Here is a 58,858-nt window from a genome sequence, read left to right as displayed (position 1 = left end):
AATTTTTTAGAAAAAGATGAACGAGTCTGGGGTTATAAAGTACAGCTTGGTGACTGCAGTTAACAGTCTTGCATTGTGTATTTGCTAATTTTTAAAAAATATATATATTTATTTTTGGCCATGTTGGGTCTTCGTTGATGAGCGCGGGCTTTCTCTAGTTGCGGCGAACGGGGGCTACTCTTCGTTGCGGTGCTCGGGCTTCTCATTGCGGAGCATGGGGCTCTAGGCATGCAGGCTTCAGTAGTCACGGCAGGCGGGCTCGGTAGTTGTGGCTCGCGGGCTCTAGAGCTCAGGCTCAGTAGTTGTGGGGTACGGGCTTAGTTGCTCTGTGGCATGTGGGATCTTCCCGGACCAGGGCTCGAACCCGTGTCCCTTGCATTGGCAGGCTGATTCTTAACCACTGCGCCACCAGGGAAATCTCTGCACTGTGTATTTGAAAGTTGCTAAGAGGGTGGGTCTTAAAACTTCTCATTTCAAGAAAAGAAATATTTGTAACTATGTGAGGTGATGGATGTTAACTAGACTTATTGTGGTCATTTCACAGTGTATATTGAATACATATATCAAATCATTATGTTGTACACCTAAGACTAATGCTATGTTGTATGTCAATTACATCTCAAAAAAAACAAACAAAAGGTTAAACATTTGGGGGAAATAGTATGAAAAAGAACATGCAATGACAAGTTCAAAATTAGGTGCCACAGAAAACCTGCCTGTTGACACTTAGTGATAGATACTTGCTGTATGTCAGGCACTGTGGTAAAATGATCTAGACTAAAAGTCTGCAAACTATAGCCTGAGGGCCAAAAGTACCCAAAGAGTTGTTTGTTCGTTGGCATGGCTAACAAGCTAAGAGGGTTTTAAAGCAAAGGTACACAACAGAGACCTCCTGTATCCCGCAAAGCTGAAAATACTTACTATCTAACCCTTTATAGGAATAGCTTGCCAACCTGTTTTGAGACCACTGTACAGGACTTCTTCCTGTTACATCTTACTGCTTAGACTTAAATATTTCTCCCAGTCCGTGGAAGATGTGAACAAGGGTGAATTACTGATATTCACAACAATGTGGCTGAAACTCACAAGCATAATGCTGAGTGAGAGGAGGCAGACACAAACGCATCTGTACGGTGATTCTCTTTTGATGAACAAAACTAAACTGTGGGACTTTCCTGGTGGTGCAGTAGTTAAGAATCTGCCTGCCAATGTGGCAGGGGACATGGGTTCAAGCCCTGGTCCGGGAAGATCCCACATGCCGCGGAGCAACTAAGCCCATGCGCCACAACTACTGAAGCCCCCTGGCCTAGAGCCCGTGCTCCGGCAACAAGAGAAGCCACCACAACGAGAACCGCTTGCACTGCGACGCAACAGAGAGTAGCCCCTGCTCGCCACAACTAGAGAAATCCTGTGCACAGCAACGAAGACCCAACGCAGCAAAAATAAATAAATAATTCAATTAATAAAAAAAAATAAAAACCTAAACTATGATGAGAAACCAGAAGGGTGGTTTCCCAGTAGGTAGGGATGGAGAAGGGGCCCTTGGGGACTTCTAGGGGATGGAAATGACCTCTATATCTCAATCAGGGAGTTGGCTACAGGGAGTGTGTACATACCCAAAAAAACCCACTGAGCTGTCTGTCCCTTTAAGCTTTATAGACTTTGGTGTCTATGAATTATACGTCAACACGAATTAAGACAGAGAAAGTAGCATGAGGTGGCGGTGGGGGAAATGAGCCCTTTTGTTCGCTTCCGGGGGGAGTGCAAGCAGGTACACTGTTCTGGACAAAATCGGGCGGTGTTTAGTAAGAGTGAGAATGTACTCCACGTCTGAAAAGTCCTAGAAGTTCCCTTTCTCTTCAGCCACCCTAGAGAAACCCTGTCAACGGAGTAACATAATCCGTTTTTTTTTTTTTTGGCCCCAAGGCATGCAGGATCTTAGTTCCCAGACTAGGCATGGAACCCGTGCCCCCTGCGGTGGAAGCATAGAGTCTTAACCACTGCACCCCCAGGGAAGTCCCATCACCTAGTCCTTTTTATCAGCCCCAATAGGCAGGTGCCGTAATGATCGCTGTGTTACAAGAGTGAAACTGAGGCAGGGTTCAGCGGGACCCGTGTGGCCCCACCTCACGGCAAGTGTCAGAATAAGGATTTGAACCCAGCACTCAGACTACCCTCCCCCTCACGCCATCCCCGCACTGTTCCCCTGCCTGGGGGGAAGAGTGGCAGGAACCAGCATGTCCAATGACAGGGGACTCAACAAACTGTGATATGGCAATGCTTAGTGAGACCATAATACACTTAAAAAGAACAACGTTGGGGGACTTCCCTGGAGGTCCAGTGGTTAGGACTCCATGCTTCCAATGCAGGGGGCACGGGTTCGATCCCCGGTCAGGGAACTAGGATCCCTCAAGCCGCGTGGCACAGCCAAAAAAAGAAAAAAAAGAGTAAGGTCGGGCTACATATATTGGCTTAGAAAAATGTTGGAGACATCTTCAACAGAATAAAGCTAAGTATTGATACCATCTATATCCAGGGTCAGCAAACCGGCAAACCACGGCCACTGTCTGGCCTGCGGTGTTGGGTCTTTGTTGCTCTGCGCCAACTTTCTCTAGAGCAGGGGCTACTCTTCGTTGTGGTGTGCAGGCTTCTCATTGCAGTGGCATCTCTTGTTTCAGAGCACGGGCTCTAGGCGCGCGGGTTTCAGTAGTTGTGTGTGGCGCACCAGCGTAGTTGTTTCACAGCATGTGGGATCCCTAGGGATCAAACCTGCATTGGCGGGTGGATTCTTAACCACTGCGCCACGAGGGAAGTCCCTGCCACCTGGTTTTGTAAGTAAAGTTTTATTGACACACAGCTGACATCCATTTACTGAGGTATCACCTGTGACTGCTTTGGGGCTACAGCGGCAGCATAGGTAGTTGTAATAAAGACACTATGGTGCCTAAGACCGACAATATTTTACTAGCTGGTCCTTTATAGAAAAAAGTTTGCTGACTTCTGGCCAATTTGAATAAAAAGCAAAGCCAGACCAAAGGATACCAAATATCACATTCATGGATGCGTGTAAACGTGTGTGCAAAAGCAGAAAACGGAACGAATGGGCCCCCAAGTGGGAGTAGGAATGTGGACCTCAACCAGGACCTTCTTTTTTCTTTAAATGAAGGGAGGTACACAGCCACACCTGTCTGCAGGTGGTCAAATTTATCCATCTGCAGCCCATGGCTTCCCATGGAAACCTCGGATGTTCCAGCCGTGTTACCGTCTCTGAGCCTCAGTTTTCTCACCTATAAAATGGGCACGGTCAAACCTACCAGGAACAGTTGTTTTAAGACATGGATAAGGATTTCCCTGGCGGTCCCGTGGTTAAGACTCCACAATTCCACTCCAGGGGGCACGAGTTCAATCCCGGGTCGGGGAACTAAAGATCCCACATGCCACAGAGCGCAACCAAAAAACTAACTAAATAAATAAAAGACATGCATCAGATGACCACCAAGATGTGTTTGGCCTGGGAACAGGCACCTAATGGACGCTCCAAAAATTGGTGATGGGTGTGGGGTGGAGAGGCATATGGGAAGATGGGTTTCATGCCTGCTCCGCCTCCAGCTCAGGAGGCCCTAAAGGCAGGGACCACTTCTTCCCCCACCCCCACCCCGATGTATCCCCAGAACCTAGACGTGCTTGGCACACAGTAGGCGTTCAAGAAAATTTCTCCCTCACAGGCGATAGGCACTGAGTGAGGCACTGAGGTGGGCGGACAGGGCGGGGGTGGGGGACTTAGCATCCTGATAACTACCATTTGCATTTCCCTCCCAAGAACCTTTCAGTGAACTTTGGCCTGGTGTCTATGCACCGTTTGGGAGAGCTGATGATAAAATTCAGGGTGTCCAATGAACCTACTGGAAAAAACCCTCATATCTTTATTTGCACTGACTCAACTGGTATTTGCCATTTCCTCAATTATGAATGAAGGACTTGTGGCTTTGTTTCTGGTAGAAAGCCACAGACATTTCCATATCAGATCACACTGCTGCAGGTGGCTCAAAATACAGCTGACCCTCGTTATTACTGAACACTCACTGTAGGGATTAGATTCTGTTAGTTAATATGGTGATACACACAGACGTAGAACCCTAAGCCTGTTTGTTTGTTTCGGTATAGCTCTATTTTAAAAGTCTTTTTGAAGTGATTGTCTTGCAAGTATTTGAAAACAATTTTTTGTGGTGGTAAAATATACTAAACATGAAACTTACCTTTTAATCTTTTTTTTTTTTTTTCGGTTTTGACTGCACGGTGTGGCATATGGGATCTTAGTTCCCCGACCAGGAATTGAACCCACATCCCCTGTGGTGGAAGTAGGAGTCTTAACCACTGGACCACCAGGGAAGTATCACCTTTTAACCATTTTTAGGTGCACAGCTCAGTGGCATTAAACACATTCACACTGCTGTGCAACCATCCCCACCATCCGTCTCCAGAACTTTCTCATCTTCCCAAACTGAAACTGTCCCCATGAAACACCGACTCCCTCTTCCGAAGTGGTGGCACCCACCACCTACTTTCTGTTTCTATGAATCTGACCTCCCTAGGGACCTCCTGTGCGTGGAATCACACTGTTTGTCCCTCCCTCTCTGGCTTATCTCACTGAGCACAATGTCTCCAAGGTTCATTCACGTTGTAGCTTGTCAGAATTTCCTTCCTTTTTAACATCGAATAATATTCCGTTGTGTGGATGGACCCCATTCATCCAAGGATGGATCACTAAGTTGTTGTTAAAGAAATTTTTAATAAGTATATTTCAACATAATGGCTTCCCTGTAACCTCCTATATTGGGCTTGATGCATCTAACAATGATATATTTTTTTAATTGAAGTATCGTTGATTTACAATGTCGTGTTAGTTTCAGGTGTACAGCAAACTATTCAGTTTTATATATATATTTTCAGATTCTTTTCCATTATAGGTTATTACAGGATATTGAATATAGTTCCCTGTGCTATACAGTAGGACCTTGTTGGTTATTTATTTTATTATTTTAAAAAATGTTTATTTATTTTGCTGCTCCAGATCTTAGTTGCGGCACACAGGATCTTCGTCACCTCATGCGGGATCTTTTGTTGCAGCATGTGGGATCTAATTCCCAGACCAGGGATCGAACTGGGGTCCCCTGCTTTGGGAGCACGGACTCTTAGCACTGGACCACCAGGGAAGACCTGGTTATCGAACCTGTATTGGCGGAGGATTCTTAACCACTTGCGCCACGAGGGAAGTCCCTACCACCTGGTTTTGTAAATAAAGTTTTATTGACACACAGCTGACATCCATTTACTGAGGTATCACCTGTGGCTGCTTTGGGGCTACAGCGGCAGCATAGGTAGTTGTAATAAAGACACTATGGTGCCTAAGACCGACAATATTTTATATATTTATATATAGTAGTGTGTATCTGTTAATCCCAGACTCCTCATTTATTCCCTCCCCCCACCTCCTTCCCCTTTGGTAACCAGGAAGTTTGTTTTCTATAGCAAACGGTATTTTGACAAGAGGTTCCGGGTGACAAAGGGGCCCAATCAAAAGTATATTATTTATGGCTTTTGTGGGCCTCTTCCTCCACTAAAAAAAAAAAATTAAAATTACATTTTACAACTGTGTTGGTATAAAGACACATATAATTCAGGCTGGATTATATTTATTTTCTTTTTTTTTTTTTTCCTTTCTGATTTTAAGAGAAATGAAAACATTTTCGTGGGTCCCAGAAGTATGACGGGCTCTGAGCACCGTGCTTTAAACTATGCCCAATAGATATGTAAGCCCTGGATTCAGGACCCCTGTGATTTTATTTTATATATATATTTATTTTTTAGTTACAGGCTTTAGTTTAGTTCTGCTCCCTGTGAATTTTAAAACGTCATGTTTGGCAGCTTCAAGATATGCCATCTCGGGAATTCCCTCGCGGTCCAGTGGTTAGGACTCTGCGCTTTCATTGCGGAGTGCCCAAGTTCAATCCCTGATGGGGGAACTAAGATCCCGCAAGCTGCACTGCGCGGCCAAAAAGGTATGCCATCTTGCTGTCCCTTTTCCAACCACATGGGCGTCCCCAAATCCCTCCAGGGTGGCCATGATTCCCACCCCCGTCCCCCCCAATTATCTCATCCCCTCTGTTCGGTGTCCTGGAAAACATTAATTACTAATTGAGATGAACTAATTTAAACGCTGTGGTTCTTTCTCACTAGACGGTGGGCTCCCGAGGGCTGTCGTCACCCTTGACCCCTGTTGTGGTTCCCAGCGCCCGGGCACCCCGGAGGTGCCCAAACGTCCCCTAAGTGGCAGCCGGCGGAGGGAGAGAGGGCGTCGCTCGGGGCGTCTCAGGGACTTTCCCGGTCCCGCTGGGAAAGCGTGATCTCATCCCCTTCCTCCCTCCCCTCCGGACGCGGAAGGGGCGGTCGGAGGCCGTGCGCCTGGAGGCACCAGCGTGCCTTCAGCGCTCTGCCATCCGCTGGCACCGCCGCCAGGCCGTCCGGCCGCCAGCCCCAGCCCCGAGGACACGAGCGGCGCAGCCAGCCGCCCCCGCGATCCCTGGTAGGTGAGGAAGGGGCGAGGGCCGGCTGGGGAGGGGCAGGGGACCCCCGCAGGCCTGCAGGGGGCCCGCTGCCCACGCCCCTCGCCAGGGTTCGAAGCCAGCTGCCCCGCACTGGGAGCTTTGGACGTCCTTGCGGCCGCGTGTTCAGTGCCCCCCGCCCCCCAATGCTCCAACACCCCTCCCTGGCCCAAGTCCTCCCCACCCCCCCAACTCTTCCCCAACACCCCGAATCCTCCCCAACATGACGTACTACCTTCCAATACTGCTTTCCTCCTCCGCGTTTCTGATTTCTTCCCCAAACTGGGCACTCTCTGTGCCCCAGCCCCGGGTCTTCCCGCCCGGTGATCGCCAACCCCCCACTGCCGCTCCCCCAGCTCCTCCAGGGCCCCGAATCCCCCACTTTATCCAGGGGCTTCCGTGACCCCCCTCCCACTGGGGGGAGTGCACTTCCCTCAGCGGGTCCCATCCATCAGCTGAGATGGGTCTCGGGGAATCTTCAACCCCCTGTTCCCCACCCCTTCCCGTGGGGCACGGGGTTGGTTGGTACCTGCCCAGGAGTCGATCCAAGTCTGCCCAGGCCGCTGGCACCACTCGGCTGGGCCCGGGACTTCTTCAGGGTACCTGTGTTCCTTTCCTCTCCTTGCGGCTGAGGCAGGGGTTTGGGGGAGGGGACACCACAGTGTGACCCAGGCAGGCTGAGGTCTGGGTTCCAGAGTTTGGGGGAGGGTTGCCCCAGGCTGCAGAACCTGCCTGGGCCTCTGTGTCCTTCTCCGAATAAGGGCCATTCATTCATTCCTCAACAAACATTTATGGAGCACCTGCTGCGTGCCAGGAGACACTGTTCAGTACACTGGGCACACAGTAGGGGCCAAATAGTGTCCTCATGGAGCCACAGGGAGCAAAAGTGTGACCTGTCACAGTAATGTGTGCCAAATGCAGAGGGCAGCTATCCGGTACCTTGGCCAGGCTTGAGGATTCCTCAGATCCAGGCATGGGAGGGGTACTGCACATAGTAGGTGCTCAGTGAATAAAGGCAGGGGCCCTGCAGCCACGCTGCCTGGTTTAAATTACTGCCCCTTTACTTTCTACCTGTGTGATCCCGGGCAAGTCACTCTACCTTTCTGTGCCTCCCTTTTCTACTGGTAAACAGGCGGTCAAAATAGTCTTAACTCGCAGCGTTGTCCTTTGCTTTGCACAGTGCCCGGCACATAGTAGGTGCTCAGGAAACACTTATTTTTTAAAAAAGTATTTATTCGGGTGCCTCGAGTCTTAGCTGCAGCACATGGAATCTTCATTGCGGCGTGCGGGATCTTTAGTTGTGGCATGAGAACTGTTAGTTGTGGCATGCATGTGGGATCTAGTTCCCTGACCAGGGATAGAACCTGGGCCCCCTGCGTTGGGAGCATGGAGTCTTAGCCACTGGACCACCAGGGAAGTCCCCTGGAACATTTCTTAATTAGCCAAAAGGAGTGAAGTGCCCCTACTATGTGCCAGTCCTGGTAGGAGCCGATTAGGCTGTCTTCTTGGGGAGGAAGGATTCAAGCAGAAAACATTTATTGGGTGCCTACTGTGTGCCAGGCACTGCTCTGTCCACTCACTGATTTATTCAGCCAATAAGTATTTATTTATAAGGTATACTTATTTATTTATGTAAGTATACTGTGTGCTGGTCTCCAGAGATCCTTCCTGGAGATCACCACCTGGTCTGGATCCCATCATTGTTTGCTTGAGCCAGTGGTCACCTCCACCCATGTCCCCTCCCCACCCTTCTCCTGCCCTCACCACCCCACCCCCAAATCTGTCCTCGCTGAAGTAGCCAGAGGGCACCTGTGAGCACCTGAATTAGGTCCCCTCCCAGCTCTGCATGCAGCTCCCCAGGGCTCCCTCCTCCGTCTCACAAGGCCCTGCCTGACCTGCCCCAGTCCCCCCCACCCCCGCCCTCCCCTCCTCCCTCTCTCCCCGTCGCTCACTCTGCTCCAGACACGTGGGCCTCCTCGTTGTTCCTCCAACACATCAGGTCCAGTCCCACCCCAGGACCTTTGCACATGCTGTCCCCACTTCCTGAAACTCTCTTTCCCCAGATCTGCACCTGAGTTGCTCCCCCACCTCCTTCAGGTCTCAGCTCCCGTATGTCACTTCCTCCCAGAGGTCTCCCTTGATCTCCAGTTCTTGGCAGCCTTTCCCCAGTCCTTGCCTTTCTCCCCCACCCTGGCTCATTTTCTTGATGGCTTTATCCGTTCTCTGCAATGAACTACTTTCTCATTCATCCCGGGTCTCCCCCAACTAGACTGTGAGCTCCAAGAGGGCCGGGGGTCTGCAACAGCACCTACAATAGCTCTTGGCACACAGTAGGTGCTCAATTAATATTCCCTCTGTGTGTGAAGAGATTGCCCAAGAGTGTAGACAGGAGAGGAGGGGGTAGGCAGATTCCAGATTTGGTGAACAAATATAAAGAAGAGAAAAAAAGAAATTCTGCCAGTATTTATTTCTGATTTGTACGGTTTCTTATATTGTTATTCTGAACTCTCGCTCAGGACGAGGGCCACTCTCCTGCTGGCTTTACACACGAGGAAACTGAGGCTGAGAAAACAGGCTCCACCAGCTGGCAGGCGCAGAGCCGGGTCCCTCACCCCGGTGGGTGCTCCCCCACCCCCACCCCGCTGTCCCCGGCAGCCACTGTCAGGTGCAGAGTGGACTTTGCCCTGGAGGCTGTGGAAGTTGGGCAGAATGAAAGCCAGGTTCCCAGAAGGCTGGGGTGGCCGCTGGGCAAGGCAGATGGAGTGGACGGGGGACATGCCAGGGCACAGGTGTCTGGGGAGGGGGCGCTGCATCGGGGCTCAGGCTGGCGGGCGGGGAGATGGAGGAGAAACACGGTGTGACTTTAGGCAGTTTGCCAGGAGGTGCAGGCACGGGAGGGCCTGCCTGCATGATTCTTTTTTTTCTTTTAATATTTATTTACGTGGCTGCGCTGGGTCTCAGTGGCGGCACGTAGGCTCTTTAGTTGCGGCACGCGGATCTAGTTTCCTGATCAGGGATCGAACCTGGGCCCCCTGCATTGGGAGTGTATTTTTATTTATTTATTTATGGCTGCGTTGAGTCTTTGTTGCTGTGCGTGGGCTCTCTAGTTGCGGTGAGCAGGGCTACTCTTTGTTGCTGTGTACAGGCTTCTTATTGCGGTGGGCTTCTCTTGTTGCGGAGCACGGGCTCTAGTACACAGGCTTAGTTGCTCTGCGGTATGTAGGTTCTTCCCAGACCAGGGCTCAAACCCGTGTCTCCTGCATCGGCAGGCGGATTCTTAACCACTGCCCCACCCAGGAAGTCCCCGGGAGCAGAGCGTCTTCTTATCCACTGGACCACCAGGGAAGCCCCTGCTTGGCTAATTCTGAGTCTGGCTGTGAGCTTTTCCACAAGCCCAGCCCTGAGCCTCTGCTGCGGGGGCCTCCAGCTCGGGTACTGCTGGGGGCAGACAGCTGTCAGGTACCCTAAGGCTCACGGAGCACCGAGGGTGTGCTAGACACGGCTCTGTACCATTTCTACACGGATTAACTCATTCGACCTATGGCAGTCCTCGCAGGAAGAGGTCATCCTTGTACCCAGTCCACAAAGGAGGAGACTAAGGCACCAATGTGCTTGTGGCCTGTTCAAGGTCACAGCCTGGAAGCCATACGGCTGAGATTTGAACCCCAAGAGCATGCCCCCACCCACTGCTCCCTCTTGCCCTGGAGCTGACTCATTTCGGGTGGGTGTCCCATAAAGCGGGGAGGCTGCGGCCAAGGGCAGGACAAGGGCAGCTGCCACTCTGTTCTTGTTGACCGTCTGGATTCCAAGAGAACCCAGAACACCAGAGTTTCACACAGCACCTCCTCTGTTCAGCGTTGGCAGCTAATTCAGATTTTCTTCTCACACTGCTGCCCGTGGTGTAGTTGCGGGAGTTGGTGAACTTTTCTTCCTTTTAACATTTTATTGACCTAGAACCTGAATTCAGAATAGGACACAGATCCTAAGTACTGAACTTGAATTTTCAGAGTGAACAGTGCGTGATGCAGAACTTAATGTCTGGCCACGTTCATGCCCCGTCCTTCACACTTTATCAGCTGTGCCCTTTATTCGTTAAAAATTGGAGGGTGCATGTCACCAGGTGATTGATTTTTCTCTCTTTTTTTAATTGGAGTATAGTTGCTTCACAATGTTGTGTTAGTTTCTGCTGTACAGCAAAGTGAATCAGCTCTACGTATACATATATCCCCTCCTTTTTGGATTTCCTTCCCATTTAGGTCACCACAGAGCATTGAGTTCCCTGTGCTATACAGTAGGTTCTCATTAGTTATGTATTTTTTTTAACTTTTTTTTTTTTTTTTGGCTGCAACACATGGCATGCGGGATCTTAGTTCCCCGACCAGGGATCAAACCCGGGCCCCCTGCAGTAGGAGCATGGAGTCTTAACCACTGGACCACCAGGGAAGTCTTACTTATCTATTTTATACATAGTAGTGTATATATGTCAGTCCCAATCTCCCAATTTATCCCACATGCCCTGCCCCCTTGGTGTCCATGCGTTTATTCTCTACATCTGTGTCTCTATTTCTCCTTTGCAAATAGGTTCATCTGTACTATTTTTTCTAGATTCCACATATATGTGTTAATATACATGTGTCTTTGTCTCTCTGACTTACCTCACTCTGTATGACAGTCTCTAGGTCCATCCATCTTTTTTTTAAATTAATTTTTATTGGAGTCTAGTTGATTTACAATGTTGTGTTAGTTTCTGCTGTACAGCAAAGTGACTCAGTTATACATATACATATATCCCCTCTTTTTTCAGATTCTGTTCCCATATAGGTCATTACAGAGTACTGAGTAGAGTTCCCAGCGATTTTTTCTTTTTAAGTTACTATACATGCAGCTGTTCCCAGGAGCCACTGAGAGGTGGAAAGAACAGTTGATCTGAGGGTCATTGCTGTAGAGGGAGATATCTGATACTTCAAGGAGTTTTGATATTTCGGTAAGATTTGGCTGACTTGTGGTCCCACCTGATCATCATCGTTTTTATGCCATTTTGTTGCCAACAGCAAGCTCACATCAGAGATGGGAGAAACTATACACTTTGTCTTTCTCTCTCTTTTTTTTAAAATTTATTTTATTTTTATTATTTATTTTTTGGCTGCGTTGGGTCTTCGTTGCTGCACGGGCTTTCTGTAGTTGCGGCGAGCGGGGGCTACTCTCTGTTGCAGTGCACGGGCTTCTCACTGCGGTGGCTTCTCTTGTTGTGGAGCACGGGCTCTAGGCTCATGGGCTATAGAGTGCAGGCTCAGTAGTTGTGGTGCATGGACTTAGTTGCTCCACGGCATGTGGGATCTTCCCGGACCAGGGCTCGAACCTGTGTCCCCTGCATTGGCAGGCAGATTCTGAACAGCTGCGCCTCCAGGGAAGCCCCACTTTGCCTTTCTGTTACCGCTCACTTGTGCCTGCATTATGGCAACAACGTCTGTCCTCCACTTTCTTCCAGTAGTCTGGCCATGAGCTCATTTCAGGGGCTGTTTCAATTAAAACTAGATAAGTCTGTTTCTCAGGCCATATAACCAGGTCCATGTAAGCTGGAATCTCTGGCGATACACTTTGGAGACCACAGGCTCAGTGGGTTCTAGGGCCAGGCAGCCTGGCTTCCAATCCAGCTGCGGCCTTTACATACCTTTTCTCGACTAATTCTTCAAGATCTGGTGTGTATTTTTTCAGATCTCAATTCAGATGCTACATTTTTAACAGTTTAAGTGAAACCTGATCCTACCAAAACAAAGTTGGGTCTTTTTTTTTAAAGAGGAGATAATAGTACTTACAGAATTTATTTTTTAATACATACAATTATTTAAATGCATTGTATTTTACACACGGCAAAGCCTTGATAATTATTTTTTTAAATATCTATTTATTTATTTGGTTGCACCGGGTCTTAGTTGTGGCAGGCAGGCTCCTTAGTTGCGGCATGTGAACTCTTAGTTGCGGCATGCATGTGGGATCTAGTTCCCTGACCAGGGATCGAACCCGGGCCTCCTGCATTGGGAGCGTGGAGACTTATCCACTGTGCCACCAGGGAAGTCCCCAAACTTGGGTTTAATGGGGAAACATTTTTGTTTTTTACACTGACCCAGTTTTTCCATTTTAATGAATTAAATATGAATAAAATTTAATATTTACTTTCTCCCCGGTAGCTGTAGCCACATTTCCAGTACTCAGTAGCCACATGGAGCTGGGGCTGCCATAACAAAGTCCCACAGGCTGGGGGCCTTAAAAACCAGAAATTTATTGCCTGACAGTCTGGAGGCTGGAAGTCCAAGATCAAAGTGTCAGCAGGGTTGGTTCCTTCTGAGGCCTCTCTCCTTGGCTTGCAGATGGCTGTCTTCTCCCTGTGTCCTCACGTGATCCTCCCTCTGTGGGTGTCTGTGTCCTAGTCTCCCCTTCTTATAAGGACACCAGTCTTATTGGATTAGGACCCCACCCTTATGACCTCATTTTAACTTGATTACCTCTGTAAAGACCACATCTCCAAATGTAGTCACATCCTGAGGTCCTGGGGGTTAGGGTTTTAACATCTGAACTTGGTGAGGGGGGAACCCAGTTCAACCAATAACAGCCAGTTATCCCCCGTAATAATTATATGGGCTGGAGAGACAGGCATCTGGTCTTAGGGTTACAAACATTGGTGCCATAGGGCTGTTCTGCCCGTCGATAGCTGTGCAATCTAAGTTTGCCCCTCTATGGAATGGGGAAAAAAAAAAATCATATGCCTGTTTCGTAGCCCAGGTGTTGGCAAACTTTTCTCTGGAAAGGACCAGAGAGTGAATATTTTCATCTTGATGGGCTACATGGTGTCTGTTGCAGCTACTCAGCTCTGCCACTGTAGCCTCAAAGCAGCCATGGACCCTGTGTAAATGAGTGAGCGTGTCTGTGTTCCAAGAAAACTTTATTTACTAAAACAGCCCATGGGCCATACTTTGTGACCCCTTCCTAGGGAGTTGTGCACCGTGTCATCAGGGCAGGCTTGACCAGAAATTTGAAGGAAGGTAGGGAGTGAGCTGTGGGGATACATGGGGGAAACAGTGTTCCAGGCAGAAGGAGCAGCCAGTGCAAATGCCCTGAGGCAGGACTGTGCCTGGCAAGTTTGAAGGATAGCAGGAAGGCCAGTGGGGCAATTAAGAGATATGATATACTAGGTTTGTATATTATGTATACATATACCCACTTTGTTGCCGTAAGTTGCAATATATTGATATTTGTTTTTGAAAGAAGCAAAAAAGTATATGAAAAGAAAAAGGAACTCTTCTCTGCAATAATATATGGCTCACATTTAGTCTTTCTTTATGGAAAAATAATTCAGGAACTAAGAAAGCACTTAAGCAATAATTATCTTCCTTCTTTTTTGGGGGGGACGGTCAGCTCCAAGAAGGAAGAGTATTCCTGTTTTATTCTTCTCTCTGTCCTGATACATTCAGTGTCCAATACATGGCAGATGCTGGAAAATTACTGCTCGAATGAATGAATGAATGCTGTGTATGTATAACTTTCGCCTCTTCACACACTTCCTTTATTTATTATTTGCAACAAATATGTTCAGAGTTTTTACTCTGGGGATGGCACATTGGCTTGCTTTTTTTTTTTTTTTTTCTTTTAAGCTTATAAGGTCTCTTTAAAATATTTGAATCGATTGCTAACTCGACACAACTGAGCAGATTCCTGAAAATCTGCGTTTCTGGCTTCTCTTGAAAAGTTAGCAGATGTGGTCCCACTGAGCCCATTTTCCTTCTCGGCAACACACATGAGGCAAGACCACGGCATTTAGACAGGTCGAGGTGGTTCTAGGTTTTCAGGTAAAAGCCCAAGTGCCCCCCTTTCCCCCTACTCAGGCCCACAAGTTCCTGCACGACCTGCCCCGTCCCCTCCCTGCCCTACCCTCCTCCCTCTCTCTCCCCCTCGCTCACTCTGCTCCAGACATACAGGCCTTCTCGCTGTTCCTCCAACACACCAGGCATGGTCCTGCCCCAGGGCCTTTGCACGGGCTGTTTCCTCTGCCTGGATCTCTCTTCCTTCAGATGTCCCCACTCTCTCCCCATGTTTATGTCCTGTCGAAATCTCTTCTCATCAAGACCTTCCTAAACTACGTTGTTTAAAACTGCACACAGGGACTTCCCTGGTGGCACAGTGGCTGGGACTACACACTCCCAGTGCAGGGAGCCCGGGGTTCCATCCCTGGTCAGGGAACTAGATCCCACAGGCATGCCACAACTGGAACTTCGTGTGCCGCAACTGAGGAGCCCACGTGCCGTAACTAAGACCCGGCACAACCAAATAAACAAAACAAAAAAACCCCAAAACTGCACCCCTCCACCCCCATTCTTGGAGTTCATGACTCTCCTTCCCTCCTTGTTTATCCGCGGCATTCATACTGTGATATATCGTGAATTTCACTCATGTATCCGCCGATCATTTGTCCCCGCATACTAGGAAGTCAGCTCCATTTTAGGGTCTCTGCTATTTCCTGGTGCCTATCAGCATTTCAATATGTCAGGCCGCTTTCAATTTCGAAACAGCCAGACAGCCGCTCATCTCCTTGCGTCCTTCCTCCCCCCGCCCCCCCTCCCCAGCACCGCCTCTCTCTCTGATGCTTCTCGGCCACTTCTCTTCTGCCCACTCTGCTCGGTCACATCCCCCTCACACCTCTGGAACCATCGACCTTGGTCCTGGGCCATTTGACATCCGCTCAGAATGAATTAAAAAAAAAAAAAAAAAAAATGCTGAGTCATGTATACAGTGCCGTCTGTGATTTATCAGCAAAGGGGGTTGATGGATGAGTCAGCTCTTCATCTAGACCAGGCATCCTCAACGTCAGCGCTTAGTAACGTCTGGGGCTCAGTCATTCTCTTGAAGGGCTGTCCTGGGCACTGTGGGATGTTGAGCTGCATCCTGGCCCCCACCCACTCAATGCCAGGAGCACTTTTCCACGCAGTCGTGACAACAGAAATGTCCCCAGATGTCGCCATGTGTCCTCTGGGGGGATAGAGTTGTCCCTGGTGCAGGTGCACTGTTCTTGGCTCGGGGGTGGGGCGGGTCCCAACGTGGACACGAGTGGGGAACAGGCAGTAGGCCTAGCTGAGGGGCAGAGAAAGCGTTCTCGGCCCCCTGGACTGGACGTGAGGCTATGCTTTTTCCAAGTCTGAATGTGATGTAAATTGAGCGCCTGGGGATTTAAATTTGGGGGTTTGGGACACTCTCCATGGTGTCTTTGTTCTGTGTCCTTGGGAAAGACCTTTTCTCTGTGTGTGTTTTCTTTCTTTCTTTTAAATTTTTATTGGAGTAGAGTTGATTTACAATGTTGTGTTAGTTTCAGGTGTACAGCAAAGTGAATCAGTTATACATATACATATATCCACTCTTTTTAAGATTCTTTCCCCATATAGGTCATTACAAAGTGTTGAGTAGAGTTCCCTGTGCTACACAGTAGGTCCTGATTAGTTACCTATTTTATATATAGTAGTGTGTCTATGTCAATCCCAGTATCCCAATTTATCCCTCCCCGCCTTTCCCCCCTGATAACCATAAGATTGTTTTCTACATCTGTGACTCTATTTCTGTTTTGTAAATAAGTTCATTTGTACCATTTTTTTAGATTCCATGTATAAGTGATATGATGTGGTATTTGTCCTTCTCTGTTAGACTTACTTCACTCAGTATGACAATCTCTGGGTCCATCCATGTTGCTGCAGATGGCATTATTTCATTCTTTTTTATGGCTGAGTAATAGTCCATTATATATATATGTACCACATCTTTATCCATTCCTCTGTTGACGGACCTTTAGGTTGCTTCCATGTCCTGGCTATTGTAAGCGGTGCTGCAATGAATATTGGGGTGCATGTGTCTTTTCAAATTATGGTTTTCTCCAGGTATATGCTCAGGAGTGGAATTGCTGGATCATATGGTAGCTCTCTTTTTAGTTTTTAAGGAACGTCCATACTGTTCTCCATAGTGGCTGTACCAATTTACATTCCCACCAACAGTGTGGGAGGGTTCCCTTCTTCTCCACACCTTCTCCAGCATTTATTGTTGTAGATTTTTTGATGATGGCCATTCTGACTGGTGTGAGGTGATACTTCATTGTAGTTTTGATTTGCATTTCTCTAGTAATTAGTGATGTTGAGCATCTTTTCATGTGCTTTTTGGCCATCTGTATGTTTTCTTTGGAGAAATGTCTATTTAGATCTTCCACCCATTTTTTTGATTGGATTGTTGGGTTTTTTTTTGATATTGAGCTGCATGAGCTGTTTGTATATTTTGGAGATTAATCCCTTGTGGGTTGCTTTGTTGGCAAATATTTTCTCCCATTCTGTGGGTTGTCTTTTCGTTTTGTTTATGGTTTCCTTTGCTGTGCAAAAGCTTTTGAGTTTCATTAGGTCCCATTTGTTTATTTTTGTTTTTATTTTCATTACTCTAAGAAGTGGGTCAAAAAATATCTTGCTGCAATTTATGTCAAAGAGTGTTCTGCCTGTGGTTTCCTCTAAGAGTTTTATAGTGTGCGGCCTTACATTTAGGTTTTTAATCCATTTTGAGTTTATATTATTTTATTTTTTTAAGGGATTGGGTTTTTTTGTTTGTTTGTTTTAATTTAGTTAGTTAGTTTTGGCTGGGTTGAATCTTCATTGCTGTGCGCGGGCTTTCTCTAGTTGTGGCGAGTGGGGGCTACTCTTCATTGCAGTGGGCGGGTTTCTCATTGCAGTGGCTTCTCTTGTTGTGGAGCATGGGCTCCAGGCGTGTGGGCTTCAGTAGTGTGCCACGTGGGCTCAGCAGTTGTGGCTCATGGGCTCTCTAGAGCTCAGGCTCCGTAGTTTTGGCACACAGGCTTAGCTGCTCCGCGGCATGTGGGATCTTCCCGGACCAGGGCTCGAACCCATGTCCCCTGCATTGGCAGGCAGATCCTTAACCACTGTGCCACCAGGGAAGTCCCTAATTTCATTCTTTTACATGTAGCTGTCCAGTTTTCCCAGCACCACTTATTGAAGAGACTGTCTTTTCTCCATTGTATAGTCTTACCTCCTTTGTCATAGATTAGTTGACCATAGGTGTGTGGGTTTATCTCTGGGCTTTCTATCCTGTTCCACTGATATCTATTTCAGTTTTTGTGCTAGTACCATACTGTTTTGATGATTGTAGCTTTGTAGTATAGTCTGAAGTCAGGGAGCCTGATTCCTCCAGCTCCATTTTTCTTTCTCAAGATTGCTTTGGCTATTTGGGGTCTCTTGTGTTTCTATACAAATTGTAAAATTTTTTGTTCTAATTCTGTGAAAAATGCCATTGGTAATTTGACAGAGATTGCATTGACTCTGTAGATTGCTTTGAGTATTATAGTCATTTTGATAATATTGATTCTTCCAGTCCAAGAACATGGTGTATATCTGTCCATCTGTTTGTGTCATCCTTGATTTCTTTCATGAGTATCTTATAGTTTTCTGAGTACAGGTCTTTTGTCTCATTAGGTAGATTTATTCCTAGGTATTTTATTTTTTTGATGCGATTGTAAAAGGGATTGTTTCCTTAATTTCTCTGATACTTCATTGTTAGTGTATAGGAATGAAACATTTCTGTGTATTAATTTCATATCCTGCAACTTTACTGAATTCATTGATGAGCTCTGGTGGTGTTCTGGTAGCATCTTTAGGATTTTCTATGTATAGTATCATGTCAGCTGCAAACAGTGACAGTTTTACTTCTTCTTTTCCAATTTGGATTCCTTTTATTTCTTTTTCTTCTCTGATTGCTGTGGCTAGGACTTCCAAAACTATGTTGAATAAAAGTGGTGAGAGTGGACATCCTTGTTCCTGTTTTTTTTTTTTTAAGCATTTTAAAATAGATATATTTATTTAATTAATTTATTTTTGGCTGTGTTGGGTCTTTGTTCCTGCACACAGGCTTTCTCTAGTTGTGGTGAGCGGGGGCTACTCTTCATTGTGGTGCGCAGGCTCCTCATTGTGGTGGCTTCTCTTGTCGCGGAGCATGGGCTCTAGGCACGCGGGCTTCAGTAGTTGTGGCACATGGCTCAGTAGTTGTGGCTCGTGGGCTCTAGAGGTCAGGCTCAGTAGCTGTGGTGCACGGGCTTAGTTGCTCCGCGGCATGTGGGATCTTCTCAGACCAGGGCTCAAACCCGTGTCCCCTGTATTGGCAGGTGGATTCTTAACCACTGTGCTACCAGAGAAGCCCTGTGCCTGTTTTCTTATCGACAGTATTGGAAGGAAATATTGCTGGCCCCATTCATACATTGATTCATTCATTCAACAAGTATTTGTTAGGTACCTGCTGTGTGGTTCCACAAACCCTCTGATGCCCAAGGTGACTGGAAGGCAGACAGATGTGGAAGGTTTAACACACAGGAGAAGGTCACCCAGTGGCCAATTCTGTTGTGGGGGGACATGGAGAGACAGACTGGGATAGAGAACCGGGGTGGTCATGGAGGGCTCCCTGAGGTTGCACCATTGTACCTGGGGGCTAAGGATGAGCTTCAGGTCACCCAGGCTAAGATCTGGGGTAAGGTGCTCCAAGCAGAGGGAACAGTGCATGCAAAGATCCTGAAGTGGGAACCAGCTTGGCATTTTTCAAGAAATGGAGAGAAGAGGAAAGAACCTCCAAAGGGCTTAGCAGCAGTGTTAGGCATAGATCTGGCCCTTGGTCATGGTTAACTCATCATAGTAATAATGCAACCTGTATCAGTTAGCTATTGCTGTGGAACAAATTACCCCAGAACTTCGTGGCTTCAAAACAACAAACATTTATTATCTCATATAGTTTCTGAACATCAGGAATCTGGTGGCAGATGAGCTGGGTGGCTCTGGCTCTAGGTCTCTGATGAGGCTGCAGTTAGGCTGTCTTCCGGGGCTGCCTCATCTGAAGGTTTAACTGGGGCTGGAGCCTGAGATTGGCGCCCCCATGTGGCTGGAGGTGGGGAGCCTCAGTTTCTCCCCTGGTGGGCCTTTCCAGAGGACCACTCACATCACGGTTTACCCCCGACAGAGTGACAGAGAGAGTGACTAAGAAGGAAGCCAGTGTCTTTTATAACCTAATGTCACAGGTGACAGCCTATCACTTCTGCCATATTCTATCAATCTCACAGAACTCTGGGACAACATTGGAAGGACCACCCAAGGCTTGAATACCAGGATGTGGGGTCACTGGGGGCCATCTAGGAGGCTGACCCTTCCTGAATGACTTCCAGTCATTGGGCTCAGAGCTTTCCATACGTTAACGCAACTCAGCTCCCTGAAACACTCCCATAAGTGGGCTTATTATCATCCTAATAGGTAGTATAGTCTTGTAGTTACGCACATAACCTCAGCCTCTAGAGCCAGACAGCTTGGGCTCAAATCCCAGCTCTGGGAATTCCCTGGTGGTCCAGTGGTTAGGACTCCATGCTTCCACTGCAGGGGGTGCAGGTTTGATCCCTGGTTGGGGAACTAAGATCCCACATGCCTTTTGGACAAAACAAACAAATCCCAGATCTATCACCGGCTGTGTGACTTGGGGCAAATGACTTCACTTCTCTGGCTCACCTTCTTCCTCTGTGAATGGGGAAAATAGTAGCAGCTACCCGCTGGGTGACACCAGGCAGGTGCCTCCGCTGTCCTCTTGCAGAGGAGGAGAGGGAAGGTGGGGGAGGTGAGAAGTCTTGCCCAAGGTCAAGGTCTGGTGATAGGTCTGGTGGGTTTTGAAGGCATGGGGGGGGCGTTGTCTGGGCCGCCTCAGGGCCCCCTTTCTGGTGATAACCATGTCTTTCTGCTTCACAGGTCTGCTCTGCAGCCCCCAGGGGACCTAGTACCCATGAGCAGGTAGGGACACCGGGCCTGCAGCGCAGGGGGGCGGCGTGTGGAACATGACTCCATCACCCAGTGCTTCTCCCGCCACCGGAGGCCACACCCACCTGTGCCCATGGCCAGCACAGGGCCGTCGCTTTCTGGCGCCTTTGACATTCTAGGCGCGGTGGGCCAGGATAAGCTCTTGTATCTTAAGCACAAGCTGAAGACCCTGCGGCCAGGCTGCCGAGGGGCGGACCTCCTGCATGCCCTGGTGCTCCTAAAGCTGGGCCAGGAGACCGAGGCCAGGATCTCCCTGGAAGCACTGAAGACGGACGCTGTGGCGAAGCTGGTGGCCCGCCAGTGGGCTGGTGTGGACAGCACTGAGGCCCCAGAGGAGCCCCCAGACGTGTCCCTGGCCGTTGCCAGGGTGTACCACCTTCTTGCCGAGGAGAGGCTGTGTCCAGCGCCAATGCGGGAGGAGGCCTACCGCGCAGCCATCCGTGCTTTCAGGTCCAGGGACGACCCCCAGCTGGGGGAGCTCCAGGAAGAGGCACGAGACCGGTGCGGATGGGACGTCCTTAGGGACCTGGAGGCCATCCAAACTCTCCACTCCGATCTGGGGTGCCTCCTGCCGTCCTCGGCATCACCCTCCGGGACCCGCAGCGATCCGCGGCCCATCGAGGACCTTTCGGACTGGAGCAGAGGGCATTCCCTGAGATCCACCGGCAGCCCGGCCTCCCTGGCCAGCAACTTGGAAATTAGCCAGTCGCCCACCATGGCCCTCCTCAGCAGTCACCACAGCCCCCACGGGCCCAGCAAGCTGTGTGACAAGCCCCGGGCCAGCCCGGTGCCCGAGCCTGCCCCTATGGGCTGCCAGGAGCCCGAGGAGATGAGCTGGCCCCCATCAGTGGAGGCTGCCAGGCCCCCGGTGCGGCCAAACAGCCCAGCCCCCAGGCTTCCCGAGGTGGCCGCAGATGCATGCCCCGCCAGCCTGCACGACCCCCCGGAAGCTCCAAAAACCAGCAGTCACTACTCGGTGGAGTGCACGGATGTGCCAGCAGCTCCCAAATCTCTCCCCTCGCCTTCCAGAAACGCCTGCCCTGTCGCGGATCAGACGCCAATCCAACTTTCAGAGGAAGACACCACTTACCCGGCGGCTCAGCCACGCCCACCGACTCCATCGGCCCCCCAAACGTCCCCTCCTAAGGCTCACCCTACCGTCTCGAAGCCGGGGCCCTGTCCTCCTGAGCTGGAGTCGCCGGAGCAGAAGTTCTATAACTTTGTGGTGCTGCACGCTGGCGCCGACGAGCACATCGCGCTGCGCGTGCGCGAGAGGCTGGAGGCCCTGGGCGTGAGCGACGGCGCCACCTTCTGCGAAGATTTCCAGGTGCCAGGGCGCGGCGCGCTGCACTGCCTGCAGGACGCCTTAGACCACTCGGCCTTCACCATCCTGTTGCTCACCTCCAACTTCGACTGCCGGCTGAGCCAGCACCAGGCGAACCAGTCGCTAATGAGCAGCCTCACGCGGCACGGGTGGCAGGATTGCGTGATCCCCTTCCTGCCCTTGGAGAGTTCCCTGACCCAGCTCAGCCCCAGCACGTCCAGCCTGCTCACCGCCCTGGTGTGGCTGGACGAGCACTCCCCGATCTTTGCCAAGAAGGTGGCCAACACCTTCAAGTCCCAGAAGCTGCGGGCCCGCAAGGCCAAGTGGAGGAAGGAACAGGATGTCCGGGCCCTGCAGGAGCACAGCCAACACCTGGAGGGTGAGCGGCAGCAGGCAGCGGCGTGGAGTGCCGCGCAGTCAGCTTACTTCCATAACTACCTGTCCTACCAGAGGCAGATGGAGAAGCTCCAGGTAGCTTTCGGGAGCTACATGCCATTTGAGACTCGGCAGCCTTCTGTGCTTCAGGCGCCCTTTGGGGGACCGGGGCCCCTCGGAGCCCCACCACCAGCCTTTCCCACCCGGCCGGGCCATCAGCCGCCGCCCCTGCCTCCTTGGCTGGCGGGCATGCCCCCACCGGCTTTCCCGCAGCCCCCGGTGGCTTTCCCGCAGCCCCAGGCCTTCCCGCAGCCCCCGGACTTCCCACAGACTTCACCCGTGCACCCTCAGAGCCCTGGGCTGCAGCCCCTCATCATACATCATGCACACATGGTACAACTGGGACTCAACAACCATATGTGGAACCAGAGAGGGACGCAGGCGCCCGAGGACAAGACGCCAGAAACGGAATGACCAAGTGAGTGGACCTGATGACCTCGGCCTTGATTCCCCATTTCCGGGGGTCAGTGGAACATGGGGTCATTTGCTACTTTCAGGACACTGCCGGGAAAATTGACCCCATGACTTTCTGGCCCTCCAGGTAGCCAGAATTGGATTTGTTTACAAATTCTCAGTCAATCCCTCCCTCTCTCTGGACCTTGGTGGTGGGGAATGGGTTGGGGGTATGGGTATGGTGGTGTGTTTTTTTGTTGTTGTTGTTGTACGCGGGCCTCTCACTGTTGTGGCCTCTCCCGTTGCGGAGCGCAGGCTCGTGACGCGCAGGCTCAGCGGCCATGACTCACGGGCCTAACCGCTCCGCGGCATGTGGGATCTTCCCGGACCGGGGCACGAACCCGTGTCCCCTGCATCGGCAGGCGGACTCTCAACCACTGCGCCACCAGGGAAGCCCCATGGGTATGGTGTTTTAATTGTAATAAATATTTATTGAATGCTTTGACAGCGCCATTGTCCTCTGGGAGACCTCTGCCTGGCCATCTGTCAGGATAAAAACGTAGCTGCTATTGCCATAAAAGGGACAGGAGCCAAAAAGTTGCGCACGTTTGCTTTCATTTCATTGGTTAGGATATAGTCACATGGACCATCTCCGGCTGCAAAGGAAGCTGGGAAATGTAGTCCTCTGATGGGTCACGTGCTTTGCCACAAGTGTTGGTTCTAATGCCAGAGAAGGTGGAGAGAAAAGACATTGTGAGTATATTTAGCTGTTTCTGTTGCAGCCCTTTTTGGGGGAAGCGGGGGTCTGCTTTGATGCTCCCACCAAGGCTGGGCTCTGATCACACTGTGTAATCTTCAGCAAGTGCCTTCACCTCTCCGAGCCTCTGCTTTCTTATCTGAGAAATGGGTTTATGAGGCCATTGTTCCAAGGTCATCAGCAGATCGTGTGCGATAACAGTGAAATACGAGGGACAGTGTAAGTGCTCATTAACTTTGTGCCCGGTATGAAGGGGATTAATCTTTTTCAGGGTCTCAGACCTTTTGAGAATGAGAATAGAATTAATATTTGTTGAGCACTCACCGTTTATCCGTCTTGGAGGCTTTAAATCTAAACCTTTTTTTTTTTTTTTAATTTTTGGACTCACTGCACGGTATGCGGAATCTCCCTGACCAGGGATCTCCCCGACCAGGGAATCGAACCCGCGCCTCCTGCAGTGGAAGCGCAGTCTTAACCACTGGACCATCTAAACGTATTTTAATCCTCAAAAATGACCCTCCCCCCCAACGGTAGAAGCTTCTGTTGCTGGTCCCCATTTTACAGATGGGGAAAACCGAGGCAGAGAGAGGTGAATTCTGGTCCCCAAAGTCACACAGATGGGAAGTGAGGAGATTGCAATGAAGTAGTCGTATTTCCAAGGGAGGGAATGAAAGCCAGCCCAGGAAGGGCTATGTGGGCCAGGTGATCCGGGAAGCTGCAGGCCTCCTCTCACCCAACAGCGTGATTTGAACACTGACTTAGCATGCCCTTTCCCCCTCCACCAGCCACCCCAAAGGGCGGGCCTGGTGTGAGTCAGCCAGACTGTCACGCACCACTTACTATTTTAGTCGCTGACTCAGATTTTGTCGAAGGTCTGCTTCCGGCTTCCCTGCCATGACATGAAACTTGGGGAGATTGGATTCTCCGGGTGGGGTTGTGGAAACAGTTTCTTTTCTTTTTGGCCGCTCTGGTGTGGCTTGCGGATCTTATTTCCCCGACCAGGGAACGAACCTGGGCCACAGCAGTGAAAACGCCAAGTCTCAACCATTCGACCACCAGGGAATTCCCAAACAGACGGCTTCGGATCACTAAGGCTAGAGTCAGCTGCAGTTAACAGGCCATTTTTGCAGTTGACCAATATTTATTGAGCTCCTACTGTTTGCCAGGATTGTCGCAGACACTGGGGTGCAGTGGGCGCGAAGACAGATGTGAACCATCCCCTGCTCTCTTTTCAATCGCAGGTAGAGGTGGAGGGAAGGGAGTGGTGAATGAATCATCAAATGAGGAAGCAAGATAATTTCAGAAACTGAGGAGACTTCAGAAGAAATAAACTGGGCATGCACGGTGATGGGGGTGCCTCAGGAGGAAGAACTTTGGCCCAGGTGGCCAGGAAGGCCTCTCTGAGGAGGTGGCATTAGAGCCAAGACCTGGAAGAAAAGCTTGGGAAGGAAGGGTTAGATCTTCTGGGCAGAGGAAACAGGCAGTGCAAAGGCCCTGGGGCAGGACCATGCCTGCGTTGTTGCATGAACAGCAAAGATGGGCAGAGTGAGTGAGGAGGAGAGAGGGTGGTGAGGACCGGGAGGGGGAGGGGACGGGGCAGGTCGTGCAGGGCCTTGTGGGTCTCAGGGAGGACTTGGGCTTTTACCCCCAGGGAGGTGGGACCATGGAGGGCTGTGGGCAGAGGAGGGGCGGGGCCTGACTCAGGTGTTCATGGGCGACCTCTGGCCGGGGCGGGGAGGGCAGACTGGGGAGCAAGGGTGGAAGCTGGGAGCCCAGAGGGGACTGGTCCAGGCCAGTGAGGATGGGGGCTGGACCGGGTAGAGGCAGAGGAGGGAGAAGTGGGCCCATTCAGAATGTGAGCCCCTATTTCATCCCTGAGATGTTGTGAGTCGCAAGTCACAGCCCTTTTCCGGGCCTCATCTTTCTCACCTGTACCATGGACATAGTGACCTCCAGTCTGGAGCTCCAGTACCTACATGTCCCTGTGTCAACCCAGTATATTTATCTATTTTTATACATTTATTTATTTATTTATTTTAAATGTTTGGCTGCATTGGGTCTTCGTTGCCTGCCGCGCTTTCTCTAGTTGCGCCAAGCGGGGGCTACTCTTCATTGCGGTGCACAGGCTTCTCATTGCGGTGGCTTCTCTTGTTGCAGAGCATGGGCTCTAGGCGTTCAGTAGTTGTGGCTCGTGAGCTCTAGAGCACAGGCTCAGTAATTGTGGCGCACGGGCTTAGTTGCTCTGCGGCATGTGGGATCTTCCTGGACCAGGGTTCGAACCCGTGTCCCCTGCATTGGCAGGCGTATTCTTTCTTAACCACTGTACCACCAGAGAAGTCCCCAACCCTGTATATTTAAAGGATGATCATTTTGAAATCCCTGGGCTAAGGTCTTTACGTGCTGGATGAACACACTTAATCCTCTCAACAGCCCCAGGAGCTAGAAAAAATGTTCCCAATTTACAGATGAGGAAACTGAGGCCAGGAGGGCTGACATCATTTATCCAAGGTCACACAGCTTATAAGTAGCCTTCTGGGGCAGGAGAAGGAGCCAGGCATCTCTCTACTGGATTCTAGCCCATATGGAGACTCTCCAGCCTGTTAATTTATGACCTCCGTTTTTTATTTTTATTTTATTTTATTTTTTGGCTGTGCTGCACAGCATGTGGGATCTTAGTTCCCCAACCAGGGATCGAACCGGTGCCCCCTGCACTGGAAGTGCAGAGTCTTAACCACTGGACTGCCGGGGAAGTCCCTAGATTTTTTAAAATTCTTTGAAATATTCCTGTTCATTTTGTTACTTGTTAATTTGTGGCTTCTCCACTACACCCTGCCCACCCTGAGAGAGCTGGGGGCCCACGTGTCTTGGTCACTGCAGTATTTTCAGAACCCAGCACAGGATGTGGCACACAATAACTGTTCAGTAAAGTAAATCCTTCTGACAAACAATTAGTGAGCACCTACTGTGTGCAGAACATGCTGGGTGCCCTGGACACAGACCTGGTCCCTGCCCCCATGGAGCTCACTGGGCAGTGAGTGGAGAGGACATGGAGTCCTCCATCCATTTAGCCAACCAACATTTATTGAGCTCCTACTGTGTGCAGGCCCTTGGGCACAGGGATGACTGAGTAGTCACCCTCTCAGGTGACCTGAGACACCCCCATTCTGTCCTCTCAGGGCTCACTGTCCAGTGCCAGAGACAGAGTTATGGGGAGATCAGGCCTGTGATGAAGTGTAGAGGGCTGTGGAGGCCCAAAGGGGACCCTTGACCAGCCTTGGGGGAATTAAGAGAATCTTCTGGAAGGAGGAAGTAAGCTGACACCAGAGGCCTAAGTCGGAATGAGCCATTGGTGGGGAAAAGTGTCCCTGGGGATGGGCACAGCATGGGCAAAGGCCTGGAGGGGAGACCACGTAGGGAAGGGCAACTTCACACACGGCCACAATTCCTGCTGCCCCAGCGCCCCCTGGTGGCAGCCACCACCTCGGAGGCCAGCCTACCCCACATGGCCCCGTGGGCCTGGGGTATTTCCTGGAGAAGTCCCATGCCCCGACTTGGCCAAACAGCCTTAAAGAAAAATAGGGGGAAATTTTTTGAAAAGTTTCCCCTTTTTTCTTTATATATTTTAGATTGTGACTTTTTTTTTCTTGGCCACGAGGCATGGCACGTGGGATCTTAATTCCCTGACCAGGGGTGGAACCCAGGCCCTTGGCAATGGGAGCACAGAGTTCCTACCACTAGACCACCAAGGAATGCCCTAAAATCCACTTTAAATGGCACTTCTCCAATCCTCTCCTCTGCTCTGACTTACGTTATATAAGATAATAATAATAACAAGCACAAACACTTCGATAAAACTTACTATGGGCCAAGGATTGCTCTAAGAGCTTTAGTGTAATCCTTGCTCTAAGAGCTTTAGTGCAATCCTTACCACATCCTTACAATACCCTTAAGAGGTGGATTTCATTATTCCCATTTTACATATGAGGAAACAGGCTCAGAGAGGTTAAGTAATCTGGCCAAGGTCACACAGCCTATAAGGAACAGAGATTCTAATGAAAAATATAACGTGAATTTTTTTTTGTTATGAGAATTATGTTATTTTTTAAGTGTACACTTCAGTGGTTTTTAGTATATCTCACTATATTGTGCAATCATCACCGCTATGTAATTCCAGAACATTCTCATCACTCCAAAAAGAAGCCAAGTCCCCATTAGCAGTCCCTGGGCATTCCCCTCCTCAGCCCCTGGCAATCACAAATCTGCTTTCTGTCTCTGTGGATTTGCCCATTCTGGACGTTTCATATAAATGGGATCACACACTATGTGGCCTTTGGCGTCTGGCTTCTTTTATTCAGCAGAACATAAACTTGCATTCCTAGGCCACTCCCATTATCGGGAGCACTGGTCACCACTCCGTGTGTCTTCATTCTTTTTCATGGCTGCATAGTATCCCACCTCCAGAGAGCCCCTTCATAACCAGTATGAGAAACACCCTTGGAACCTGCATTGCTAGAGCAGAGGGGTGCCTAGGGGTCAGTTAGGCAATCCACTGCAAAGCAGAACAAAACTATGAGAAATCCTACTTTTATTTTCTGGTTGCACCATATATACCTGGTGTGCCCAGGCTCTCGGGTCAGTGAGATTATCAATCAACAAACACACGTCTGGGCAGAGTTGTTTGCCAGGGTGCTGGTGTGGAGGTTTGCAGATGGCCCGCGATGAGGCAGTGAGCGTCTGTTTATTCTCTTTCTTCTAGAAGCATCTGCGTCCTACCAGGGCCTGGCGCTTGTGCTGGGCCTTTGCCAGGGGTCGTTGTGACACTGGATCTCAAGGTTACCCTGACCGAGACCCCAGCCAGGCAGGGCCTCGGGAAACTGAAAGTCCAGTGGAGCCGGAAGGAGGAAGTTTCTGCAAGCTCTGCGGCCGACACCCACCTCCACCCCCTACTCCTCTGCCCATGCTAATAAAGGGCCTTCTGAAAGGTAGGGTCAGCCCTGAGAAGGGCCAGTGTGGGATTTTTCCTGCAGTGTTTGCTCCAGTATCAGCCTTCTTTCCTCCCCAGGCTGCAGAAACTGTCCTGGTCAAGGTCATGGGTACCTTTGAGTTGTTAAGTCCAGAGGTCACTTCTCTGTCCTCCTCCCCCTCTCGGAGGCGTCTGACCGGGCCAGTCGGCCTCCTTCTAAGAACTGCATTGTCACATGGTCCCCGGGCCCCATACTCCTCCTCCCCCCCGCCTCGCTCTCCCTCCCACCCACTTACCCACCCACCCACCCACCCACCTCTCCCGGACCCCCTCGGGCTTCTCCCCTCCCCCACCCCACCCCTTCCTGGCGGCCTCGTCTATGCCCTCAGCCCTGTCTCCAGCTCGGACCTCCTCTGAGCTCCAGACTCAGGGTGCAGCTGCCCGTCTACGTCTCCACTTGGGGGGTTCACGGGGGTCTCACACTCAACACCGCCACGTGGTGTCTGACCATCCTCGCTAACCTGCTCCTCCCACGTCTCATCTTTGCTGACGGAAGCTCCGTACTGGCAGTTGCTCGGCGAGAACCTGGGAGTCACCCTAGACTGACCTGTCAGCCGGTCCTCCTGCTTCCGCTTTCAAAAAACTGTGCAAAAAAAAAAAAAATAAAAAAAAAAAAAAAAAAAAAAAAAAAAAACTGTGCAGAATCCACCCACTTCTCTCCCCTCCTCTCCCCCCACCTGGACCAGCGCTGTCACCTGCACCCTGGTCCCTGGGCTCCCCTCCTCGTCCCCACAGCCTGTCCTCCCTGAAGCAGCCACCAGAGGGAGACCGTGAGCATCTGAGTCAGGCCCCGCCCCCTCCTCTGCCCAAGGCCCTCCAGGGCTCCCACCTCTTTTTTTTTTTTTTTGCGGTACGCGGGCCTCTCACTGTTGTGGCCTCTCCCGTTCTCCCGTTGCGGAGCACAGGCTCCAGACGCGCAGGCTCAGCGGCCATGGCTCACGGGCCCAGCCGCTCATGCGGCATGTGGGATCTTCCCGGACCAGGGCGTGAACCCGTGTCCCCTGTATCGGCAGGCGGACTCTCAACCACTGCGCCACCAGGGAAGCCCGCTTCCACCTCTTTTGGGGTAAAAGCCCAAGTCATCCCTGTGGCCCACAAGGCCCTGCACGACCTGCCCCATCCCCTCCCTGCCCTCGCCTCCTCCCTCTCTCCCCCTCGCTCACTCTGCTCCAGACACATGGGCCTCCTCGCTGTTCCTCCAACACTCCAGGCATGGTTCTGCCTCAGGGCCTTTGCACGTGCTGTGCCCGCTGCATGGTGTCTTTCCTCCAGATTCCTCCATAGCTCCCTCTCTCACTTCCTCCAGATCTTTGCTCAAATGTCATTCTCTCAAGGGAGGCTTCTTTGAGCCTCCATTTAAAATTCATTTACAGTAGCACCCACCAATCCCCCTGACTCTGCTTTATTTTTTTTAAGATTCATTTATTTGTTTCGTTGGTTGGTTGTTCTGGGTCTTAATTGGGGCACGTGGGTTCCTTTGTTATGGCAGGTGGGCTCCTTAGTTGCAGCATGCAAACTCTTAGTTGTGGCATGCATGTAGGATCTAGTTCCTTGACCAGGGATCGAACCCAGGCCCCCTGCATTGGGACCGCGGAGTCTTATCCACTGCGCCGCCAGGGAAGTCCTGCTCTATTGTTTCATAACACTTAGCACTTTTGGACAAATATAAGTCACTTATTCATTGCACACTTTGTTATTGGCCGTCTTCGCGAGGACACGAATTTTGTCTGACTTCACTGCTGGATCTTGGGACTGGCACACAGTAGGCGCTCAATAAATGAACAGGCATACCTTGTTGTATTGTGTGTCACTTTATTGCCCTCTGCAGATACTGCATTTTTTCCATATTGAAGGTCTGTGGCAACTCTGTGTCAAGCTCTATCGGCGCCATTTTTCCAAGAGCATTTGCTGCCTTCGTATCTCTGTGTCACACTTTGGTAATCCTTGCAAAATTTCAAACATTGTCATTGTGAGTATATTTGCTACGATGATCTGTGATCAGTGATCTTTGACATTACTATTGTAATTGTTTTGGGACACCATGTAAGATGGTGAACTTAATGGATAAATGTGGTGTGTTCTGACCGCCTCACCCACTGGGTGTTCCCCCATCTCTCCCCATCTCCTTGAGCCTCCTTATCCCCTGAGACACAACCATACTGAAATTAGATCAGTTAGTAACCCTACAATGGCCTCAGGTATTCCAGTGAAAGGAGGAATCACACATCTCTTTAAATCAAAAGCTAGAAATGAGGGACTTCCCTGGTAGCGCAGTGGTTAAGAATCTGCCTGCCAATGCACGGGACATGGGTTCGATCCCTGGTCCGGGAAGATCCCACATGCCGCGGAGCAACTAAGCCCATGCGCCACAACTACTGAGCTCGTGAGCCACAACTACTGAAGCCCGTGTGCCTAGGGCCCGCGCACCGCAGTGAAGAGTAGCCCCCGCTCGCCACATCTAGAGAAAGCCCGTGGGCAGCAATGAAGACCCAAAATAAATAAATAAATAAAAATTTTAAAAGAGCTAGAAATGATTAATCTTAGTGAGGAAGGCATGTCGAAAGCTGAGACAGGCCAACAGCTGGGCCTCTTGCTACAAATAATTAACCAAGCCGTGAATGTAAAGGAAACGTTCTTGAAGGAAATTAAAAGTGCTACTCCAGTGAACACGTGAATGATAACAGAGTGAAAGAGCCTCCCTGATGATAGGGTAGAAGTTTTCGTGGTCTGGATAGAAGATCAAACCAGCCAGAACATTCCGTTAAGTCAAAGCCTCATCCAGCGCAAGGCCCTAACTCTCTTCAGTCCTTTGAAGGCTGAGAGAGGTGAGGAAGCTGCAGAAGAAAAGTGTGAGGCCAGCCGAGCTGTGTTCATGAGGTTTAAGGAAAGAAGCCGTTTCCATGACATCAAAGTGCAAGGGGAAGCAGCGAGTGCTGGTGTAGAAGCCGCAGCAAGTTCTCCAGAAGATCTAGTTAAGACCATTCAGGAAGGTGGCTACACTAAACAGATGTTCAGTGTGGATAAAACAGACTTCTATTATTGGAAGAAGATGTCATCTAGGACTTTCATAGCTAGACAGGAGAAGTCAATGCCTGGCTTCCAAGCTTCAAAGGTCAGGCTGGCTCTCTTGTTAGGGGCTAATGCAGCTGGTGACTTTCAGTTGAAGCCAATGCTCATTTACCATTCCCCAAATCCTAGGGCCCTTCAGAATTATGCTCAATCTACTCTACCTGTGCTCTGTAAATAGAACAACAAAGCCTGGATGACAGGATATCTGTTGACAACGTGGTTTACTAAATATTTTAAGCCCACTGTTGAGACCTACTGAAATGCAGCAGGACCCTGTGGTCCCTTCCCCCCGCCGCCAGCCACTCCCCGCCATGTCCTCAGCCTGCCTTTGTGGAAAAACTTTAGCCAAAGAATAAGCTTATTCAGAACAGTGAGAAAATGCAGAAACAAAGGAAAACAGTCCAACAAGACTAACTAATAATAGTCATTAAGCATAGTTAAGGACTTTTAGTTCCTTCTCAAGGGCTGTAGATAATATTTTGAACCCTATCCTGTGAGCTGTCTTGTAGATACTGAAACGTCCACCAGGTGGAAGAAGTTAACTACATGACGACCAGACTGTGGCCATGACATAAGCTGCCACAGTTCCAAGAATTGGCCTCAAGGAAATGGGAACAAACCGGCCCTGGAACTGAAGGTTAATTGTACTTAAAATAATCAAGATGATGGTGATCAGAGCACCGCATGACCAATTTCAAGATGCCTGTCAGGGCTGCCTGTGCCGTTTCTGCATCTAGCCCCCTCCCTCCATCTATAAAAGCTCTTGCCCACTGATTGTCAGTGGGGGGCGGGTTGGCCTTTGGACAGTTGCCCCCACCCACCCCCGCACCGTGGTTGCCAGTATCCGAAATAAAGCAAACTTTCCTTTCCACCAAACGTGCCTCTTTATTGGCTTTTGAGCTGCAAGCAGCCAGACCCCACTTTTGGTTACACTACAGCTCAGAGAAAAGGGTTCCTTTCAAAATATTACTGCTCATTGACAATGCACCTGGTCACCCAAGAGCTCTGAGGGTGATGGACGATGAGGTTCATGTTGTTTTCATGCTTGCTAACTCAATATAGGGAGGAAACTTTGTACTCTATTACAAGTTAATCACTAAAGGGATGTTGCCTGTAAGCTGAAATTATACATAATGGCCCATCTCTGGGAAGCCGGTCTCCCATGTGCGTTAATTTAAAACACGTTAGTTCAGCTCGCAGGAAACCTCCTGACCAGGCCCACCTGTGAGCGGCTGCAGGCAGGAAGAAATTAACACAACCCAGAACCAGAACTTTACCCCCGCCCCTTCTAGTATAAAAGAACCCAGAATTCTAACTTGGGGAAGGTGGTTCTTTGGGACACTAGTCCACCATCTCCGTCTGCTGGCTTTCCGAGTAAAATCGCTATTCCTTCCCCAACACCTCATCTCTTGATTTATTCGCCTGTCGTACAGCAAGCAGCACAAGCTTGGATTCGGTAACAAAACAACATCCATGCTGCAGCCCATGGAGCAAGGAGTCATTAACACTTTCATGTCTTATTCTTTTTTTTTTTTTTTTTTTTTATTTTTTTTTTTTTTTTTTGCGGTACACGGGCCTCTCACTGTTGTGGCCCCTCCCGTTGCGGAGCACAGGCTCCGGACGCGCAGGCTCAGCGGCCATGGCTCACGGGCCTAGCCGCTCTGCGCATGTGGGATCCTCCCGGACCGGGGCACGAACCCGTGTCCCCTGCATCGGCAGGCGGACTCTCAACCACTGCGCCACCAGGGAAGCCCCATGTCTTATTCTTTAAGAAATTCATTTTTGGGAATTCCCTGAAGTCCAGTGGTTAGGACTCCGCACTTTCATTGCCCGCGGGTTTGATCCCTGGTCAGGAAACTAAGATCCCACAAGACGGGCGGTGCAGACAAAACAAAAGGAAAAAAAAAAAAAAAAGAAGTACATTTCGAAAGGCTACAGCTGCCATGGACGGTGATTCCTCTGATGGATCTGGGCAAAATCAACTGAAAACCTTCTGGAAAGGATTGACCATTCTAGATGCCATGAAGACCATTCGTGATTCATGGGAAGAGGTTAGAGTATCAACATCAACAGGAATTTGGGAGAAGTTGGTGCCAACCCTCATGGATTACTTTGAGGGGTTCAAAACTTCAGTGGAGGAAGTCACTGCAGACGCTGTGGAAACAGCAAGAGAGCTAGAATTAGAAGTGGAGTCTGAAGATGGGACAACTGCTGAAATCTCAGGATAAAACTTTCACAGGTGAGGAGTTGCTTCTTATGGATGAGCAAAGGGAGTGGTTTCTGGAGATGGAAGCTACCCCTGGTGAAGACGCTGTGACGATTGTTGCAATGACAACAAAGGATTTAGGATATGACAGAAACTTAGTTGATAAAGCAGCGGCAGGGTTTGAGGGGATTGACTTCAGTTTTGAAAGAAGTTCTGCTGCAGGTAAAATGCTATCAAATAGCACAGCACACTACAGAGAAATGGTTCATAAAAGGAAGAGTCAGGGGCTTCCCTGGTGGCGCAGTGGTTGGGAGTCCGCCTGCCTATGCAGGGGACGTGGGTTCGTGCCCTGGTCCGGGAAGATCCCACATGCCGCGGAGCGGCTGGGCCCGTGAGCCATGGCCGCTGAGCCTGCGCGTCCGGAGCCTGTGCTCTGCAGCGGGAGAGGCCACAGCAGTGAGAGGCCCGCGTACCGCAAAAAAAAAGGAAGAGTCAATTGACGCAGCAGAGTACACTGTTGTCTTACTTTAAGAAGTCGCGGCAGCCGCCCCAGCCGTCAGCAACCATCACCCTGATCAGTCAGCAGCCATAGAGGCCAGACCCTCCACCAGCGAAAAGATTACGACTCGCTGAAGGCGCAGGTGATGATTAGCATTTTTTAGCAAGAACGTGATTTGTTTTTTTGTTTTGCGGTCCGCGGGCCTCTCACTGTTGTGGCCTCTCGCGTTGCGGAGCACAGGCTCCGGACGCGCAGGCTCAGCGGCCATGGCTCACGGGCCCAGCCGCTCATGCGGCATGTGGGATCTTCCCGGACCAGGGCACGAACCCACGTCCCCTGCATCGGCAGGCGGACTCTCAACCACTGCGCCACCACGGAAGCCCAAGAACGTAATTTTAAATGAAGGTATGTACTTTTTTTTTTTTCTTCGGTACGCGGGCCTCTCACTGTTGTGGCCTCTCCCGTTGCTGAGCACAGGCTCCGGACGCGCAGGCTCAGCGGCCATGGCTCACGGGCCTAGCCGCTCTGCGCATGTGGAATCCTCCCGGACCGGGGCACGAACTCCTGTCCCCTGTGTCGGCAAGCGGACTCTCAACCACTGCGCCACCAGGGAAGCCCAGGTATGTACATTTTTAAAAGACATAATGCTATGGCACACTTAGACTACAGTGTAGCGTAAACGTAATTTATATGCACTGGGAAACCCCAAAATTCATGTCACTCACTTTATTCCGATATTCACTTTATTGCCATGGACTCGACCTGAACCCACTGTATCTCTGAGGCCTGCCTGAACCTGAATTATCGCATAAGTATGTTTTTATCTTTAAAACAACCTCTTTTTTAAATTATTTATTTATTTTTATTGGAGTATGGTTGGTTTACAGTGTGTTATTTTCTGGTGTACAGCGAAGTGATTCAGTTATATATACGTATGTATATATATATATTTCACATTCTTTTCCATTATGGTTTATTACAGAATATTGAATCTAGTTCCCTGTGCTATACAGTAGGTCCTTGTTGGTTATCTATTTTATATCTGCTAATCCCAAACTCCTAATTTATCCCTCCCCCACTCCCTTTCCCCTTTGGTAATCATAAATTTGTTTTCTATGTCTGTGAGTCTGTTTCTGTTTTGTTAATAAGTTCATTTGTATCATTTTTTTTAGATTCCACATATAAGCAGTATCATATGATATTTGTCTTTCTCTGTTTGACTTACTTCACTCAGTATGACAATCTCTAGGTCCAACCATGTTGCTGCAAATGGCACTATTTCATTCTTTTTTCATGGCTGAGTAATATTCCATTGTGTGCATACATATATATATATTTATTATTATTTATTTATTTATATATGACATCTTTATCCATTCATCTGTTGATGGATACTCAGGTTGCTTCCATGTCTTGACAATTGTAAGTAGTGCTGCTATGAACATTGGGGTGCATGTATCTTTTTGAATTAGAGTTTTCTCCATATATATGCCCAGGAGTGGGATTGCAGGATCATATGGTAGTTCTGTTTTTAGTTTTTTAATTAATTAATTAATTAATTAATTTTTGGCTGCGTTGGGTCTTCATTGCTGTGTGTGGGCTTTCTCTATTTGGGGCGAGCAGGGGCTACTCTTCATTGCGGTGTGAGGGCTTCTCATTGTGCTGGCTTCTCTTGTTGCACAGCATGGTCTCTAGGTGTGCAGTCTTCCTTAGTTGTGGCACTTGGGCTCAGTAGTTGTGGCTCGCGGGCTCTAGAGCGCAGGCTCAGTAGTTGTGGTGCACGGGCTTAGTTGCTCCGCGGCATGTGGGATCTTCCTGGACCAGGGCTTTAACCCGTGTCCCCTGCATTGGCAGGCGGATTCTTAACCACTGCGCCACCACGGAAGCCCTGTTTTTAGTTTTTTTAAGGAACCTCCATACACTCGTTTACAGTAGCTGCACCAATTTATATTCCCCCCAACAGGGTAGGAGGGTTCCCTTTTCTCCACACCCTCTCCAGCATTTGTTATTTGTAGACTTTTTAATGATGGCCATTCTGAACAGTGTGGGGTGATACCTCGTAGTTTTGATTTGCATTACTCTAATAATTAGTGACGTTGAGCATCTTTTCATGTGCCTATTGACCATCTGTATGTGTTCTTTGGAGAAATGTTTATTTAGGTCTTCTGCGCATTTTTCACTTGGGCTCTTTGTTTTTTTGTTATTGAGTTGTATGAGCTGTTTGTATATTTTGGAAATTAAGCCCTTGTCATGGTTTGCAAATATTTTCTTGCAATCCCTATGTAGGTCGTGTTTTCGTTTTGTTTTGGTTTCCTTTGCTGTGCAAAACAACCTCTTGATTCCATGTTCCCTTCTTGCCTGTGGGTGAATGGTTCCATTCATTCATTCTGCCATCCATTCATTCATTTACTGAACAGTGTGTATTGACACCTACTGTATGCCAGGGACGGTTTCAAATCAGGGGACATACTGTTGATTAAAGCAGACCCCGTTCCTACCCTCTTGGGGCTCACAGATCCGTGGGGGAGACATTAGACTAGGCGGTTACAACCGAGGTGGTCCGGGGTGTGATGGGGGATGGTAGGGGGAGGGGAGAGCGGCTGTGGGAGGCTTCCTGGAAGGTATCACTCCAGGGAGAAAGGGTAGTCCAGGTGGGGAGGGGGTAGACACAGCCCAAGGGGTGGGAGGAGCCAGTGTGATCCCACCTTCGTGCAAGACCTGTCCCCCCACCTCCCCCAGAACAGGATGCTTCCTTTATTCGTGGGGACCCAGAAGATACTGCGATGAGCATTTGGTGCCACCAGGGGGTGCCGTCGGACAACAGTTCCTGCCTCTCCTCCTCCACCCCCCCACCCCCCACCCCCCACCCCAGGCTGGCGACGGCCTTCCTCCTAAGAGAGCCCAGAGGGACAGGACCCCCAGAAAGTGCCAAGTTCCAGGCCATGCCAAAGGCCTCTCTCCATGATTACAAGCTCCGTAAATAACAACCGCAGCCGTATAAATATGCCCATTAACTGGGTGTTTAGAAATCCTTCAGTCGAATGCTGTTGGGAACCAGAGCCCAGAGAGGGCAGACAACTGCCTTAGGTCACACAGCAAGTCCTACCCCTGCCTGGCCTACACAGTGTCTCCTCCCAACCCCAAATGCCCCTGGGTGGGGATCTTTATTTTTAACCTGGTCAGTGGACACCGCCTTTTTATAGCCCTGGGAGGCGCCCAGGGTTTCCAATTTCCAAAGGAAGTTTTTAAAAAAATTGTTCCCTTCCCAAGAAAAGGAACTGCCTGACCTCTCAGAGGGGCCTGGCCCAATCTCTTATTTTCCCTGAGGCTCCCCGGGGTCCCTCAGACCCCTCACCAGGTGCTATGCCCATTCCCACCGCTTGCTGGGTCTTAGAGTCCCCTTCTGTCATTTGGGGCCATCATGCTCTCTGGCAGCCTCCTGAGGATTCCCAAACTTTGCTTACCTGTCTAACTGTCCTCAGCATCTTTGCTGGCCATCTGCCCTCTTCTTTACTTAATTTCTTTCCTATTCATTGAGTCCTTTATTTTTAAAATATTTATGTATGTATTTATTTATTTTGGCTGCACCAGCTCTTAGTTGCGGCATGCAGGATCTAGTTCCCTGACCAGGGATCAAACCCGGGCCCCTTGCATTGGGAGCACGGAGTCTTACCCACCGGACCACCAGGGAAGTCCCTCCTTGAGTCCTTTAATATTTTTCTTTAAAGAGGTTTAAAAAACAGCTCTTCCAGGCCGCGACGGTGAGAGGCCCGCGCACCGCGATGAAGAGTGGCCCCCGCTCGCCACAACTAGAGAAAGCCCTCGCGTAGAAACGAAGACCCAACACAGCCAAAAATAAATAAATAAATAAATTTATAAAAAAAAAAAAAAAAAAAAAAAAAAACAGCTCTTCCCCACCCCCTGCCCTGGAATTAGATACTGGTGATGGTTGCAAAACCTTGAGATTATACTAAAGCCACTATGTACGCTTTAAAATGATCAATTTTATCTCAGAAAAAGATTGTAAAAAATACGAACTCGTCTTTATTTTTAAACTTGGGTCATTTTCAGGATTAACGTCTGTGAACTCACATGTTGGGAGCAGGGGGCCTAGCGTGGCTTTGTTCCTCAAGACACATTCAAATAAATACATAACTACTTAAAATTTTTTTCAAGTTCATCTGTGTTTGGGACTTCCCTGGTGGTCCAGTGGGTAAGACTCTGCACTCCCAATGCAGAGGGCTGGGGTTCAATCCCTGGTTGGGGAACTAGGTCCTGCATGCCGCAACTAAGACCCAGTACAGCCAAAATAAATAAATATTTTTTAAAAGGCTCATCTGTGTATCATATGTATAAATGAGTGTGCAGGCAGTAGGTGCCTATAACTATGACAGCTACACTGAACATTTACTGTGTGCCAGGATGTTTTCAGGGGTAAACTCATTTGATTCTTCATACAATGCTGGTAGGAAGCTGCTACCATCAACACCATTTTACAGAGAGGAAACTGAGGCTCAGAGAGGGGAAGTGACATTCCCAAGGTCATGTGGCCTGTGTCCTAAAGCACCACGCCACACTGTCCAACGAGCATGTTCATTCTGAGTGAGGAAACTGGACTAAATCAGAGGATTGATTGCAAGTTGGTGACCCCGGGGCAGAATCTGGAGCCCCACCTCATCTCCACCAGCACATGTGTTTCATTCAATTCTATTAAACTTTTCAAAGAACCAGCTTTTGGTTTCATTGGTTTTTCTCTATTGTTTGCCCATTTCTATTTTATTGATTTCCACTCTTTATTCTTTGGGCTTAATTTGTGCTGATTTTTCTAGCTTCCTAAGGTGAAACTTTAGATCAGGCATTGGCATGCTTTTGCTGTAAAGGGCTAAACAGTAAATATTTTAGGCTTTGGGGGCTAGATGGTCTCTGTTGCAATGCAGTCCTGCCGTTGCAGCATGAAAGCAGCCACAGGGAGGGTGTAAGCACAGGAGTGTGTCTGGACTTGGCCCATGGGCCATAGTTTGCAGATTTTGTTTTTCTTGTCTTCTAGTGCAAGCATTTAAAGCTATACATTGTCCTCTAAGCACTGCTTTAGCTGCACTGCACACATTTTTCATATGTTGTGTTGTATGCTCCATTCAAAGTACTTTCTAGTTTTGTTTGTGACTTCTTCGACTGAAGCTGGGTCACAGCTGCCTATCTGCCAGCTCACTCACCTGTGTTACCTGCCTGCCCTGAGTGGTGGCTGAGTTTAAGGCTCTTTAGAAGTCAATGTTAAGCTACTTCAGCAACTCAAAGGCCTACCTTCCCTGGGACTGAAAGCCTTCTATTGGTCAACACATACTGATTGAGCTCCTACTATGTGCCAGGCATTTTCCTAAGTACCAGCTATACAGTGGTGAATGAGGCAGCTACAGTAGGGCTCCCACTAGGCCCCATAGTCACCCCGAGTCAGGAACTCTGCTCCATTTCTCCACAGCCCGTTAAACAGCCCCACCATCCACCTACTTACTGGCTCTGGCCAAAAAACCTAGGAGTCATCTTAGACTTCTCTCCTTCCCCAAACCAATTCATCAAGTCTTGCCAGCCTTACTCCAAAATGGATCTGAAATCTGTTCACTTCTGTCCATCCCACGACCTCTCTCTAATCCGTTCCTCCAGCTGTAGCCAGTGATCTCAAGGCTTAAATCAGGCCATGTCTCTCCTTGGTGTGAAACTCTGCCATTGCTGCCCATAGCCCTGAGGGTAAAACCCAAATTGCTCTTTAGGGCCTAAAGGCTCCGCACCATCTGCCTGTGTCCACCAGCTCCTCCTGCACTCCCCTCACTCACTCTGATCCACCCACACAGGGTTCCTTGCTCTTCTTGGAACAAGTCACGTGAGTTCATTTATTCATTCAACAAATGCTTAATGAACTACTGTGAATCAGGCCCTCCTCTAGGTGCTGGGGACACAGTATGGAATGAGCTTGAGTAGTTGACATTCTAAGGAAGGGACATGATGAAAAAACAAGGAAGGAAACAAAGAAAAAGATGATGAGGACTTCCTCGGCAGTCCAGTGGTTAAGACTTCACGCTTCCAATACAGGGCGTGCAGGTTCAATCCCTGGTCGGGGAACTAAGATCCCGCGCGCTGCATGGCGTGGTCAAGAAATAAATAAAATAAAAAAAAATTTTTTTTTTTAAAGAAGGTGATGACAGGTGTTAAGATTTTAAGGATTAAGAAGGAAGTACCCAGGAGGATGTGGTGGAGGCTGTCTGGGGCTGCGTTTTTAATGATGATCTGGGAGGGCTTCACGGAGGTGACATCCGATGGAGACCTTTCCTTGATGGGCTTTTAGTAGAAGACATCAGGACTCAGGTCAGGGGGAGAGGGTTGCACTGGGGGATTTCAAATGTCCCGTCCGGTGTTGAGGGTCACTGTCTCTTTTGCAACCTACTAGAAACACAGGTGCTGGGGTCAGGGGAGGGAGCACTTCTCCCCCACCTTGCAGGAGGGGTGGTGCTGCCTGCGTCTGGTCTGGGTCTTGCCTAACACATGTTGTGGCAACCACTGGGTGGAATCACCCTTTGTCCAGTCCTAACTGAATTTCCTGAAGGAATCCACACCCTCACCCTTTCTCCAGGGACACAGAGTTAGTGCCCTGCAGTGCCAGCCAAGTGCCACCTTCCCAGGGGCTGGTCATCTCAGCTTTTGGGCCTGTGATGTGAGCCCCTGAGCAGTGCTATCTTTAACCTCAGGCCGGGACGCTCTGCTCACTGTAAACACTGCTCAGATAACAGTCCTGGAATCCCACGGGGGCGACAGGCTCCGTGCATGGCAAAGCCATCGGGGCTGCTCCCAAGTGGTTAGGGGGGGACTGAAAGCCCCAGAGGCAAGAGGCATTCATTCATTCACTCACCACATGGGTCACTCAGTGGGGACCAATACAGACCCTCCCAGGGCTCCAGAAGGTCTGAGAAAGGCATTAACCAAGTAGACAAGCCAATGAGTAGAAAGAACTTCAGGCCCTGATTTCAGTTCTGCAGAGGCAGGAAGTGGGGTAGGGAGTGACAGTGAGTAGGGGCAGTGGCTCCCACTTGTGGGGTGGGCTGCACACTTTGACACCTTCAATCTTGGGTCTCAGCCTTGACCCCGGTGAGCTCGGGCAAACGCCACTCCCTCTGAGCCCTGGTCTGCTCATCTGTCAGCAAGGTGGGTCACCATCCTGGCTGTGTGGCCTTGGGCAGGCAACTGGCCTCTCTGAGCTTGTCTTGTCACTGGTAATGTGCAGGTAATCACTGACCCAAGCTGAGTCAGCCAGCACGACCCATTCCTGGGCTACTACGATTGGTCCAATTCCAGTGAACATCAGGACTTTGGCTGGCGTATGCCATTCTGCCGGCTGCCACGTCGGGACCCAGGAGGAAGCAGATCATTCCTAAATTCTGAGCTGCTGCATCAATCCTCACTGGAAACCTGCCTGAGCTTTAAGATGGCTTTCTCTGGAGAGTCTCAGGCAAAAGTCACAATTCTCAGGTGTGAGCCTTTAAAGAAAGCACTTGGCCCAGATCGGTTTCCCTCTTTGGCAACTCCCGACAAATACAATCTCTTAATAGCCTCAGTTTCCCCCATTTGCAAGACAGGAATAATGGTACTTATTTTCCAGGGCTGCTATTGGCAGCCCACCCAAGCACACAGAATGGTGCCTGCCATCCAGTCAGGGCTCAATAAATGCTGCTGGTCTACATGTTTCCTGAGAGCATCTGCTGACTCAAAATCCACTCTTTCAGGGCAACAACAATATATTCACACCATAGCTGAGTGGGTGTTAGCTGGTAAGTGTGGTTGGGGCCCAGTGAAACCAGGAGTTGGAGAGACCACAGCATGGTCTCCCCACTGTCCCAGGAGCTAAGGACGCAGGGGAGATGACTGGCCTCGGGTATAGCTGGCTCAATCCTCCCCCCGCCTCCAAGGGGGCTCGAACCCTGCCTGGCACACAGTGGGCCCTCAGGAAACACTCAGTGACCCACCACCGGGGCACTGCTGTTGGGGAGGGTTGACACTGTGAATGTGGGAGGAAAACAATTTAACCAGAGAGACGGCAAGACAAAGGGAGAGGTAGGGGCACATCAACTTCACGCACAGACCTCCTGGGCCAGAGGGTCCGTGGGCTCCATTGGGGGTCTCTGCGAAGCAGGGCTGAGCTAGGGGCCTTCCTGTTTCCTGAGCCCTTCCTCGCCTTTCCTGAAGGTCAAGCCCTCTTTTCTGTGGCAACCCTCCTGAAAAGCAGGGCTTTTGACTAAGTCAGTGGGTTTTTTTTTCCCTGCAGTAATACATCTTCCTAATGCACTCTGACACAAAGCCCCAGGACACAAACCGAAACTCGGGTGGGAGCCATTAGCCTCTATGTGGACCTTCTAAACCTGGTGGCACACTCTCCCTGCCTTCTCCCCCATCTAGCCCGTGCGGGACTGCCAGGCGGCCCTCTCCCCGTGTCATCCTTTTAACAACATCAGTAAGAGACTCGCAATGGACACTGCCTCGTTTCTTTATTCCGGCCTTTGGGAGGGACAGTGACAGCATTTCCCACCTTGACGGAAGGCGAAACCTGGTCTTTCCTTGTAAAGAAAGAATGTCCTAACTAACACTGCAAATCCAAACGAGACCTAGGTCCCTCGGTGGGGCGGGACATCCAGGGACCCGATGTGGCTTCTGGAGGCTTCCGTGTAGCTGCCCCTCGACAAGGCTGCGGGAGAGGCGCGGGGTGGGAACGACCTCTCTCCTGAGTCGGCGGGCGGCTGCTCCCGTCCTCTTCTGCTCTCCCAACATGCCAACATCACTCTCCTGCTGGCAGCCGGGGCGGATGGAGGATGCCCCCGAGGGAATCTCGCTGGGGCGGGTTCTCTGGCAGGGGCGCTGGACGCCCCGAAGGGTGGCAGACCAAGACTTTGTACCACCTTAGTTGGCAACCCATTCCCAGCATCCAGCGTCTCATCTAGCTGACTCAGTGGCTTAACGGTGTACTTGGCATTGTCTCAGGGTCACCTGGATCCAGTTCCCCAAGCAGGTAAAAAATGGCTACAGCCACTTGGGTTGCTCGCCACACACCTGTGCCCTCCGGTGTGATTTGTGAGGCAGAAGTGACCTGCAGTTTTAACTTGGAAATTGTGAAAACCAAAGCCCAAACCAACCACACTAGCTCTTGCTGGGTGGGAAGCGGCCAGCAAGCCCTGCTCCTTCAGTGTTTGGCCGGCTCCTCGTTTGGAAAATTACTTCTCCTTCTAGGGTGAACGGGAAGTCGGGCGGCCTAAGTAAAATGCAAACGAGTGAAGTGTTCAGAAAGGTACCGTCCCCCTCGTTTTGGGGACTGATAGGCCGGGATGGCCCCTCCCTCCGTCAACTCTTCACACAACGAAGCTCACTCCTGCCGGCCGTGGCCATCTCGGGCACGACAAAACCCTCGCTGCGTCAAATGAACTTAGAGAGCCCGACAAACCAAAATCTTACCAAAAAAAAAAAAAAAGTATATGGCAGCAAAACCTCAGGACTCCTGAGCCACACCTGTAACCTGCCCGCTTAGTAAATAAACGGAACACCAAACCACAAAAGCTACGCAAAGGGCAGGCCGCCCCCGCAGAGAGCCCGACCCACAGCAGGGCGGAGGGAGCTGGTGCAAATGTGCTGTAGGGGGTGAGTCTCCCACTCCCCCTCCGCCCGGGGACCCCCAGTCCTAACACTGCACTGGGCGGCTGGGTCTATCCGGCCACGTAAGGGGCAGAGGCCTGACCCGACTCTCCGTTTCTTCTTGCGTTTCTAGCAGGGGAGGATGGCGATGGCTTCAATCCCTCTGCCTCTGGGTCAGAAGGAGACCCTCAGAAACCCAGGCAGACAGGACTAAGGTGCGGGAGGTTGAGCGTCTTCTCCCTGTTGAGGATGGGCGCGCGCGCGCGGGCTCCTCGAGAAAGTCCTTTCTCCTAGCGCGTGATCCTGAAGGCTTCTAGCACCGACAGCTCGCTGACTCCCTTCCCCTCTCCCTGCGGAGGGGAGGGGGCCGTGGAGGCGGGAAAGCCCTTCCCCCATTCCAGCCACCGGAAGTGCTCCCCGGCGGGGCGGGGACAGATGCGGGTCCCGCCCCTCCCAGGTTCTCCTCTGGGCCCTGTTAGTGCAGCTCGATGAAAGCCTCCAGCTCCTCGGGGATGAAACCCTTGTAGGGGATCTTGTTCTTGTCCAGGGCGCGGGCCGCAAGGCACTGCAGGGTCACGTAGTTGAAAGGCTGAATGGTGCTCTTGGCTAGCAGCTTCTCGTCCAGCAGCTCGTAGGCTGTCTTCTTGAAGGCGTTGGTGGCGTCCATGTGGGCCCCCGCCTCGATCAGGGCGTTCATGATCCCCGGGCAGTTGTTCTGCGCCGCGATGTGCAGCGGGGTGTTGTTGTCAAAGTCCCGGCTGTCTGGGTCGGCCCCGCAGTCGAGCAGCACCTTGACCACCTGGAGGGAGGGGAACCTGCCCACCGGGTAGCGGCCCACGTTCGTGGTCTCCGCGTCCACGGCCATGTGCAGAGGGGTGAAGCCGTTCTTGCCGCGGGGGGCGCACTTGAGCAGCCGGTAGACCTTCTGGTGCTTCAGGTGCTCCTGGTCAGGCGTGCACTCCACTTTCTCCAGCAGGTAGAGCAGGTGGAGGATGATGGCCAGGGCCTTGGTGAACTGGGCCGAGTCCCCGGGCTCCTTGGGCAGCTGCAGAGCCCGCTCCACTTCCCGGACTCCTTTGCACAGCACCCCCATGAGGTCTGCAAAGCCGACTGGCGTGCCCAGGCTGCCCTTGGCCGAGCGGTCCTGGAGCACGTAGGAGAAAAGTTCGGCAAAGGAGAGGAAGCTGCTGGCGGTCATGGGGCTCAGAGGCTCGAGGTTGTTCTGCTGCATGTCTAGGGCATACTTCCACAAGCGGATGCAGCGCTCGAAGTTGCCCGAGTCGGCGTACACCGCACCCCGGTACCGAATATAGTAGGAAGTGTCTGGGTGGGAGGGACCCAGGATGCGCTCTCGGATCAACAAGGCCTGCATGCGCATCTCATCCGGGTCGGTGATAAGCGCCTCCAATTCCTCGGCGGTGTTCACCTCCCTGGAATAGTCATAGGCGAGGACCAGCTGCGAGGGCTCGGGTTTGGGCAGATACGCGCCCCCCTGGTGACGAAGCTCCATGGCCCGTCTCCAGTGTTTCAGGGCCCCGAGCAGATCTCGCTTCTTATCCACGTAGGTGGCTCCCAGCAACTCCAAGGCTTCCACGGCGGCTTCCCGGCTGGTGGGGCAGCAGCTCTCGTACGATTCCTCACTCAGGGATTCCTCTGGGGAGGAGCTGCCGCAGCGGGCGCCCTGGGGCTGCGCGCACGCCACGCCGGCGGAGGGGCCTTCTCGGGCCAGCCCCGGCCTCGCTTCCTCCCCAGCGGGCTGCTCCTGGATGAGGTACTCCACGATGTTGGTGTGGCCCGTCACGCTGGCCGCCAGCAGCGGGGTCATGCCGTAGCCGTCCCGCTCCATGCGGGCGTTGCACCCGAGCAGCAGCTGCAGGATCTCCAGGCTGCCGGACTCGGCGCAGTCGTGCAGGGCCGTGTTGCCTTTGGCGCTGCGCCGGTTCACCTGGGCGCCCTGCTCTAGCAGGTAGCGGGCGATCTCGCGGTGACCCTTGTAACAGGAGATCATGAGGCACGTGTGACCGTGCCGGTTGGCCACCTCCAGGTCGGCCTGGTGCTCGCCCACCAAGTAGCGCACCACCTCCAGGTGCCCATCGAAGCAGGCGGCGCGCAGGGGCGTCGAGTTGGTGCGCGTGGTGCGGTTCACCGAGGCCCCACGGCGCAGCAGGCTCCGCACCACGTCCAGGTGGCCGGCGGCCGAGGCGGCCCACAGCGGCGGAGCACCCTCGATGGTCTCGCCATCGAAGTGCACCGAGCCGCCCGCCTCCACGCTCGCGCCGCACCGGTCCACCAGGTACTCGACCACGTCCAAATGGCCGTAACGGGCGGCGATGAGCAGCGGCGTCCCCCCGCTGGCCACCTCGCCCGTCAGCTCTTCCAGCTCCTCCCGGCTCCGGCCGCTGAGCAGCTTCTGAAGCAGCTGCAGCTTGCCGTCGCGGGCGGCGTTGTACACGGCGGTGTGGAGGTCCATGGTCCGGGCCTCCGCCAGGCCATGGGCCAGCCGCCGGGGTACTGGGGGACGGGGCGGGGGGACAGCGGACTAGCGCCCGGAGGAACACGGGGCAACCTTCACCGTCTCCCCCGCCGCCATCTTAGGGGCTTCTGGGGCGGAACAAAATGGCTGCCGCGACCTGGTTCCATTGGAGACTGGAAGGGTGCAGGGAAATGTAGTTCTCTAAGCCGGCACACTCCGTGAAACAGAAAAGGAACGGTAAGGTATTAAAACTACAACTCCCAGAAGGCCGAGGGCCAGCGGCGGCGAAGTGGTATCACGATGCATGGCGGGAATGGCAGTTCCAATCACAGCCAATTGTGGCGGAAACTCCTCTCTCGAGGACTACCACTCCCGTCATGCAATGCTATCGCGATGGCTTGTGGGACCCGGGAAAGTTTGCCTACGTACTTCCTGTGGCTGTCACTGTACCGGAACCGACGGAAACGCAGACGCAGGCGTTTGCGTACAAAGGAGTACGTTCCGCAAAAGGCAGGGAGAGCGACTCGGAGCCAACCAGGAGCGAGAGCAAAGGCGAAGCCAGGCGAGTGGTCCGATTTGGGTTTCGCGAGGCCGAGCCGCTCACCGGCAGGGGGCGCTCGGGAGGGCAGGAAAGTGGGGCGGGGTGGGGACGTTAGGAGAGCAGGGAGTACAGGTGGCCCTAAGGTTCAGTGTCCGGCGCTCGTTCACTTCTCATTCATTCGTTCATTCATTCACACACTCATATGTTTATTTGCTCACTCATTAATACCCTATTAAAAATTTAGTTTTCCTTCCTTCAACCCTCAACATCCTCAATACAAAATCTAAATTAATTTGCCTCAGCCCTTGGTCATTTGGCTGGGGAACTTCTCCAATATCATTGTGAGTAAACCTCTGGGGTTCGGGGCTTTGAGAATCTCAGTTACTTGCTCAAGGGCACAGGGCAAGTAAATGGCCTGGTCGGGATTTGAACCCAGGCAGAAGTGGCTACGTAATTTGCAGGGTCCAGTGCAATAGGAAAATGTAGAGCTCCTTGTCCAAAAGTGATGAAGAGCTTCCCAACAAGGACAGCAGGGCATTAAACCAAGCGTGGGGCCCTTCTGAGCATGAGGTCCTGGGTGACTGCACACGTCGACACCCCCGTGAAGCCTGAACCCCACCTCCAAAGTCAGACCCTTACCCCCAACACTGTCTTGCCTCTAATTTGCTGCTGCCTGCTCCAGGGTTATTGAGGATTACTGGAAAGATGAAGGAGGTTGCTGTGTCCAGGAATGTTCGAGAAATGCATGGTGTTCTCTACCTCCCGACTTTTGTGTGTGCTGTTCCCTCTGCTTGGAATGCTGTTCCATACCTTCTTCCCTTGGCTACATCTTGGGCCTTCTTCAGGTCTCAGCTGAGACTTCAGGTCTTCTTGGATGATTCCTTGACCTGGAGCTTACTGGGTGCCCTCCCTGGCACCACTGACGTTCTGCTTCGTGAATCTTAGAGAAATATACTCTGTTCTAGTCAGTTCAGGGTGTTGTAACAAATACCACAGGCTAGGTGGCTATATTAGTCGGGATTCTCCAGAGAAACAGAACCCAGTAGGAGATAGGTAGACAGATATATATGTTACTGAACTCAGGTTCGGCTGCTCGCCGTTCAAAAGCTAATACTCTAGTGGCAAATGTCAGTAGAAAGGAAAGATGCTTTATTCCGAAAAGCCAGCAATTTGGGGAGAAGGTGGACTCATGTCTGGAGACCAACTCCAGAGATTCTGCTCAAACATGACAATTTTTAGAGGGAAAAAGGGGGAAATCTCAGTAAATCATTACGGTAGGAGGTCAGCTTCTTTGTCCATTTTCCATTGTGTGCAGACTGCTGACTTCTCCTGATCTTATTTTGGATGGTGTCTTGCACGCGTTGTCCACCTGCCAATTTGCTATGGGGCAGCTGAGGTTAGAGAGTCAGTCATTCATTTTTTGTTTTTTTTTTAGGATAGATTTTATTCATTTTTAAAATTTTGTTTATTTTTGGCTGCGTTGGGTCTTTGTTGCTGCACACGGGCTTTCTCTAGTTGCAGCGAGCAGGGGGCTACTCTTGGTTGCGGTGCGTGGGCTTCTCGTTGTGTTGGCTTCTCTTGTTGTGGATCACGGGCTCTAGGCATGTGGGCTTCAGCAGTTGTGGCATGTGGGCTCAGTAGTTGTGGCTCGTGGGCTCTAGGGCGCAGGCTCAGTAGTTGTGGCGCACGGGCCTAGTTGCTCCGCGGCATGCGGGATCTTCCCAGACCAGGGCTGAAACCCGTGTCCCCAGCATTGGCAGGCGGATTCTTAACCACTGCGCCGCTAGGGAAGCCCTAGTCAGTCATTCTTTAATCCTTCATTCTTACTCCTTCTAATCTAGGAAAGGAATCAACAGGTCAGGCAAGGCGTTGTGTACACTTAGTAAAGCAAAAATCAGGAGTTAGAGTAAATGTTACCTAGTGATCTCATTTTTATGATTAAGGTTTAAGGGGAACAGAAATAGACAAACAGGAAAGGGGCCAAAGAGCTGCTTACAAATTCCCACTTGTCAGACATCATTCCATTTCTGTGGGATTAAGGGCAAAGGTCCATCTTCCGTAACTTCTTCATGCTGACATAGGACGCTGTGTTTTCAGAGTGAAAGATGTCGACATGGGTCTGCAGCATCTCTTGGCTGACAATTTTAGTCTCCTGCTTACATATAGGGGCAGAGCAAGCTATAATTATTCTAATGCCCACACAGATATAGATTATTATGAGCAATAATGTTAATCCCATTCTTTCATCGGACATTGAGTCTGTGACTCTAGTGTCCTAGTCGTTAACTGCTTGAGCCCGCTCTTTTGTGACTCAGGGAGGCCTGGGAGACTTCAGCTTTTCCGCAGACAAGAGGCAGGGGACATAAAGGGACCTTTGTATTTGGGGAGGGCCCTGCAGGGTTCTGCTCAGTTCCATATCTATCTATCTATATGTGTATATATATATATATATATTAGGAATTAACTCACGTGATTATGGCGTCTGAGAAGTTCTATGATCTGCCATCTGTAATCTGGAGAACAATCAAAGCTGGTGGTGTCATTCAGTCCAAGTCTGAAGGCCTGAGAACCAGGGGCTCTGATGTCTGAGGGCAGGAAATATGGATGTCCCAGCTCAAGAAAAAAGAGAATTCACCCTTCCTCCACCTCCTTGTTTTATTCAGGCCTTCAGTGGATTGGATGACGCCCACATTGGTGGGGCTGATCTTCTTTTTCTTAGTCTACTGAATCACATGCTAACCTCTTCCAGAAACACCTTCATAGACACACCCAGAAATAATGTTTTACCTGCTACCTGGGCGTCTCTTAGCCCAGTCAAGTTGACACATAAAATTAACCATCACAGTGGCTTAAACAAACAAACGTTTATTTCTTACAGTTCAAGATCAGGGTGGCAGCATGATGAGGTTCTGATGAGGACTCTCTTCCTGGTTTGTAGACAGCTGTCTTCTCAACCGTGTCCTCACGTGGAGGAGAGAGAAGGAAAGAGAGAGAGAGAGAGAGCTGTGCTCCCTTTATCCCTTTATAAGGGCATCAATCGCGTCCTGAGGGCAGCACCCTTACAACCTCATCTAAACCTGATCATCTCCCAAAGGCCCCAACTCCAAATACCATCCCGTTGAGGCTTAGTGCTTCAACATATCGGGGTTCTTTTGGTGGGGAGGTGAAACATTCCATCCGTAACATACTTTAAAATGACTTCCTGAGATTCAGGGCTTGTTAATGGAATTCCTGAATTGTTGAACATAAAAGAGGGAGAATTGAGGGAGCTCCAAGGAGCGGGAGCGGGGGGGCGGAGGACAGACCCTCTCCCACAGGCTTGGTGGGGCAAGTTTCTTTTGGAAGCAGGGGGGCATGCCTGAATGTGGGGACCAGAGGCAAAGGCAACTGGGAATGCCCCTTGATTCACACATGGTGCTTTGAGGATTTGAACCCAGGCTTTCTGTGCCCATAGCCACACCACTGTGGGTCCTGATGAACTTATATCCTTTACGTCACTGAGTGCACTTAGTTTTGACTATTTCTGATTGCATAAATGTTATGTGCTCTCATCAAGAAATACAGACAAGCAAAGGAGAAAGAAAAATCGTGAAAACCCTTCCTAGCATCCTGCAGCCAGAGACAAAACCGTCACTGATCTACAAGCACTTCTTTCGTTTTGCATCTTTCTGGTCACAAATCTGAATTTCTTCCATTCTTACCTGCCACGGACTGTTGAAAAGAACACCTTCGATTAATAACAGCTCTTTCAGGGGCAAAAACCAAAAACAAATAAACAAACAAAAACCCACACCATGCTAAACATATGCATGGCTTTTAGTTAAATCTAGTTCAGTTTTTTTCTGGTTCCTGAAACACAAAAGCATGGAAAAGTGATCATTTTGGGGATCAAGGAAATACAGGTATTATGCTACCTGCCTTTTGACAGTATAGCTTGAATATTTCCCATGATACTCCCATGGTACTCAACAGGTACCATGTTTTAGATAGACAGTCTCCTGTTAGTAGACATTTATTGCGTGCCCACTAGGTGCCAGGTACTGCTCTGGATACTAAAGCTACAATCGTGAACAAGAAAGACAAAATTCCCAACCGTGGCAGAGCTGACATTCTAATCACATTTTTCCCCTGATAGTATTTTTCATGGCTGTATAGTATTCCACGGTGTGGACTTGTGCCACGATTTATGTAGATAGCCCCCATCTATTAAAACCTCCACTCTAGTGCACATGCTGGTAGCAAAATTTTTGTGTTTTCTTTATTTTTCTAGATTGGGGTAAAAGATACATAACATAAAATTAAGTGTACGGTTCCATGGCATTAAGTACATTCACAGTGTCGGGCAACCATCCCCACCATCATCTCCAGAACTTTCTCATCTTCCCAGACTGAAACTCTGTCCCCATGAAACACTGACTCTCCATCCCCCTCCCCCAGCCCCTGTCCCCACCATCTACTTCCTGTGTCTATGGATGTGACTCCTCTAGGGACCTCCTGTGAGTGGGATCAGACTGTATATGACCTTCTGTGTCTGGCTTCTTTCACTGAGCATCATGTCCTCAAGGTTCATCCATGCTGTAGTTTCTATCCTCTTTAAGCCGCTATAGTTGTGGATTTTCTGACACACTATGGGAATGTGTCCTAACCGGCCCAATCTTAGGAGGGAGAGCTGGGGAGAAGAAGGCCGGAATTGGAATGAGGTTGGGGATAATTGATAGGGCAAGATAGCAGAGGAATTTGGGAGGGGCATCCAGAAAGTGGGAGGAGCTCCCCTTGCATTCGTCTACCTTCCAGAGAAAAGACTGAGAACAGGATGTGGGGATGGAAATGGGGAGATTTGGGGACCCCCACATCACGGAGTGTCCCCAGCTCTGCTCCGCTGCAAGCAGAGTAAAGACACACACTCACAGCAAGTTCTAATTTCACTCGCCCGGGCTCCCAACTTCGATTAATAGCAGCTCTTTCAGGGGCAAAAGTCAGCCATGCTGGGTAACATGCCTATGAAGGTACATGGCGGAAATACCATATGATGGTGTGGACCTGCCCATCTCCTCCCAATTTCCCACTCTGTGACGCCATCAGGTAGCTCGAAACCATCCTTGATGGGGTACCTGCATCCTCAGCAACGCTCCCCCCCAAGGCCCCCCGACCTTGCTCTGTTTTCTTCCCACAGCACGTATCAGTTCGCAACCTGACTTCCTATATCACTGACGTGTTTACGACCTTTATTCTCAGTGTGCTTGCTTACCACGTCAGCTCGGACAAGGCAGGGATTTTGGTCTGTCATGTTCACTGCTGTGTCCCAGTTTCTAGCAGCGCCCGGCACACAGTAGGCACTCAGTAAATATGGGGGATGTGAATAAAGGGGTCACTCCAGGAAGCGCATTTTAACCACAGTTCCACCCCGCCTAATGTTCCGTGGCCCGGGCACCATCCACCTTCTCCTCCTTCATTCTGATTTATTTCTGACGCCCTGCAGGCTTCCAGGGAGGCAGCCACGAGGAGACACGGTGGGGGCCGCTACTTGGGCCGTGACTGCGGTCCACCCAGGCGGCGGCCCCCTCCCCAGACCATCTGCATCTGGGGAGCCTGTTCTCCCAATGCCTGTCCCCTCACCAGGCCCGGGAGGCTGCAAACGTCCGGCCCCCATGCGCCGGCACATCCCCGGGCCGCCCGCCAGGTGCGCATCGCGGGGCGCCAGCAGCTGCGGCGTTTCCCTTCCCGCGCAGCAGCCTAAACGCGGCAGCCGATGCGGGGCCGCGGCGCAGCCACCTGCGTGCTACGGGCGCACCAAGAACCAAGGAGGCCACGGGGACCTCTAGGGCCGTGCCCAACGCCAGCTGGGGGGCTTTTCATCGTAGGGCGCTTTAAAATCTTTTTAATGAGAAAATATTTTAAACATTCAGGAAAATAGGGAAAATAATATGACAGACACCCAAGATAGCAATGCCAAAGAGTAGGCGTCCTCATTCATCCCATAAATATTTCATGAGGTTACCAGTGTGTCTGGCACTGTTTTAGGAGCTGGGGTAGAACTGGGAGAAAAATAGAGCAAACCCCCTTAACTCTGGAATCTGGTTCAAGGTGGGGTGGAGGGGAAATTAAATCAGTGTATTCATTTGCTAGGCCTGTGTTACAGGCTGAATTTTTGTGCCCCCCCCAATTTATTTGTGAAATCCCAGCCCCCAAAGGTGATGATATCAGGAGGTGGTGAGGTCATGAGGGTGGAGCCCTTCCTGATGGGATTAGTACCCTTATAAAGGGACTCCAGAGAGCTCCGTTGCCCCTTTGCCCAACGAGGTCACAGCAAGAAGACGGCTGCCTATGAACCAGGAAGGGAGCCCTCACTGGACCGTGCCGGCACCCTGATTTTGGACTTCACAGCCTCCAGGACTGTGAAAAATAGATTTCTGTTGTTTGTAAGCCCTTGGGTCTCTGGTATTTTGTTATAGCAGCCCAAACTGACTAAGACTTACTGGGTGGTTTAAGCAGCAGGTATTTATTGTATCACATTACGGAGGCTGGAAGTCCAAGGTCAAGGTGTTAGGGGGTTGGTTTCTCCTGAGGCCTCTCTCCTTCCTGTTCCTCCTCCTCCTCCTTCCTTGCTAGTTTAATAGGTGTTTGTGGCACTTTTGAAACATGGCCCCCGCGTTCACTGACCCTTCTCTCATCGAGAGCCATGGTCTGTGTCTGCTACACTTGAATGTAGGTGGGTGCGTGCCTGCTTCGATCTCTACGGTGAGGCAGAAGTGACGCTGGGATTTCTGAGGCTAGGACAGAAAAGGTCACCAGCTCCCCCTGGTTCTCTTGAGGTGCCCCATCTGGGAAGTCAGCCACCATGAAAGAAGTCAGCTACCCAAAGACCATCATGCTGTAGGCACGTGTAGACCCTCTGGTCCACTGTCCCAGCTGAGCTCCACCTTCCGGCCCTCCCCTCCACGGTGTCCCCTAGGTGACTGAGGCCGTCTAAGACCTTCCAGACCAGCCATCCACCTGACCCTACCCACAGGCCACAGAAGCTGAGTCTGCCCAGAGTCCTGACCTGAGACGTACGAAAATCCGTGAGATATGCAAAAATGATTGTTCTAAGCCCGTACGTTTTGGAATAGATTGATGCAGCAGCAGTAACTAGAACAGCGTTAAATGTAGCTTGTGGCTTTAATTTGCGTGTGTATAATTAATGAGCAAATCACACAGTTCCCCTGAGAGTTTGTTTACTGTCTGCTCCCTCTCTGGGGCACTGCCTGTTCATCGGGGAATATGCCATAGTTGAGTTTCTAAGAAATAGCCTGGATATGTCTCCCCTCCCTGAAGGGACAGATAGATTGATTTTGTTTAGCACAGCCTGAGGTATTGGTATATGTCTTCATTTCATTCATTCAGCCATGCTGATTTATATTCTAAGCACTTACTACATGCTGCGCCATGTGCTGGAACCTGGGATGCGGCAGTGAGCAAGAAACACAGCGTTCTCAGGAGCCAGGAATCTGGTGGAGGGAGAGAACTTAAGTCAGGGTGTGTAGTCAGGGATGCGGGAGCCCAGGGGACCCATAAATTGTGCCTGGCTGGGGAGGGAAGGAGGAAGTTGAGAGTGGCTTCATTCATGGACAGGGATTTTTCAGGTCGAGTGTTTGAATGAAGCAGTGTTCCAGATCACTCTAGTTGTCCATTTTGGATTAACATACTACCCCAAGCTTAGTAACTGCTGGGACAGAATTGAGTCCTCCCCAAATTCTTACGTTGAAACCCTAACCCCGCAATGTGACCGTATTTGCAGATACAGCCTTGGAAGTCACACAGTGTCACTTCCTCCCCATTCTCTTTGCTTGACGGAAGTCACTAAGTCTTGCCCACTCTAAGGGGAGAGAAGCAGACACCACCCTCTCAACGGAAGGGAATTAGTTGTGGGAGGGATGTCAATAAATTTGTAGGTATGTGTTGTGGGTTTGTTTTTTGGTTGTGCCGGGTCTTAGTTGTGGCAGATGGGCTCCTTAGTTGCAGCTCACTGGCTCTTTAGTTGTGGCATGCATGTGGGATCTAGTTCCCTGACCAGAGATTGGACCCGGGCTCCCTGCGTAGGGGAGTCTTAACCACTGCGCCACCAAGGAAGTCCCTGTTGATATGTTTTAAAGTCACACACACACACACACACACACACACACACACACACACACACACGGTTGTAAAGATAAGACCGCAGGGTAGGCGCTGTGCATTCAGTGCCTCATTGAATCACCCCACATCCACAAGACAGCAATTCAGGTAATATCTCCACCAAAGATGAGGGAACACTCCCTTCTCCTTAAAAGCCCTCAAATTAATCACACAATTGGTTCTTTTTGTAACACAATGAATGAGAGATTCAGAGGTAAACACATGTGTCCAAAGGACATTTCAACAAAGTCCTCTTAATTTTTCCCTCAAGACAAGACATTGCTGAGTAATAAACAGATGTCATCCGCACTACTTTCCTAGCTGTCTATGGTGAAGTGTCTTTTTTTTTTAATTGCACAAGTCTTAACTGTAAAGACCACCCCCTGACATATTAAAGTGTATTACGTGCATTTAGTGTATTCACAATATTCTGCAACTGTCATCTTTATCTAGTTTCAAAATATTTTCATCAGCCTCGAAGACAACCCCATCCCCATTAGCAGTCACTCCGCGCCCTCCTTCCCCAACCCCTGACAACCACGAATGCACTCTCTGTCTCTGTGGAGTTGCCTGTTTTGGACATTTCATGTAAGTGGAATCACACACTGCGTGGCCTTCTGTGTCTGGCTTCTCTCACTGAGCATCATGTTTTCAAAGTTCATCCACATTGTAGCGAGTGTCAGGGCTTCTCTCCTTTTCATGGCTGAGTAATGTTCTGCCATATGGATGGACCGCATTGTGTTTATCCAATCATCCATTGGTGGACACTTGGGTCGTTTCCACCTTTTGTCTGTTGTGACTAGTGCTGCAACAAATATTCGTGTATAAGAATTTGAGTCCCTGGTTTCAGTTCTTTGGGTATAGAGGTAGGAGTGAAATTGTGGGCTCATAGTAATTCTGTGCTTAACTTTTGGAAACATCACCATACTGTTTTCCTGTGTCTGTAATTTTTTTTTAAAAAAAACAGCTTTACTAAGGTAAAATTCACATACAAGAAACTAGACATAGGGCTTCCCTGGTGGCGCAGTGGTTGAGAGTCTGCCTGCCGATGCAGGGGACACGGGTTCGTGCCCCGGTCCGGGAAGATCCCACATGCTGCGGAGCGGCTGGGCCCGTGAGCCATGGCCGCTGAGCCTGTGCGTCCGGAAAAAAAAAAAAAAAAGGAAACTAGACATACTTAAAGCACACAATCCTGTCATCCACAAATAAAGGCAGTTTTGCTTCTTCCTTCCAAAGAAAATACTGTTCACCGTAGGTTTTCATAGGTATCCTTTATTGGGTTGAGAAAATTCCCCTCTATTACTAGTTTCCTGAGACTTAAAAAAAATCAATAATAGATGTTGGATTTTGTCAAATGTTTTTTCTTCACTTATTGAGATGATCATGTACTTTTTCACTTAATTGTTCATATAATGAATTACTTTGATTAGTTTTCTTTCTTAGAAAAAAAGATTTATTTATTATTTATTTATCTTTATGGCTGCATCGGGTCTCAGTTGCGGCATGTGGGATCTTCACTGAGGCATGTGGGACCTTTCGTTCTGGTGCGCGGGCTCTTCCCTAGTTCTGGCGCACAGGCTCCAGGGCGCATGGCCTCTGTAGCTTGCAGCTTGCAGGCTCTCTAGTTGAGGCTTGCGAGCTCAGTAGTTGTGGCACACGGGCCTAGTTGCCCCGCAGCGTGTGGGACCAGGGTTCGAACCTGCGTCCCCTGCATTGCAAGGCGGATTCTTTACCACTGGACCCAGGGAAGTCCCTACTTTGATTAGTTTTTCAAATGTTAAGCCAACCTCGCCTTGCTTGTAACTTTTTATTTTGGTATAATTTCAAACATATAGAAAAGCTGCAAGAAGAGGTGAAGTATTTTCTCATATTCTTTACCCAGATTCCTCAACTGTTGCATTTCATCACATTTGCTTTATCATGCTGTCTCTTTCTCTCTCCCTATATAAACACTACTGTGTTCTATAGTCTAATTATATAGACTGTTGTCTATACAGTATATGTTTTTGCATGTAACATATTGTAAGTGTATAAATATAATATCCATAATATTCATATTATATAATACATAATATTTTATAACATAACTTGACAAAATATAATGTGTTATAAATACTATGTTACATGTTATGTATACATATTATACATAATAATATATAAAATAATATATAATGTATAAATATATTATACCTTCATATAACATATAAAGTAAAAAAATATATATACAATGTATATATAATGTTTCCTGGACAATTTGATGAAATAAGTTGGAGTCTTGGCAAGCTTTACTCTGACGTCTGTCAAATATCCCTTCTCTGCCCTGAAGAGCATATTCTGTGTAACCTGTCGGGTCACTGTTAGTTAATAAGTCTCACCTTTTCGAGCCCTGTTAACCATTTCCACCTCAGAGCTTTCTCCATCCCCTTGGTTGGCTAGATACATGTCTGGGAAACCTGGGGTGACGTGGAGGCCCCTGGGACCACCTCTTCACCGTGCCCTGTCCCTTCTACTTTGCTTTGCACGTGTGCCTGGTGTGTGCTGTTTCCGTCTGTCCCTCCTTCCCTCACTGGGCTGGGGCTGGGCCGAAGAGAGGGAGCTCTGAGCGTACCCAGGGGTGTGAACACTGACCACCCACACGGCTGTCTGCTTGGATCTGGGCCTGGGCACCGGCTGGGTTCCCGGGATCCAGAAAGGCAGAGATGGAAGGGGACAGATTCCGGAGCCAGATGTGGGTTGGGGGAGGAAACTCAGCCATCTCCTTGTGATGCTGCCTGCCTGTTGTCATGGAAACCCAAGCCATTCTCTTTTGAAGGACCCATTAAGGTGCAGGATATAATCAACCGTGTCTCTGGCAGACCCCCACGCTCCCTGGTGGGAGGCGACCACCAATTGAACAGCAGCTCCTGGATGATGAAGCATCTGAGTTCTGCCCTCACCATCTGTTTCCAGCACTGGTTGGAGACAATGCACTGTGTAACCATAAGTCTCTGCTCCTGTCAGCACTTTAGCATCCTCCCCTGTGGAAATGACAGAGGGACACGTCACAACTGCCATGTTGTCTCTGCGTACCAAACTATGATAGGGGTGTAAGGTAGTGGTTCAACATGCACATCCTGGCCACAGAGTGCCCAAATTCAGCTCCTGACTCTGCCACCCACTAGCTGTGCAACCTTGAACAACTTGCTTGACCTCTCTGGACCCCAGTTTTCTCTCCTATAAAATGAGGTATAATGATGGTACCTACCTTATAGGAGGTAATGTAGCTAAAGCTATCAAAACAGTGTCTGGATAAAGAAAATGTAGGATATTCTAGCAATGGAATATTATTCAGCCATGAAAAAGGAACAAAGCACTGACAGCTACAACATGGAGGAACCTTGAAAGCATTATGTTCAGTGAAAGAAACCACACACAATGGGATGCGTGATGTATGATGCCATTTATATGAAAATTCCAGAATAGACAAATCCAGAGAAACAGAAAACAGACTGATGGTTGCTGGGGGCTGTGGGAAGAGGGAAATGGGGAGTGACTGCTTAATGGGAATGGGGTTTCTTTTGGGGTGATGGAATGTTCTGGAAGTAGGTAGTGGCGATGGTTCTGGACCTTTGTGAATGTACTAAGTGCCACTGAATTGTCCCTTTAAAATGGTTGAAATAAAAATTTTATGTTATGCGTATTTGCTTTATAAAATTTCAAGTTTTTTTGATGGTGTGATACACACAGTGACACTCAGATCGAAGAAAGACAAAACTCTATGTTACTTGGAGCTCCAAACTAGAGGATACAGGGCTTGCACTGGACAGGGTAACAGCAAGCTGGAACTGTAGTGCGGTTAGCTAGGTTTC

The 58,858-nt window shown here is 50.1% G+C and overlaps 2 protein-coding genes across 3 annotated transcripts; one reads left to right on the top strand and one right to left on the bottom strand.

Annotated features, from left to right (window-relative positions):
* The first annotated feature begins 6,443 nt into the window (after nt 1-6,443).
* On the top strand, nt 6,444-29,228 carry TICAM1 (toll like receptor adaptor molecule 1). 2 transcript variants are annotated; one of them, XM_032626132.1, is made up of 3 exons: nt 6,444-6,583; nt 9,119-9,218; nt 20,405-23,209. In XM_032626132.1, the coding sequence occupies exon 3, from the start codon at nt 20,547-20,549 to the stop codon at nt 22,644-22,646; it is 2,100 nt and encodes a 699-aa protein (XP_032482023.1). In that variant the 5' UTR covers nt 6,444-6,583; nt 9,119-9,218; nt 20,405-20,546; the 3' UTR covers nt 22,647-23,209. The 2 variants fall into 2 exon arrangements, with proteins under 2 accessions (XP_032482023.1, XP_032482024.1); XM_032626133.1 differs by lacking the exon at nt 9,119-9,218 and adding an exon at nt 28,139-29,228 and having other exon boundaries at nt 6,452-6,583; nt 20,405-22,650.
* Nucleotides 29,229-42,682: 13,454 nt separating this feature from the next.
* On the bottom strand, nt 42,683-46,431 carry FEM1A (fem-1 homolog A). Its single transcript, XM_032628383.1, has one exon. The coding sequence runs from the start codon at nt 46,310-46,312 to the stop codon at nt 44,318-44,320; it is 1,995 nt and encodes a 664-aa protein (XP_032484274.1). The 5' UTR covers nt 46,313-46,431; the 3' UTR covers nt 42,683-44,317.
* Between the last annotated feature and the right edge of the window lie 12,427 nt (nt 46,432-58,858).

Source organism: Phocoena sinus, chromosome 3 (genome assembly GCF_008692025.1).
Source record: "Phocoena sinus isolate mPhoSin1 chromosome 3, mPhoSin1.pri, whole genome shotgun sequence".
NCBI classification, from domain to species: domain Eukaryota; kingdom Metazoa; phylum Chordata; class Mammalia; order Artiodactyla; family Phocoenidae; genus Phocoena; species Phocoena sinus.
The sequence above is the reverse complement of the archived record's forward strand: the minus strand, read 5'-3'. Positions and strand labels throughout refer to the sequence as shown.

What these genes read in the sequence shown, in the direction of transcription:
- TICAM1 (XM_032626133.1), top strand. Translation starts at nt 20,547, where the DNA reads ATGGCCAGCACAGGGCCGTCGCTTTCTGGCGCCTTTGACATTCTAGGC.
- FEM1A (XM_032628383.1), bottom strand. Translation starts at nt 46,312, where the DNA reads ATGGACCTCCACACCGCCGTGTACAACGCCGCCCGCGACGGCAAGCTG.